Genomic DNA, 70,828 nt, shown 5'->3' on the forward strand with positions numbered 1-70,828 from the left:
ACTGGTTGATAATCAGGTTCAGATGATTTTCAAGTCGAGAATAAAGTTGAACGAGTATTTATTTTGATATAACTTAAAAGTATAAAAACAAAACTTTTAAAATGCATAAATTAAATTGTAATTTATAATAAATGATTTAAATTACATTACGAGATGATTTTAAATTACTTTTAATAAAAAAATTATTCAAAATTTAATTTAAAGATAAAGATGAAAAAAGTGTTAAAAGAAATTAAAAGATAAAAGATGAAATATAAAAATAAAAATAAGAAGATGATAGTTTAGAAGAGGGTTGAAAGATAAAACATTTTTGTCACGTGTGAAATGTACATTAAGAAAAAAAAAATGAAAACAGAATTCTGTTGGTTGGTTCTTTGTTTGTCCCCCTTTGACGGGTGACAAAAGTCCCAAACACAAACGCGACAGCACAGTGAGAATAGCAAAACGGAGAGTGCAAGTAAACTTCTCTCTCTTCATGTACATACAAAGTACGAAACGCACTTTTAAAATCTTCGTCCCTTTCTCCACTGCACTGCATTCAACTTACTTGACCCATAACAGTATTCACTATCAATAAATAAATAATAAACAAAAACATATCAATTCAGTCACACTCATCCTCATCCTTCTCTTTCCAATTTCCGCTTCGATAAGGAATCTAGGGTTTTCATACACACTCATTCTTCACCTCCTAAAGGGAAACTCCCAAACCAGCAACCTAAGGTTCCTTTTCTTCATCCTCCAACTACTTATTCCCTTTTCTTTTCGTCTTTTCTCTTTTGCATTCGTTTTTCACCCTTTTACTCATATCTTCTCAATTTCACTCTTGTTTTTTTTCTTATTCTTCATGTTATTATGAATTGGTAATTTATACGAGGTGATTCTACTTGATTCTTGTTGTGCTTGCTAGTGAGACTTGTTTTGTGATCGTGGCTACATAGGTCTCTCCTTGTTTGGATACTGACAAAGTTGAACAAGAAGACGTTCCGCTTGAAATAAAATTTTGAACAGTAAGCGTGCTATGACTTTAAGGAACATTACAATAGCATAATTTAACTCTCTCTGTATTTTGTATCGTGACTTGACTCTGAATTTGCATGGGAGTTTTTTTCGTTACACCTGTGCACTTTCACTTGAAGTAGTCTATCGTGAGTTTTTTTTTGTCAGCTGTTCACTGTGATATTTCGTTCGTGTTCTTGTTTCTTGTTCTCTGCTTGCGTGCATTTCTGGTGTAATGAATTTATTTTTTCGTTGGAAGTTTACGCTGACGCAACACTTTGTGGGTGCACTTTAGGAGGAAACATGACATTTCTGGTTTCCATTACAAAAGATGGGATAAAGTAATCTTCCAGTAGTATGGCAACTGAGAGTCCAATCAGGATCTCTGAAGCTGGGGGCAAATGGCCTACTCTTAAGGAAGCTGCAACGTTTGGTTCACCATCTCATCATATGGCAACAGAGGATCTGGGTATCTTTTTGAATGGCCATAGGTTCCACGGCAGTGGAAGAGATGTGGTACCCAATCGTAGTGGCAGTGCGCCTCCAAGCATGGAAGGCTCATTTCTTGCCATAGAAAACTTATTATCCCAAAACACCACTAGAAATGCAAGGTTGGGATCTCTCAACAGAGCTGTGCAAAAATGTGAGTCTGATGACCAGTTACCAGCTGATTTTGCTTATTTGACTGTTCCATTGTCAACTTAAACACTGGATTTTCTCACCAACTTATAGTATGGGAAATAGAACCATATTTCTAATTCTAGGCTTTTAACAGCAATTGGTAATCGTGTTCTGCAGATGATAGCGGTAAAGGGTCCTTTCATTTGTCACGAAAAACACTTGCAACACACAAGGAGGAAGCTGAGGATGATTCAACCCAACAGATTTATGATAATGAGTTAGATAAGGCTAGTGGAAAATGGCATAGACAAGATGTGGCTTCAACATCATCTAAGCACAAAAAATTAGTACTGGTGATTATTGTGATATCAACTTCTTTCTTTTACTATTTTTTGTAAGTTTTTGAGTCCAACATTTGTCTGTAGCCAATCACTTGACCTTTTTCCTTTTTTGCCTCCATAATGTTTTGTATGAATGCATGACTTTTTTGTTCTCTATTAAAATTCAAACTTTCAGGAAGATCTTCCGCATGCCATGTCACCTGTATATAATAAGTCTCTCGGAGTGGTGGATGAACTAATTGATGTAGATACTGGTTCAAATTCTTCTTATGACCCTTCTGTCTCTACAATGGATGCCATAAAACCTACCATAGGTGGAGATGATATAAGGGTATCATCATATGTTGATTACTCTGCCCCTGTCACAAGCTCATCATCTCTCAATTCCAGTGGAAGCATGGGTTTTAATGATTTAGATGTTACAGTTGTAGAATCTCAATTGAGGGCTCTTACTGTATCTAATCTACCAAATTCAGAAAGTCAGAGTTATGAAGATAAATGGAAGAACAGCGTACAGAATAGTTTGATGCAGCAACGTCACCAACAAAACTATCCATGTGAAATTCCTAACAATTCTCAAAGTGAAAAATGTGCATATATTGGTATGGAGCAGCCTCTTCACAGTTCAAGCAAGTTCTCATCTGAGCCTGTATTATCTGTACTGCAATCATCTGGGTATACACCTCCACTATATGCTACAGCAGCAGCTTATATGACCTCAACAAATCCTTTTTACACTAATTTTCAGGCTTCAGGTATATATTCTCCACCGTATCTAGGTGCATATCCCTTTAGTCCCACAGCTGTTCCTCCGTATATTGCTGCATACCCTCCTCATGGTTCTGTACCACTTGTTGATGGGGCTACTGGTACTAGTTTTACTCCCGAAGCAGCAGGGGTTTCTTCTATTGTAGGAAACATTTCACATGGTGCTGAAATGATACATGCAAACAAGGTTTTTGGACAATTTGGATTTCCTCTGCAGCCTTCTTTTGGTGAGCCTTTTTACATGCAATATCATCAACAACCTTTTGTGGAGGGATACAGTATACCTGGTCATCTGCTGACACCTAGAGCCAGTGTTGGTGGCCAAATTGGTCCTTATGATTCCCAAAAAAGGCCCAATAGTGATAGTGGTGCTTACTTGGATGAAAAAAAATTACATAATCCGAGAAGTGGTGCTAATTTGAATTCTAATAGAGGTGGGATAATGCATCCTGGTTACTTTGGACACCCTTCAAACATGGCTTACGCAACCCAGTATCCAAGTTCTCCACTTTCTAGACCAGTCTTGTCTGGATACCCAGAAAGTAGTTCTGGCCTTCCAGGTGGAAGGAATGAAAGGAGACCCTCTCCAGCTTCTGGCAAAAACGGAGGTTTATTATCTGGATGGCAAAGTCAAAGAGCCTTAGACAGTGCTCCCAACCCAAAAATTGCAATTTTTCTTGAAGAGTTAAAATCTGGCAAAGGTCGCAGATTTGAGCTATCTGACATCATTGGACACATAGTTGAATTTAGGCAAGTAATATTTTCAGTGATCGTTTTACCTATTATTCCTTGCCTTTGGAAACTAAGTTCATTGTGGTTTTTAACTCCAGCACTGATCAACATGGGAGTCGTTTTATACAGCAGAAGTTGGAAAACTGTGGTGTTGAAGAGAAGGAGTTAGTGTTCAAAGAGGTTCTTCCACATACTTCTAAATTAATGACTGATGTTTTTGGCAATTACGTAATTCAAAAGGTGTGTTTTAAAGTTATGTACATTGTTATTAACTACTTTATGGTTGTCAGCAATCTGTTATGCTCTAATTTGTCTGTTTTCCTCTCCTGTGCATAGTTTTTTGAGTATGGAAGCCCTGAGCAGAGGAAAGAACTTGCAAATTGTCTTCTTGGTCAGATACTGCCTTTAAGTCTTCAGATGTATGGCTGTCGTGTAATTCAAAAGGTGTGTAATTTGTAATGATTCTCATATAACAGTAAGACATTGGTCTATATTTATATCAGTTGTTTGTCTTGAAATCTATTGCAATATGGTTACAAGATATGCTCATGGATTTTATTCAGTGTGTGAGGCTTAGGATCTCTTATTGAGATTTATTAATGATCTAAATAATTGAAGATCCTACTAAAGAGTTTGCAAGAAGTCTGGCTTTTTGCAAATTACAATCTGAAAATGGGGCTGCTTATCTCAGAATTTAATCTTTCCTTCTTGTAACCAAGGTGTAGCTCCTGGCGTAACTGACAAAATCAGTTTGTTTGCAATAGACAAAGATTAAAACATACGGTCTGCTATTTGTTTTCCATGTCAAATACGATTTACATAATTTCCTATTGTTAGAAACTCTGGTTTTTGAAGGGCAACTTTTTCACATATCTGCAGGGGGGATTGGTGAATCAGTGTCAACATGAGTTTATCATGTGTAAACAATGGATTGTAAAAAGAAGGAAGTAAGAGGTTTTAGAAGAAAAATACCATGATTTGAGCATGTTCTTTGTGCTCCCTTTCTACATAGATACTCTCACTTGGAGAAGAGGAAAACTGAATATTTATTTAATGTTTTTTTTTTCAATACAAGCTCTCCCCTTCCCCTAAATGGATTGTAAAAGGAAGGAAGTAAGAAGTTTTAGAAGAAAAATGCCATGATAAGATCATGTTTTCTTTTTTCAAGGGATTTTAGTTCGGTATGGTACAAGGTTTAGTAGGGGATCATAACCTAATTCTGTTAATAATAAATACTTAAGATTAAAAACAGAGAAAATATATGTTTAGAGGGCTTGAAGGACCCTTCTCATGTTCTTCTATTTATATTGATAGAGTTGATACAATAGGCAGATGGAAGATCAAACGACTGCCCTAGATTGCTAGGTACAGAACTAGGTACAATAAGTAGAGATAACTCAACACACTACTCCCTACTTTAGTCCTACTAACTACACTAGCATAAGTAGACTTAATAATTATTCCAACACAAATAAACTAGATAAACTTCCTGCATTAGTAATAAAAGGGTATAGGGAGAGTTAGTTGGGAATTAGTTTAGAGTTTTGAGAAGAAATTGTTAGGGAGAGAACCAGGTCACTCAAGTTTAAATACCTGGGAGTTAGAGAGGAGAGTTTCCACTGTATCATTTTAATTCTCTAGTTTTCTGTCACTAATACTGAGTGGAGTTGTTTAGCCTGTAAAATTCATTTGTTCTTATTTCTTTCTAATATAATTTCCAACAATCTTTAGACTGTCTTAACCTTTTTATCTACTATTGCACGAGTCTTAGATTGCTTGTACTTGGTGTTCAGTTAATGCTCCTAAATTCTGAAGTTTTATTTGTGTTACGGAAGAAGTTGAAAATAGATAAAAGTTATAGATTCAGATTAATACCTGAGTTGGGAACTTATGCTAATAGGGATGTGGGCCAATTGGTTGACCGTGTTAATGGGCCTAGGATTTTACTGATTTACAGTAGAAGCAAGCATGGATCACAAGGAGAATAAAGTGGGGAGAAGAGTTAGTTAAGGGAATGGAGGGGAGGGGTTTGTTACAGAGAAAGAGACTGGAGGATAGGGGGGAAGGAGAAGTCAAGATGTGGAATCTGGCCATTGTGACTTAGGCTCTTAGTTCTTGGAGTAATGAGATTTGTTTCTTTTCATTCATTTTCCCTATATTTGGAAATACAAGTTTTTCCAAATTATTCCGTGTGTCAGACTGAATTATCATTTCATATTTATCTCAATTTTGGTGCCTGTGCAGGCTCTTGAGGTTATCAATCTTGAACAGAAAGTTCAGCTTGTTCATGAGCTAGATGGAAATGTCATGAGATGTGTCCGTGACCAAAATGGGAATCATGTAATACAGAAGTGCATTGAATCTATTCCAACTAAAAACATTGACTTTATAATATCTGCATTTCGTGGTCAAGTTGCTATTCTATCTATGCATCCTTATGGTTGCCGAGTCATACAGGTAAGGTTATTTATTGCAGTTACCTTTCCCGTAAAGGACTTGATGCTTCTTCGATAGTGCATTTAGTCCCATGATAATATTTCTTGTAGAGAGTTTTAGAGCATTGTTCGGACGAGGTTCAATGTCAGTTCATTGTGGATGAAATCTTGGAGTCAGTTTTTACTCTTGCTCAGGACCAGTATGGTAATTATGTTGCTCAGGTTAGTTACTATCTGTCTCATGCATTTAATTGTAATATTGATTTTTAGCAGTGGGTAGTGCGTTGTGTTGCATGGTAGAAACTGAATAAAATTGGAGGTATAGACATGGCCTTTCTATCATTTATACAATTATAAATAGCAACATGTTTTTTCTGTCTGAATTTTTTTTCTGTTGATTTCATATATTTCTATAATTTCTTGTTCATCTTATTTGTATTTCACCTCATTTAAGCAGTATCCTATTTCAAAGAAATTCCATATAATTTATAAAGCTTTTGTGCTTTGAGGATTGTTTTGGGCAAGGGAAGTTAGCTGGTCTTGCTTTGACATGTTCTCTATTGACTATCAAGAAAGCCATAAAGCACCTGTTAGTTGAGCTGATGGATATGAATTTGGCTAATTCTATTTAGATATATCTGTTAAATATGAATTGGGTTCTAAATCACAAACTCAAACGGTATTCTACAGGGTGGCCTTTGTATTGTTTTTCCAAAATATTGTCTTTCAAAATATTATTACAAAGTGGTCTTAAACTTGCACAAGTGGTAGTGACTTGTGTCTTTTAACCAAGTGGTTTGGTACACTGGGGATGTCACTTTAGGTATTAAATTAAACGATTCTGCAATTTTTTATGTATAAAAAAAATATACTTATGCATGCTCACCGTAATGTACACGAGAGCTCTAGATAAACATGTATGGAGCCCACTCTCGCTCACTTTTCCTCCAGGATGGTTCATATTTTTTTCACTTGATGGGCATGTGCAACTATTGTAGTATCAGTTTCGTAAATTTACAGGCAAATAATTTTATATTGTTCCAACTGCAGAGGACAGTACATTTATTAAGAAAAGAATTGATTCATTTTTATGTGTGCTGGACGTTGTGAATTGGCAGTGGTTCTCTATTATGAACTCACTACATTGTATGTGAGATAGGGAAGTACTGATGCTTGAGTTAGTAAAATTGTACAAAGGCTTTTTTGAGGTTTCATGAGGGAACGACCCTATTCGTTCTTCAAATTAAATTTTGTACATATTTTCTCTGTGCACTTTGTTAGGATATTTATCCTATTTTATCATCATTATAGTGTGTCAAGGATTACCCTATTTATCATGATTATATTGTGTCTAGGATTACCCTATTTATCATGATTATATTGTGTCTAGGGTTACCCTATTTATCATGTACTTGTGTATCAATTTTTTCTTATAAATAGAAGATTGTGAGAGGGATTAATTAAGTCCTCTAGAATTATTTTACAGTTTAATTCTCAAGTTGGTATCAGAGCAGGTTGTCTGAATCTTTTCTACCGTTGCCGCCAGTGGCTGTGGCCACTGCCACCAGTGGCCTTAAAAATTTAATCTTTTCTTAAATACCTCAATGAGCAGTCCTGTTCTGGTTTTTATCTAGTCTCCAAACCCTAGTTGTTGTCCGCAATTGTCCAACATTATTTGCCGCTGTCTGGCACGGTTTGCCGCTGTCTGGTGTCGTTTGTCGCTGTTGGGTGCCATTTACTGTTGGCACTATTTTTCCACTGTGAGGAGCTGTTCACATAAGTTTGTCACCATCAACCTCTGTTTCCTGCCGTCCGCTAATGCCCGCCACCGACCACCACCACAGTTCAGTCTAGCGACCAATGGATCTGGATTGCCTTCTTGAGCCATGGTCAACCCTGCCTCTGTCAAGGGCTAGTTCTCATCCAAGCACCGCCACGTGCGCCACATCTGTTCAACCTCTGTCGCCGCTGCCGTCTTGTTTTCTCTGACGAAGTTAGGGGTTTTGTGTGCATCGAGGAGGGTGACCCATCCCTAGTCGTTGCCTCATTCTCATCCACACACGCTGTCACGCACGACTTCTCTCCAATAAGTATCCGGCGCTTGTTTGTCACATGCCACCTTCCCGCTATCGGAATCACATCGCGTCACTGCCGTTCGTCTCGCTCGTCCAAATAAAAAAAAAGAAAAACTTTCTGTTTCAACATTTTACTCTATTTACAAGTCTTCAAGGAGAGTCAGTGCTATTAGTTGGTTAAAGGAATATCAACACCAAAGTCATAGGTTGAAGGTTCCTCATGGCATGAGGGGAGTCTATTTCTATCAAGATTCAGAATCTTAGCCAAACAATTTCACTAGTCCCTTGTCAGATTTGTTTTTGGATCCTTTGATGAATAAATGAGCCCATTATGATCTTCCATCTTCACGATTTGTCATTGGCGCGTCGTCCTTTACGTCGTTTGTCGTGAGGGGGAGTATGTTTCCAGCCACTGCATGTCCCATTCAGCCACTGTAGGCCCCATCACCTCGTCAGTCAGTGATGGCAGTCCCTGTAGTTTTGTCGCTTCCAGCCATTATAGGCCCCATCAGTCAGTGATGGTATTTTAGTCCCTACAGTTTGTCGTTGTCTACTATTGTTGGTTGTCATCCACTTTTAATGGAAATCTCATTTATCAAAGTCATGCTTGTTGAAGTTTTGTAGTGTTAGTTGAAGGTCTGTGGTTGTCCACTGATGGCCAATATTATTCTCCATAAGCTGTTGTGAGTTGTTTGTCAATCTGTGTTTTTGCACTTTTGCTATCCGTTGACCATTATCATCGGTTTGCAGCACACTCTTGAAGACGAGTCCTATATTTCAAGAAGAGTTTCTTTGGCTATGCTGGATTGTGAGTTCAATTTGGTTTATAGACATTCTTTCTCGATGGTATGAAGCATATGTGTATCTTGTTCGAAGCCAAAGTTACCACGTCTATTATCTCGACATTTTAAACAAGTTGATTTTGTTAGATTGTGTTAGGATATTTATCCTATTTTATCATCATTATAGTGTGTTAAGGGTTATCCTATTCTGGTATGGTATCCTATTCTTTGAACAGACTCCTTACTTCTCTCCATCTGTTCAGGATGTTTCTATCCTCCAGCAGGTCCTTCCTATTCCAATGGCTGAGTCAAATAGCTCCACTGTCTCTGTCATTCCAAGTCTTGATCACAATTCTTCTACACCTGTTTCTCCACATACTGAGATCATCCCACACAGGGCCCCAATGGATAGTCCACCTCCCCAAGACAATGGTGAATCTCCTACTTCAGATTCTTCTCCCTTGTCACCTCCTCCCACGTCTCCTGGTGCAAATGATTCAGCATGGCCTATTGCCCTCAGAAAAGGTCCTCGTTCCACTCGAAACCCTCATCCCATTTATAATTTTCTAAGCTATTATCGATTGTCGTCCTCCTATTTTTCTCTTTTATCCTCAGTGTCCTCTGTTGTTATACCCAAGAATGTGAAAGAAGCACTTGATCATCCTGGATGGCGACAAGCTATGATTGCAGAAATGCAGGCTCTTGACCACAATAATACTTGGGAGCTGGTGCCCCTTCCCCCGGGAAAAAAGGCGGTTGGTTGTCGATGGGTGTATGCAATTAAAGTTCGCCCTGATGGTGAAATTGATCAGCTCAAAGCTCGGCTTGTTGCAAAAGGTTACACTTAGGTTTATGGTCTTGATTATTGTGACACTTTCTCTTCTGTAGCCAAGATGACTACTATTCGTCTCTTCTTTGCCATGGCCATGGCAGCCATTCGTCACTGGCCACTTCATCAATTGGATATCAAGAATGTCTTCCTACATGGTGATCTTGAGGAAGAAGTTTATATGGAGCAACCTCCTGGGTTTGTTGCTCAGGGGAGTCTGGTATGGTATGCAAATTGCATCGATCTCTATATGGCCTCAAGCAATCCCCACGTGCTTGGTTTGGAAAGTTTAGCTCCATTGTTCAAAAATTTGGGCTAAAACGCAGTGAAGCAGACCATTCAGTTTTTTATTGTCATTCTTCTCTTGGGAAATGTGTTTACTTAATAGTATATGTTGATGATATTGTCATTACAGGAAATGATGCAAGAGTACTTGTGTAGACATTTTCAAACCAAGGATCTTGGAAGTCTCAAATACTTCTTAGGCATTGAAGTAGCGCAATCAAAAGATGGAGTTGTAATCTCTCAAAGGAAGTATGCTCTTGATATATTACAAGAAACAGGCATGATTGATTGTAGACCGGTAGACAGTCCCATGGACCCAAACCAGAAATTAAGGACAGAAGAAGGTGAATTATTCTCCGATCCAAAGAGGTATAGGAGGCTGGTTGGAAAACTGATTTATCTCACTATTACAAGGCCAGATCTATCCTTTGCAGTTGGAGTGGTTAGTCAGTTCATGCAGGCTCCATGTGTTGACCATTGGAATGCTCTCATTTGCATTCTAAGGTATGTATAGAAGGCTCCCGGGCAAGGATTGTTATATGAAGACAAAGGAAGCATTCAGGTCTCTGGGTATTGTGATGCAGATTGAGCAGGTTCACCTATTGATAGACGGTCTACTACAGGATATTGTGTTTTTCTGGGAGGAAACATTATTTCATGAAAAAGTAAGAAACAGAATGTAGTAGCTCGATCAATCGCGGAAGCCGAGTATAGGGCAATGACATCACTAACATGTGAACTTATATGGGTGAAACAATTCCTTCAAGAGGTTAAATTTTGTGACATCCATACTATGAAGATGTATTGCGACAATCAAGTTGTTCTTCACATTGCATCAAATCCAGTGTTTCACGAGAGGACTAAACATATAAAAATTGATTGTCATTTTGTTCATAAAAAGTTGTTGACCAAAGAAATATGTACTGAGTTTATTGGGTCAAACGATCAACTCGCAGATGTATTGACCAAGTCATTAAGGGGTCCTCGGATTGAGTTTATTTGTTCCAAGCTTGGTACATACAATTTGTATGCTCCAGCTTGAGGGGGAGTGTTAGGATATTTATCCTATTTTATCATCATTATAGTGTGTCAAGGGTTACCCTATTTATCATGATTATATTGTGTCTAGGATTATCCTATTTATCATGATTATATTGTGTCTAAGGTTACCTTATTTATCATGTACTTGTGTATCAATTTATTCTTATAAATAGAAGATTGTGAGAGGGATCAATTAAGCCCTCTAGAATTATTTTACAGTTTAATTCTCAAGTCACTTAAATTCTTGTGTTTTAGGAATGTTCTCGGTACTCTTATGCTTTCTTTGGCCTTTCATACTTGTTTTTTATAGTTGTGTTGATTTATAATGCCTTTTCAAATAGCTTTATCTATAAGCTTTGAATGATATGGATAAATTCTGGGGTTTACATACCTATTTGCATTTTGCACATGGGGTATCTTTATGATGCTATGCTTTTACCTTTACAGCATGTGTTGGAGAAAGGAAGGCCTCAGGAAAGGAGTCAAATTATTAGCAAGCTTTCGGGACATATTGTTCAATTAAGCCAGCATAAATTTGCATCAAATGTTGTTGAGAAATGCTTGGAGTATGGTGATTCCACTGAACGACAGCTGCTAATAACAGAGATTGTTGGACATGACAAACCACATGATAATTTGTTGGTGAGCATTAACTTTTCAAGCATGCATATTATTGCACATCTGAGTATTAAATTTGTGGACATGATACCTTTTTCACCTAGCTTGTTAAAATGGCGTACACTTGTGCATATAACATTCTAAAATGACAACAGTCACCTGCAGAATCAATGAAATGAGTGTTAATTGCTTGAAATGAGTGTTAATGGGTTGAAGTTAGTTTGAAATTTGGTGCTGGGGGCTTGTTAACTGATGCTCATGGCAAGTTATAACACTTACCAGGAACTGAAGTAAACAAATGCAAAGAAACAGGGAAGGAAAAGAGACATTATTCTATGGTTTAACTGAACCTTACATCTGAGGTTTCAGTAATTTTTCTTTAGAGAATCATGTTATCAATTTATTATTCCTTGTGATTGCTACTGTTTTGCAGAAACAAAAATAACATTTAACATTGTGTTGTTTGATATATAACATGCACCTCGAAGTTCACGCCAAACTTTTTGCTCACATGCTATTATAAAGTTGAAATATTAAAATGCAGTGACCAGGAACTAGGATTCCTTTACTTTTTGTAGGCTACTAGACTGTCTGACTGTTTATTATAATGTTTAGCTCATATATAATCAATGCGATCCTGATACCTACCCCAAACAAATCTGCTTAAACTGTCTGTCTTCTGGTTAGTAAGAGTTATGGTAAAAGGAGGGACTAATATTCCCATCACTAGTTTTTTAATGTTTTACCTATAACTGATACAATAACCATACCAGAGGTTTTAGGGCTGTTGTATTTCGTTGTTTTATTTGACTAATCTAGAATCTTTCAAGTTGCATTTTTTTAGTTGATTTGAGGCACTAAAACTACTCTAAGATCCCTTTTCTATTCTAATGATGAGCTGGAATTATTGATTTTTCCATATATGATTATTATTATTATTATGCTGGCATTTAGTATTCTTGAGATCTTCTAAATTATTACAACGGTAGAGTGTTCTTGAGCACTACATGCGATGTAAATTATGCTATAATTTTTTGGGGTTTGTACGCTTGCTTACTATCCCATGCTTGATTTAATTGTAGACAATGATGAAAGATCAATTTGCAAATTATGTGATCCAGAGGATTCTTGAGATCTGTTCTGAAAGTCAAAGAGCGGTGTTACTTTCTCGCATAAGGCTTCATGCTCATGCTTTGAAGAAATACACTTATGGAAAACACATTGTGGCTCGGTTTGAACAGCTACTTGGGGAAGGTGTGTACACCTAGTACTTTGGTTTAGCTTGATTGACAATACACGGGTTGTGGTTTGTTTACACAAATTATGATCACATTCTTTTAGTATTATAACCAAATCCTGGTTTGTTTACACGAGACATGATTGCATTCTTCAAGGAATATGTAATGAGGTAGGTAGTACCGGAGAAAATGTGCTTGAGCTTTGCTAGGTGGTGCTGACTCATTTTTCGAATGTTGAAGGACTAAATAGTGTAATAAAGGAATAGTGTTTAATCTTTCTGGTTAGGGGTAATATAATCCAGTAGAAGAGTTGATGAACTTTTGGATTGAACGCATGCATCTCTTCAAAGCGTTTAGGATTATCCTCATGGATGTTATTGTCTTCAACATTTGCATTTCTTCTTAACATGTAAATGTTATCTTCAACTGATGATGATGACAGTATTTAACAAAACGTATTGCTACTTGAGCATGCCAAAATTCTAAATAATATTCTATAAGAACCACAGGCACTTCTTGGTAGAAGTTCCGATATGTATCCTTGTCAGACACTACATGAATTCTTCAGTTGCATTTTTATGATTCTTTTACTTTAAGAACTTTTATACCAATGTTGATTAGAATACATCATTATTGGAATACGAACATTGAATAACGTTGGAGCTATATATTGGCTAACTTCTCCGATGTGATAAGTTGACGTGTGTTATCCCTTGAACTTGCATGTACTTAGAAAGTTAATAAATTAAATGCTTTATTTTTAGTTCCATTCTATAAAATTATGATATTATATTTTAAATATTAGTTAATAATTATTATTTATTTATTCCGATTTAACAAGAGTTGAGTAAGTAAATCTTGAATGAGTACTTTAACTAGTTTGATAACGAATTTAGTTTTAAAAACATAAGGAGGGAAGAAGAGTGGGATTCACCTTAACCAAAGGAGAGAAAATGTTTTTTTTGTTAGAATAATTAGATCTATGTATCATCATTAAGCCTAAGTAGGGTGTAGTGTGCTAGATATTTATTAGTTGTACCTATAGTGGTACCTAGTTATGTACCTAGGTGTATAGTATAGTCTCTTAATCTTTCATGTACTTTTGTATCAATTCTTTATTATAAATAGAAGATTGTGAGAGGGATCTCAATATAGCTCTCTAAAAATATATTTTTCTGTTTTAATCTCAAGTTGTATTAAAGCGGGTCGATTCCGCTTTGGTTTCTATCTCGTCTTATCCATTGGCATTAGTTATTGTTGTCCGCATCTGTCCGGTGTCGTTTGCCGCTGTATGTGGTTGTCCAGTCCTTATCTGCAACTTTCCACTGTCGTTTGAAGCTATCCAACACTGTCATCCATTGTTCTTTTCCGTTTCACTGCTGTCCGTCGCTATTCGCCATTGTTCATCGTTGCAGCTTTGTTCGGTGACCACCAGATCTAGACTGTCTCTCCGACCAACCTCGCCGGTGTCGAGGTCAAATTCTTTGCCATGGGCTGCCACGAGCACCGTCTTTGTCCGCTGCACCTAGGTGCATACAGTTAATGCGCCGCCTTCTTCTTGTCAGAATGTCACCGCACCACCTCCATACTTGTTTTAGACCCTCCTCTCTCTTATTTGACCCTCAAAACTTCATTTCAATCAGCTCAGAAGCCACCCTTGTAGAAAGTCACATAGGGTGAATTATTCTCCTCTCTCTTTGTCCCTTAATAGAAATTAACGATAGAAGAAGGTGAATTATTCTCTGATCCAGAGAGGTATAGGAGGCTGGTTGGAAAACTGATTTATCTCATTATTACAAGGCTGAATCTATCTTTTTGCAGTTGGAGTGGTTAGTTAGTTCATGCGATACGTTCGCCTATTGATAGAAAGTATACTACTGGATATTGTGTTTTCCTGGAAGTAAACATTATTTCATGGAAAAGTAAAAAACAAAATGTAGTAGCTTGATCAACTGCTGAAGTTGAATATAGCACTAACATGTAAACTTATGAGTGAAACCGTTCTTTATTATAAATAGAAGATTGTGAGAGAGATCTCAATATAGCCCTCTAGAAATATATTTTTCTGTTTTAATCTCAAGTTTTTTATTGCCTAATTTTGTTCTCTCTTCTTTCCTCTGTAGCAATCAATGTGTAAGAGTACATCTTTTATGCTTTCTTATCCCTATACTTTACGTGCAGAGAACCAAAGTCCTGGGCCTTGATGACAAGCAAGGGTCTTGTACAATGCGTATGTGGCCTGCAAACATAACAACTAACATGTATTTCTCTATCACAGGAGATAGATGAGATATTGATCTTTGGGCTTCCTATTGAATAAATGAATGCTACTGTGTCTTCATATATGCTGCCCCTGGATAGTTCCGATATTCATGACTTCAAATGTTTGTGTATGCATATATGTTGTGCACTTAATGTAATTACGTTATTTAAGGGATTGGTTTGTATTATTGCTTGAGTATAATCAGTTGGAAGGAGAAATCTTTCGTGATGTAAATTTACTGGATCTTCTCTGCTTTACAGTGATTGTCTATAGGAAAGAACTGGGCTCGACCAAGTGTTTGTCTCTCCTTAATATTCCCTCTTCCTTAGGGTTTGAGTATTGATTTAATTGAGCACGGTTAAGCTAATTGGTGGCTGTTTTAATACTCCATTTGTCCGAAGGAGGATGCTTGTTGATATTAGGGTGTTGTCGTTAACAGGTGAAGTTGCCTACTTGTGCTAGATTTAAAGAAATGGCGTTATACCCAAAATTATTATTGGTGCTTGAACGCACTTCAGATAAAATCAAAAGTATGCATTAAGTTTATGCTGGAATGATTTCATTTTCATCTTAAGATTTTGATTATCTTCTATGATCATTTTGCTCAGGTGAATATTGTTCAGGATTTAACCTTTGAATTTATTAGAGCTCGACATGAGCTGCGAGCTTGACGTGTACTAAGTTTTCAGTTTTACGCTTAAAACTCAATTGATAATTTGATCAAATAACTTAAGTTCATATGATCTATTGATGCAATAAAAATAACTGAAGTTCATGCGTACATACACAATTTACCCGTGTGTATGTAAGGGTGAACCAAAGACGTGAAAAACTTTTCAAATTAAGCACTTGAACATAAATTTCAAATTTTACTCGTTTTACTTTGATATTTCGGTCGATTTTAACTTTCAAATGCTGCTTGCTATGATAAATTAAAAATAGCTACAGAAGTATGAACATGAAAATAGCTACAGAAGTATGAAATGCGATAAATATGAACCCATAAATATTAGTCAGATTCTGTAAGTCAAAACTATAATATAATTGAAACGATAGTTGTACTCTGGAATTGTGAGCATCAACAATTAAATGCATACGGTTGCCAAATAATACAAACAACTAATGAGACAATGATATTTACCTGTTTTTATAATTAAAAACAAATACAAAATCATAATCCTAAATTGCACAAGAACCACAAAAAAAAAAAACAAAATTGATATTCGGACATTCTTCATAAATATCCTTTAAGGCTCTCCATCGAAAAAAGACTTGGTACAGAGGCAAATGCCAGACAAGATCAAAATCTGTCCTTCCTTTTCCGACCTGTGTACTTGCTATCCTGAGGGACGGCATTTCCTCTTCTTCTCATCTGCTCCTTCTTCCTTAGTATCCATTCCTTTCCCTTCCCACTCTTATTGTTCTTTTTCTGTTTCTTCCGCGGTCTATGCCTATCTGAGATGCATACCTGATGTTGTTTTGTTTTTTTATTAATAAGTAATAAATCCACTCATAAGGATAATACTCAAGCAATAATAAATATGGTAATACTCACTGTCTGATTTTCTTCATCCTCACTGTCCTCGTCAGAGCAACTCTCCCCATCTTCATTTTTACCTTTGGCCACGGATGAATTTACTGAACGTTGACCACACGTGAGAACAAGGAACTCTTTTCTCCTCTTAGAACTACCATAAGTCAGATGTTCTCCAATTAGTGAAACACCATGCTCAAGAAGGCTAGGTAATGATTCTTTAAAAAAGAAACATAGCTTCTAGAAAACAAATCAAACAAGACAGTACACCTCGTAATCAAGCATGACCGTTTTTCTCTAGGAGTGTATATAATTGGTAATAAATCTATAACTATATAAAGCAAGGAGAGATTCAACTATGCACTAATGTGTGTTCAGATATATTACACATTTCTGTTCATCCTTCCCCCAACTTTGTCTATAGCATATGATAGAGGCCAGTGATGGAGCCACATTATGGCTAGGGGAAACGATTTCTTTTAATAAGCCAAGATAAATGTGATTGTCTATCGAAATTTCTTTTTGATATTGGAAACGTTGACAAACTTAACTTTTCTTTGATATTGTTATGTATTCATTATTTTGGAGACTTGCATTGATCTTATAATTTGGCCACTTCAATAAATATTCCATGGCTCCAACCCCAATCAGGGATCGAATATATTTTAATGTATACAGCTTAAGATGGTTCATTTTAAGATATGCAATAAATTTCAGCTGATTCTCACAAGGTAATGCTAAACCCCTAAACCCTAAAACAAGGAGAGACAATAGAACAAGGGAAAGGAATATAAGTTGAGCTTCTTCTACTTTTTCACAGTATAAGGTCAAATATATTTCAACAGATTCGAGTGTAACATGACTACAATTACCAGAAACAATAATTATAGCACTTACCAAACCCAAGAAAACAAGTTAAAATTTGTGCTGACTTGTAAAACACTATAATATATAGAATAATTTTCCAACACATTCTTTTATGAAACAAATTCACACAGCCGTATGTTTCTTCGTACCTGTGTGGAAAATCCACCACTATGCCACCAGCAAATCCAGCATGCATTGCAGCATTTAAAATCAATTCACGCTGGTCTATATTTTCAGGATATACTTGAAACACTGCTCTGGCTCCATTGGATAAGCATTTATATAAAGATGTAAAAAATGCCCTGCACAAAAAAAAATGAGATTATATATTATTAGAACAGGGAAAAGGAGATAGGTTCCAGAATAATTGAATCTCTCTGTAGTGAGATTCAAAGAAAATGGAACTCCAATTCACTGTATGCTTAGCTTGAGAAGCCAAAATACAAAAGATTAGAATAATGAAAAGCAGCACAATGAACAAGTAAAGGTACATACTTCAATCTTAATCGAGGGTTGTGAGAGGACTTATCAGCATTGCATAACCACTGCATTATCATATCAAAGTTTGCATTGTCATACAAATATCCACAGGATTAAGAATGAAATAAAATGCTCCGCCCAATTAAACTTTTTAGAGAAGTAGTACCTATTCAAATAAAAGTAGGCCTTACCCCAAAAAAATAAAAATGAAAATGCATGATCCAGGCATTCAAAATATATAACTGTAGATTTCATATATCATAAGTTATAACAGAGTATGATCTCCTTCACCCAGTAAAAGCTCGGCCCAAACTAGAAAGGTCTTGAATTTCCACATAATTTTAGTTTGAATTATTCATTTTTTTAGAGCACACCTGAACAGCAGATATACTGATGGCCCCGTCAACGACTCCAGGACGAACCCCTAAACCCTGAAACCAAATACACGGACGAAAAAAAAACATGTAAAGTGAGAAGCAGGCATGCATCATATTGCAGCAAACAAGCATCATGAAGGAATACATACACGGAAAAAATGTAAGAAAAAAAAAAGAAACAATTATCATACCTGACCCATGTCACCAAGTAAAAGGTCACCCTCAACCTCCCGCTCCACCGCAACATCTACCGGTTTAATATAATTAATAAAATTATCAAAAAAATAACAAAAATGCAAAACATATAGGATCAAAAAAATAATATTTAAAGAAAAAAATAAAGGAAGAACAAACATAACATACTAAGCATCGATGCTGAAATGTCAAGCCCTATCCAATGGTGTCCATTCTCCGTGAGTGTCTCGCCGCTAAGTCCCGAACCGCAACCTACATTCACAAATCATAAAACTTTGACAAAAACCCCAGAGAATAATCAAATTGAATTAAATTAAATAAGATTAAATTACCTATATCAAGGAGTAATTTTGGAATGCCATCATCAGGTAAAGCAAGTAATTCAAGGGCTCTCTCTGACAACGTTGCCTTTTTGGCACAGATAAATTAACAAATAAATTTCATAAAAAGAGAAAATCAACTACAATTGAGGATGAGAAGAAGGAGAAGAAGGAGAAGAAAGGAAAAAACCTGAATTTGAACAATTCGGGAAGAAGAGGTATACTTTCGAGCTTCGGAATCGTCGTAGAATAACTCCGGCGGCGCAATCACCTCTGGTCTGGACGCCATTCTTTCACAACTCCAAAAACCCTAAAACCCACACACCACCACTACTCCATTATTATGTATTCACTTTCACACATATATTGCACTTTATTATTTATTAAATAATAAATAGAGAAATAGGAAAATCACCATATTTTTTTATTAATTAAAATTTCGAAAAAGTTTAGATTTTATTCTTTTATTATAGTCATGATTTTATAATTTTAAACTATATTTTAATTAAAAATAAGAGATAAATAGAGTGAACATGTTAAAGATGGTGCTTAACACACAATTCACCAATTTTTTCATTTTCTGAACTTTATTATTAAGTAGTTTTGAAATAAATAAAAAATACATTACACTTTTACTTTTCTATTTTATTTTTAATAATATAATTTTTATTTTATTTATTAAAGACAAATATAATTGTTAAGGTTAAATTAGATGGTAGTGAAATTTTGCATCTCTAAAAAAATGTATTTTTTCCAATAATTTCACTAATTATTTATTATTATTAAAAAAAAATAGCATCTTATTTTATTTTTTATAAACTAAATTAATTGAATTTGAAAAATTACATATATATATATATATATATATATATACACATATATGTATATATATATATATAATATATATATATATATAAAGAAGATATATTTAGTGTCTTTCTTTTATTTTTTCAATTTTATCTTCTTAATTTTTACTTTTAAATAATTATTCATAATAAGAATACTATTTTCAGTTTTATCATTTTAGTACAATTTTTTATTCAAATAATTACTTTCTATAAAATAATTATTTATATTTTTTCCATTTTAGTAACTACTGTTTTAAATTTAAACAATTGCTCGTAATAAAAATTTTATTATTTACACACTTTTATTTACAATATTTCTTTATTTCAATAACTAAAATTTATTTTATTTATAATTATGCATACTTTTTTTTTCAAATTTATCTTTTTAACTATTACTTTTAAAATTGAAATAATTATCTATAACAGTACGTAAATTAGGGTGAAATATAATTTAATAAATATTCATTTATTTCATATAATTAACTTAATAATATTATAATATCATCACCTACTATTATAATATTATAAATATTTAAAAAATTATGTACACACAATATAGTTATAGTTATAATTTATTTGCAAAAGATTCAAATATTATACAATTATTCAAATATGTGCAATTATTCAAACAATTTTAATAGTGGTATTTGCTCACTAATTATATATGGTCTTGACTCTTTACTAGGTTCATCAAATCCTTCACATGATTTTATTCTCACTTACATGGATTAGCACTATAAATATTCACAAAGTCAAAAAGTCTTATAATAAAAAGTTTACGCTCAAAATATCCACAAAAAGTGAGCGAAGACTAGCCTTTTGAACTTTCTTTTAAAAAAAATATTAATTTTGAATACAAAACAAAATGTTATTAATTCTTGTCATAAATTTAAATATTTTTAATTTATCAAAGAATTATATACAAATATTTTAACCAAACTAAATAGATTTTATAAGAGATTTCAATAGAGTGGTTGCTTGCTTATAAAAAAAATTCATACAACAATATATAAAATGTTAAAATTCTTAATTGACTAAACATGTTTAATTTTTTTTATTTGACTAAACATGTTTAATTTTTCTTGTTTGACTAAATATATTTTAAAAGTATATAAAATAATTATTTAATTTTTTTGTGCGGAAAAATCAAGATCTAAATAAAAACTAAATAAAACTTGAAAGTTTAAAATAATGAATTTATGAATAATAAGTTTATGGAAATTTTTATTATATGTTATTGTTTTTTTATTATTGTATACTTAAATTTATACTTAAATTCTATCAATTATTTATTTTTCTTTAATAATATATATATATATATATATATATAACAAATATATATTTAGTAATTATAAAAAACTTTAGTGTCAATTTTATTATAATTAATATAATATATATGCATATATAAATGATATTGTTTCTAAGAGTTAATTAAAGTCTTGTAATTAGATTAAATCATCTTAACCATGACACTCACGCCACTTAAGAAAAGACTTTGAAAGTTGGAGCTTTTTTTGGCCCCCACTTGAAGAGACATTCTAAAAAGGGAATTTTCAAAGGTGACCTAGAGTTGAATCATAGATCAAGTTGACAACTCTACTTTTTATATTGCTTATTATTAACTCAAGTTATTAAAACATAGCTTTTTGTTACGATAATATTTTTAAGGCTTAATAACTCGGATTATCCCCATTTTGGTAGAAAATTTCAATTTGGTCCAGCTTTTAAGTTTACGTCAATTTTGTTCTCAAATTCTTTAATGTGCATTAATCAAATCCCCATTTGACATTGTTAAAATAGTTAATGTTGCCTAATTAAACATGGTCTAGTGACAATTTATGTAGACGTGACACATGAATATTTTGTGATGTTGAAATTTGGGAGAAAAATAAGAAAATTAAAAACCAAATTGGAATAAAGACTTTCTCTATCTGTGAGAAGACGACGAAAAGACGATTTGGAGATTCCTTGCTATTTGTAAGTGAAAGTAAAAAATCAAACTTCAATATACAACAAAGTGGGCTAGATTTTCAATTGAAGGTGCATATGTCTTGACTATGTACCATTGTATGTGTTAATTTTGGGTTTTTGTCACTATTGTGTTGTTGCGATCATGGTTATGTTTAAAGTTAGTGTTTTTTATGTTTTTTGTCTTTCAATGTTATGCTTCTTGTAGTTCTTTATGTGACATGATTGAGTGAGTAGTTGTTTATGGAATTAGTTAACAGTGGTTGTCTACCATTATGTCTAAATGTGTTGAGGTTGTGGTTCCTTATTTTAAATTTGTTTTTCAGTATGTTGGTGGTATGTAATGTAATATCTCTTTTATTCTTTGGGCATTTTCATATTTTCAGGATTATTTATATAGATATATTAGTTGAAATGTATGAGTTGGTTTTTGAAGTTGTGTTTTACAATGGTGAAAAGTTTGTGAATAATGGGTCACTGAAATATGTTGGAGAAACTAATATTTTGTCAGGTGATCCAGGCAGATTGGGCTACTTTGAGAATTTGTCAATTTTGAAGGAGATTAGTTATTTCAATGCGAAGGAGATGGATTATGTAAATGTAAAGGAGATGTGGTATTTAGTAAGTGGAGGTTTTATGTTGGAAGGAAGATTGAAATTTCTCTTTGATGACAAATGTGCATGTCGTATGGTGAACATTGTCACACTCAACTGTTATGTTGTACACATAGTGTCCAAACCTCAAATAATAAATAACTTGGAATATTTTCCTCATGAGGGTGATGGTAATAAGGGTAGTTGTATGGATGAGGTTAGAGGTGAAGATGAATGTGAGCATGAAGTTGATGTGGAGGGGGAGGGGGAGGGGGAGGATGAAGTTCATGTGAATGCGGAAGGTGAGGATGAAGTTCATGTGAAGGGGGAGGATGAAATTGAATTTGATGTGGAGGGGAGGAGGAGGGTAATGGTAAGGGTTAGGATGACTTTGATCTGAGTAGTTGAAACAAGTTCAAAGGGCAGGTTTTGAGAGTGGATGTTAGTATTTATGGAGATGAAGCGGAAGGAAAATTTTAGGAAGGTAATGTCAAAGTTGAAGTAGGAATTGGTGAAGAATATGTCTTTGGACCAAGTGGATCTTTTAGCCGAAAGTCAAAGGAAGTAGTTAAAGATGTACCTGATAGAGGTTTGTCTAACACTGAATGAAAATTTGAAAGTTTAGATAATGATGACTCAACAAGTGAAGATAAAGACAAACATAAACACTTTGAAATATTTTCAATGACCAAAAGTATGGAAGACTATAAATAAATCAAATACAAAATTTTATTATTCATTTTTACATTTATAAAAATATTTATATTTAACTAATTAAAAGGTTGTATTTTTTTAGTTTGAATTAAAATAGACTCGTTTGAATGAAAATATGTCCGCTTAAACGAAAATGTACTTGTTTAGCAAAAATTGGATAATTTCATAAATTAAGTTGTAGTGTTACTTTCACTTAAGTGTAAAAGTTCTTTGCTTGAGAAAAATATGACAAAGAGTAAGATTATTTTCAACTCTATTTTCGTTTGAGTGAAAAAAAATTGGTTAAAGAACAAAGTCAATAATAACAAACACAACAACAAAAATGAACCATCAAATACCATGATATTGTAATAATAATATTAATAATAATAAAAATAATGATATAACAAAAACAAGATAACAATAATGACAATAATAACAATACCAATTATAAAAATGACAATCATAATAATTATTACAAAAAAGGAAAATAATAATAATAATAATAATAATAATAAATTATAATAGTAATATTAGTAATAAAGAAAGACAAGAGGATTGTCTTAACTAATATAACAACTTTATACTGTCATGTGTCCTTTAGGGTTAAAAATGAAAAATAATATTTTGACATACACACTTGTTTATTTATTTGACACTATCTTTTTTTATTTATTTATTTTTTCTTAAAAATACAAAAAATATTTATATAATTATTTTACTCTTATAATAAATATCAAATAAATATAAATATAAATATATGTCAACTTATCATTAATCACTAAAAATAGGTCAATGTCATATTTTATTGTTATAGGCCACGGCTAGGAGAATTTTTTATTGATTTGTTTTGTGATTGGTTTTCAACGTTTGATTCTATGCCATTTTCAGGTGCTTGTATCGCTAGTGGTTGATAACATGTTACGACTAGAGGGCTTCAATACTCATCCAACAAAGTGTCCTGCCGATGACACATTTCGTATCGTGCCCCTTAAAATCGTGAATAGCCAATCAGATATGAAAAATATTCTTTCACACGGTTAAATTTTTTATATTTATTTAACATTATTCCTTTTTACTTTTATTTTCTGCTTTCTTAAAAAAAATACAAAAGATTACATTTTTGTGATCAATTTATCTTTATACTATGTGTCAAATAAATATAAAGTGTGTCATCATATCATTACTAATTATCATGTATTTCTATTTTTTATGCTATATATATATTTGTGTTATTTATTTATTTATTAAGTATTGCTTACCGTTAAAAAGAAATGTTGACTAATTTTCTTATATTATAACTTTTTGGAAATCTTTAAAAGTTGAGCTGTGTTTAACAATTAAAAAGATGCTTATAAAGTAATGAAAAGAGGCAATGTGAGTGATTAAATCCATCTAGATGGAGATATTTAGAGCAACAAGTTGCCTTGTGGACGTGGGCCCACCTTTTCTATTTGGACCCTAAAAGTGGCTTACAGAGTAATTAACACCTGCAAATAGTAATTATAAATTGTCTTTACAAATTGATGAAGTTACCTTCTCAGGTTTTTTCTATACTGTAATCAAATGCCTATAAATGGGCACGGTGTATGTGACTATCAAGCATCAAATTTCAGCCAACCCCATCCTCTCTTTTCTGCTGCTTCTGAGTGTGTGATTTTGAGATAGAGAAAAAGAAAATACTAGGGCTATGATCGCATTGATATATTAGCATGCACTGTCAGAAACACTTCAAATGAACCTCTTCCATCGTTGATTCACCCTCGAAAACCTTTTATCTTGTCTGAGAGAAGCCAAACATGTCCGTAACCGTGAAAGCATGCTGCACTGTGAGGCCAATAGAGGCAACATGGTGCGGACGCGTAGCTTTATCTGAATGGGATCAAACAGGCAAAGTAACCCACGTGCCCTTTATCTACTTCTACCGTCTTCCACAAAACTGCCTCTCTCAATACAACACCATTGCTTCCACCTTGAAGGACTCATTAAGCCGAGTCCTGGTGCCGTTTTATCCACTTGCCGGTCGTTTGCATTGGACAAACAATGGACGTTTAGAAATTGATTGCAATGCCACCGGCGTTCGATTCATTGAAGCCGAATCATCATCAACCTTACAACATTTAGCTGATTTTTCATCTTGTTCGGAACACCACTACCTTGTCCCTGCTGTGGACTACTACTCCCTACCAATTCACGAGTTGCCGTTGGTTCTGGTTCAGCTGACGAAGTTCAAGTGCGGTGGCATTTGTATTGGCGTAACACTTTCGCACGCAGTTGTGGATGGACCAAGTGCACTGCACTTCGTATGTGAGTGGGCAAGGCTTTCACGGGGCGAGCCTCTGCGTACGGTGCCATTCCTTGACCGGAAAATTTTGCGTGCTGGGGAGCCTCCTTTGGTGCCACTAACAAAATGTCACGTTCACACGGAGTTCAATGATCCGCCCTTCTTGCTGGGCCGAACTGATAACAGGGAGGAAAGGGAGAAGGAAACCACGATGGATTTCGTTAAAATAAGCAAAACTCAAATTGAAAGATTGCAAAAGAGAGCAAATGAGAGTTCGCCAAGGCCTAGAAATGATCGTGGTTATTCCCGTTATGAGAGCGTGACTGGTCACATATGGAGATGTGCAAGCAAGGCAAGGGAGCACAAAGAGAACCAACCTACCGTTCTTACTGTTATAGTTGACTCAAGGGGTCGCATGAAACCTCCTTTGCCAGAAGGGTACTTCGGGAATGCCAATTTGGATAGTGTTGCATGTAGCCTTGCGGGTGATTTGGTGTCGGAGCCTTTGGGGTATACGGCGAGTAGAATAAGGGAGGCGATTGAGAGGGTGAGCGATGAGTACGTGAGGTCGGGGATTGAGTTCTTGAAGAATCAGGAGAATATAAGAAGGTTTCATCAAGATCTTCACGAAGAACGGAGAGAGAAGGAGCCTTTCTTTGGGAACCCGAATTTGTCTGTGGTGAGTTGGTTGAGGTTACCTTTCTACGGCATTGATTTTGGGTGGGGGAAGGAGGTTCTAATGAGTCCAGCAACACATGACTTCGATGGAGATTTCGTGCTTCTTCCTGATCCTGATGAGGATGGCTCTATACTCGTTTGTATAGGTCTGCAAGTGCTGCATCTTGATGCATTTAAGAAGCATTTTTACGAGGACCTTGCATAAGACTCGTGGGAACGCCTCAGCCTATCTCAGCTGAAATAGAACAGCTTCGGAACTTAGCATAACCTAAATAAGGCACGACCTTGTCACTTTTTCCTTCTATCTCCTTTTTCATTTTTCCAAGATAAAGTATATTCATCTCGTTTTGCATTAAGTTAATTTTTATATTTTCCGATTATGTATTAAGTTAATTTTTATATAAATTTTTATCACAAATTATATTTTACGTATAGCATATTATCAATATTAATATTTAATGATTAAATATGTTTTTAATATCTAAATTTAGACTAAAAAGTGTAATTCATTATAAATTTTATACATATTAAAAATAAATGTATATAATCCTTTTAAGAAAACATTTTTCTTTTGAATTTTTTAAAACTGTATTCCGTGCTAACATTTCAGTTGAAACTTATCAAATCCCAAAACACATTGTCAAAAAAAATTAATTATTTTTAAATTTAATGTATCAAAGTTTCGAATATTAATAAGTTTTAATTTTACGTTTATAAACTAAAAATACATTTAATCCGTATATATTTTACTATTAAATTATTATTAAAATGATGCAAATATATCAAATTAGTCAATTAATTAAAATACTACCAAATGACTATGTGGTAAAAGAAATTATTGAGATATTGTATTGACAACACTAATATTTAGGAAGTACTTTTGACAATTTTCTAAAATTAAAGTACCAGCAAAAATATTAGTTTTAATCATTAAATGTTTTAAACGACTAAAGCACTAACCTAAGTATGTTTCTGGAGGCCTAAATTGTGGTAAAAGCACGTGATATATTAAGAAGTTTAAAATGTATATATAGTTGAATCACCAATTTAATTCTTAAAATTGCAATAGCTGTTAAATTGGTACATGAAATTAGTAAAATAACCACTACAATGACTTTTGGTGGCAGTCGATTAATTAAGTGATTTTAATACAATCCTCAGAGTGATTCAAAGTAAAAACAAAAACTCTAGAAGGTCCTCAAAGGAAATTTGACCAACTAAATATGGGAGTTGATAATAAATCTACATAGCTATTTTACCGTTCGATAATATAAATTAGTCATTAAAATTTGTAATCAAATAATGCATTTTCTGGCTAGCTATAGAAAAAAATGGCCAGCAAATAATTGTCGGTAATTTTTTTTCTGTTGTTTTGAACTAAAAACATTATAATTATTAATGATCGGTTATTTAGTCTTAAAATTGAAATAATAGGTCACGTTGATCTTTAAATTAAGAAAATATCAAATAATTTCTGAAACTTTAAATTATCGATACGTCTATTTGGTTAAATCGTTATTAATAGTTAAGGGTCGAATTTATATGTTAAGTGTTTGGTTGGCATATTTGGTGTATCGGGATGAGTATGACGATCATAATGATAAGGCTGGTTAATCTGGCCGAACAACCATAGAATTATTTTCGCTCTGACCGGACGGTTAAGAGTGAACAATCGTAAAAATTATGTAGTTATTTATGTAAAGATTAAGGTAAGCAGCGATTAAAGTCATTGGAACGAAACTATTATATTGAATTTACTGTGTATTTATTACTATTATATTGAATTGTCGAAACTGACTTGAACACTGGAGAACCTTTAACAGGTACACCTCGGGATGGAAGAGCGAAACCGAACAATGAAAGATAGCAAATTGTGAAAGTGTTTGGTGACTCGACCTGACAACAAATTGTGAAGATGTTTAGTGACTCAATCTCGCAACCGAAACAATTGGATTGGTTATTAGCTTCTTATAGCTAAAAGTAATTGGAATATTGTAAAATCATTATTTTTTTTCTTTTCATTAGTTTATTTTTTTTATCTACCAATGAGAAAATGTTACTACTGTAATCCTTTAAAATCATGAAAAATGCGTAATTAATTTGAGACTAAACCCTTTTGATTAAGTAAGCGTGTTTAGGAATCTAGTCTATTCAATATTGTTAAACGATACCAACTAATAATAATGAACTACTCTGATTGATTACTTAACTTTTTAGAGTTTTTTTTTTATTATTTAAGTTGGAAATACTATGACCAATCATCATCATTTCAAAAACTAATTTAGTTAATAGTTTACAACTCTAGTAACTATTTGAGCACGCTAATTTAATTCATAACTGTACCTTTAAAATTAAGTTTGGGAGAATTTAATGAGTAGCTACAGGTAAATAAAAAAAAAACTTATGAGCTACTATGTAGACTATTAAATTTTCTTACATAATCATGATTTTAAATTTCTGCATAAATTAGTTTTAATTTATAAAAAAGTAAATTTTAATTTTTTTACCGTAAATATTGCTGAAAAAAAAATTATCTCACACTATCAATACTTCATACTGATATTATAAATTAAAGTTCCCAATTTGGAGAGTAAAATAGTTAAACTTCATATTCATATTGAAAACATAGAAATGTAAGGCCTGAGTTTCCAATTTCATTAATTATCTTTTCTGGTACGATTTTTCCAAATTACTTATCGCAATGTGATTACACAAATTACAATGTTATTCTCTTATTTTTAGTGAAGAATTTTCTATCCATAAGTATTAATTGTAAATACGTTAGGTTTCTGCATCGAGATTCTTAATATATCATATAGTTTAAAAAAGAAAACTTAACTATGACATAATTATAAATCTAAGATCACTTATTTTTTTAATAAATGAGTTATATAAAAATAAATATTAGAATTTTGCAATGCGTGCTAAAATAGTATTATATATTACACACTGTAGCATAGTTTGCATGAATGAATAACACAGCAGTAATATGATTTGCATTGGAATAGGGTGATGATAACTCAAGTTTTCCAGTTTTGTCTCTTTTCCGCGCGCAAGCCTCACAATGCGGAGGTCAAGGTTGCTGCATCACCAGCCATTCACCAGTCTTTCTCGCACCATCCCTTTTCTTTCTTTTCTTTACCCTATTATCTCCTCTCCTTAAAATTAAAATTAAATAAAAAATAAATAACAAAATTAAACTTCACTATCCTCATTTTTTTAGAAAAATAGATCTAGAACCGACTCAGAGAAACAGAAAATGGAAAAGAAACAAACTAGTTTACATGCATGCTCGCTATTTACCCACTGAAACCAGAGAAGAAGAAGAAGAAAAGAGAGAATGAACTTTCTCGCCTAGGTGATTGCTTGGTAACAACAAGGTACTTGTGTTCAATTTTCACCTTCGCCTCGCCCCCGCATTTGGAATTCCATTTAGTGCTCTCGTTAATATATTTTGAAACCGTGTTTCATTTACGACTGCGCAATTTACAATTTGCATTCCGTTCAAATTCTCAATTCTCGCCTCGCAGTTAATCTAATTACATGTTGATGACGTTTGAAGGCATTGACATTTTTCTTGAACAATAATTGAAGGCCAGAAAATGGTTACTTGAAAGAGGTCAAGGACAAGGGACTTTTTGTGTCAATGAAATTGAATTGAACTGATAATTTTTTCTGGTCTCTTTGGTTCCCTTCACATCGGGTTTTGATTGTTTTTTTTTTCTCCCACTTAGTTTCATGAATTTTTGAAATTCCAGGAATAAGGCCTGGAAACCGGAACGCGATTCATTGTTTGTTTCACTGCTTTCAGTGTATATTGGTTTTTTTTTCCTGGATTTTGCTTTTTCATTGTTATTCAAATAGAGAATTTCGAGGTTTGAAAATTGTAAGGATATCTGTTTTAGAGAATATGCAGTTTTGATTCCTATAAATTGTAATGGCAGAATTAGACTTAAGTTTTCTAAAATTAAATCATTTGGGCCTGCTGTCAATATATCATTTAATAGTGAACAAAAAATGCTTAATTTTAAAAAGTTGGAGGATGAAATCTGGGATAAAAAATTTGTAAGTACTAACATTGCACATTGGGGAAGCTTTATGGATAAAACAGGTGAATTTAAGTAAGGATATTTGATATATTTGTTGATTTTAGCTTGTTGTGACTTCTTTGCTTGCATTCATACGAAACTCGTGATGAATTTATGTATTTTCAGATATCTCCCTCTTTTAGTTGATATTATTAATAGCTGAAAAATTTCTTGAAACCACTGTTCCTTTGAGTGACATTCTCTTTCAAGGTTTGGTGTTTTAGGCAAATTCTGTACATTGTCTTTACTGCATGTGCCCTGAAGATTTGTGCGTGTGTTCTCTTTTGAATAAACGTGATACTAAATATTTTAAGTCAGTCAGCGTTAACGAGGAATTATTTTGTGATCACTGAAAATGCAATTTCTAAAGTTAAAGGCCCTTGAAAAAAATGAGGTAAGATAATCGACAAGGAAAATAGGATCGGAACACTTTGGCATTTGACGAGGTTATACCTACGAGATATTAGGATATGGCTGTTTTTACCAGCAACAAGCATATGGGATTTGATTATTTATTTGTATACTCATTTTTTCATTTTAAACAGCTATTAGTGAGTAAGTAATTGCTGACACGCTTAAGAAGTGTTCCCACACATGTCAAAATTTGTGGAACATGAATATATTTAAGTTAATTTTTTGAGTTTTGTGAATGAATGGTTAATCTTGCGCTGAGCACATTAAATGTAACCACTTGTATCTAAATCAATCCGTCTTCATATAGTTATTCTGAGCCAGATTTTCCTAGTTGAAAAAGTCAGTGGAAGCCTTTTCATGTGCTTTTCTTACACCCACCATGGATGAATTATATATTTTCCTTTCTACAGGGCTTTCTTTCAGGGTAATTGTTTTCTATATTCAAGCTAGGTTGTGGAAGACCAAATAGTAGAAGAACAGTATGTCTGTTTCTATGAGAGATTTGGATCCAGCTTTCAAGGGAGTTGGCCAAAAGGAGTATCCTGCACTAGCTAACAATAATATATCATTCTGTTTAACAATTATCATATTTTCATCCTGGCAATGCATTCTCCTTAACCATATACAGTGGACTTGAAATATGGCGTATCGAGAATTTTAATCCAGTTCCTATCCCTCAGTCATCTCATGGAAAGTTTTTCACTGGGGATTCCTATATGATCTTGAAGGTAAGTAACATTGTCCAAATGATTACTCATTCATAGAATGCCAGCCTCTAAACCTTGTTTCAAGAAGCTAGTATTTCTTTTTATTTCTGTATTATATGGACTTACCTATCGTTCCCATAATGAGATGTCTTAGAATTTTGGATAGGTTTTAATACCACATTAGAATTTGCGCTTGAAGCATAACTAGATTTTAAAAAAATAAGCTTATAATATTAGGACTGTCAGTCTTATAAGGACTACATTGATTAAATATCTAGTCGATGTTAGATATCAATAATTCACAATACTATACAAGGTTGATTTTGGTGTTTTTATTTTTATTTTCTTTATAAAACATGCATCATGTGAACTCTATGTTTTGACAGATATATAAGGTTGTCTTGGTAATAAAATTGAATAGGTAGCATTAATTACTAACATTTACCGATATAAAAATGTAAACTCCATGCTTTAAATACCTGCAGATGTAAACATGGTGTCAGGATTCATGTGAATAATCAGGTCCTGTGCATGAGGCTCCCACTATCATGGGGTCTAGGCAGGGTTATGTATCTTATAAAATATTATATATTTATTACAACTGTGTGTGTAGCTCTCTTGCTTATGGTAAATCTAAATAATTTAAATTTTGTTATTATTTTACCATTTCACATTGTAACACCTTAGTTTATAGTTCTGCATGGCTAGAAGAATTAGACAAAGTTTATCATGAGCTTAGTCAGACTCAAGATGATTGTTGCCTTGTATAAGACAAAGTGATCGATAACACCATCCATCTAATGCTAAATAAAAATCCTAACTGATGCTGCCTTGTTGATAAAGTTCTGGTTATGAAGTTTTTTCTAATTATGAACACACAAATGTTAGTTTACATGAACCATTCGCTGCACTAAAATGTGAGCATGTTTATGTTTGATGTCTTTTTCTTCTCTTTGTTGGGATAGTTAGCAATTCCAATTTTAGCTAGAGAGATACATGCATAGGATGGGAAAACAGGAAGCTTAGAGATTTACATGCTCACATATGTATAAGAATGGGGTTTTCTCTAAAAAGAGATTGTTGAATTTACCATATAAGATTCGTTTTCCTCCCGCCAAAATATAAATTTAAGATCTTTGTTCGAGTCTCAATATCTTCCTTGGTATAACTTTCGTGTTGGATTTATGTTATTCTTCATTATTTTACTTTTTGCAGATAAATATTAGTCCGGTAGATTTTATTTTTCTTCCTGCATTAGGTATGCATTAATGTCTTTCCATGAGTATCTTATATTTCTTTTTTCTTATCCTCTCCATGTAGACAACTGCTTCAAAAAGTGGTGCTCTGCGTTATGATATCCATTATTGGCTTGGTAAAGAGACCAGTCAGGTAAGTGTTGCTGTTTATATATTGCTACCCCTTCCAGTAGTTTTTGGTTTAATATTTGATATCGTCTCCCTCGGTTCATTTTCTCACTGATGATCACAACTTTAAAATAGGATGAGGCTGGTGCTGCAGCCATCAAGACAGTCGAGTTGGATGCAGCTCTGGGAGGACGGGCTGTTCAGTATCGTGAAGTACAAGGCCACGAAACTGAAAAGTTCCTCTCTTATTTCAAACCATGCATCATACCTCAAGAAGGTGGAGCTGCCTCTGGTTTTAAACATGTGGAGGCCGAAAAACATAAGACACGGTTGTTTGTATGCAAAGGGAAACATGTGGTACATGTCAAAGAGGCAAGTTTGACCTTATTCCTCTGCCAACGGCTCGTTGATGTTTGAGTCTTGTATATTATTATTGTGCATACTGTATGCCACACCACATATGTAAACATTATTTTCTACTTGTTGATTAGCTATTTGTGTTGGTTATAGGTTCCATTTGCTCGATCTTCGCTAAACCACGATGATGTTTTTATTCTGGATACTGAGTCCAAAATTTTCCAATTTAATGGTTCCAACTCATGTATTCAAGAAAGGGCCAAAGCATTGGAGGTTGTACAGTTTATTAAGGATACCTACCATGATGGGAAATGTGAGATAGCTTCCGTTGGTAAGTGTAAGTATATTTTACAGATTCAAACCTGATTGCTTGGTATCACTAATTGGATATAAATGCTCGAGTTTCTTGCAGAGGATGGAAAGTTGATGTCTGATTCTGAAAGTGGAGAATTCTGGGCTTGCTTCGGGGGCTTTGCTCCTCTTCCACGGAGAACAGTCAGTGATGATGATAAGTTTGCTGATTCTCATCCTCCAGAACTACTTTGGTAATATGTTTTTCCAGTTTTCCCACTGGTTTTTTCATTTATAGTTGCAGTCAGTATATTCCTTTCACTTTTTTTACCAAACGATACCTGGATGCGGTTTGCTTATGTTAAATTTTATTTTTTAATTGTTTACCCATTGTTTTTATTCCCCTTTTTTAAAACTATGGTGTTTATCAATGTAAGACTGTTATAAATTTAATATTCCTTCAACCAAAGTTGTATGTAATTCTGAATAGATGAAATTCATTTATTATACTGAAATGTAAAACTCTATGTTGCTCTAGTTATTGTGAAATTATAACTTTTCCAGTGTTGGCAAGGGGAAGACAGAACCTGTTGAAACTGATTCCTTGAGAAAGGAATTGCTGGAGACAAACAAATGCTATATTTTAGATTGTGGGTTGGAGGTGTATGTATGGATGGGAAGAAACACATCTCTTGATGAAAGAAAAAGTGCAAGTGGAGCTGCAGATGTACATCTCTTGTTTCTTTCTTTGTATTGTTGAGTATATTTTGTGATTTTGAATGACTTCTGAATCTTTGTGGACGAAAAAACAGAAGTTAGTCAGTGGCACTGGTCGACCAAAGTCCCATATAGTTCGTGTAATTGAAGGATTTGAAACAGTAATGTTCAAGTCCAAGTTTGATTCTTGGCCTCGGGCATCTCAAGTGATGTCTGAAGATGGTCGTGGCAAGGTAGCAGGTAGTTTTAATTAAATTTTATGCTTGTCATTGGACCGAATATTTTTCACACCTTTAAAATGATTTTGTCAGTTCCATTGCCCGGGCCTTCATTATGTTCTTGTAATTCTCTACCTTTTTTTGTCACTTTCTAGCACTTCTAAAACGTCAAGGATTGGATGTCAAGGGTCTCTTAAAATCTGAACCTGTAAAAGAAGAACCTCAACCCTATATAGATTGCACAGGACATTTGCAGGTACTCTCTACTGGTTTGTATACAATAAACAATTATCGAAAATTTAAATTTCTTGATGTAAATTTTGTTGGTATTCTTTTTAAATTCTCTGTGGTCTTGCATCCTTTATCTAATTGATTTCTTATATTGAAAGAATCTTTTTGAATCACAATCACTGTATCCATAATACTCCACCGGTCTCCAGATACAATTTTTCTCAAATAAAATGACAACAATCAATCTCAATATGTTTGATACCTTCATGAAAGACTAGATTTGAGCTAATATGGAAAACAACTTCATTGTCACATATAAGTGCCATTTGAGTGACCTCTCTAAATTACAATTCTTTAAGTAATTGTTTAAGCCATTTAAGCTCACAAGTAGATAGTCTTGTTACAACATTTTGTTTCTTGCTCTTCCAAGAGATCAAATTATCATCAACGGAGACACAATAGTCAGAAGTGGATCTCTTATTAGAAGGAGAGCCTACCCAATTGACATACAACATAGGTGTGATTTGTGTCCCTATATCAAACCTTTTCTAAGAGAACCTTTAATGTACTTCAATATACGAATCACAACATTCCAATGATTTTCACACAGATAATTAGGAAATTAACTCACCACATTGACTCCAAAATAAATGTCAAGGTGAGTAACTATAAGATGGCTCACTTTTCCAGCTAATCTTCTATACTTCTCAAGATTTGAGAGGGGCTCCCTTTGATTAGGGAGGAGTTTGGCACTAGGATGCATGGTTGTGTCAACAAACTTTGAATTCATTAGCCTAGTTTCCTTCAAATATCCAATCCATACTTCCTTTGAGAAATAACTATTCCATTATTGGATTGTGCTACCTCAATCCTCTAGAAATATGAGTTTGCCAAGGTTTTTGGTATGAAAGTGACTATGAGATGCCGTGGTGATAAACCTAGCATTCGAGTGATGATAAAATACTGAATGATTTGTCTCATTGTAAGCTATGCCACATTGTTGAGCAACAATGCTAATTTGTTGAACGAAGCCTTAAGAGATTGCTTGAGGATTTGCGGAAACGACGTTCCAATTTAAAAGACTTTCCTTGAGCAATAAAACTTGGAGGTTGCCCAATACATAACTAATCTATAGCAATTCAAATTTGTCAATTAATGAAATAAAACAAGTAATTCAGCTATTCAAATCTATTCAAGTATATATTGTAGATAAATTATAGAAGAATCAGTAAGGATGAAATAAATTAGGGATTTTGCTAATCTTGTTGATGTTTTGGGTTTTGATCCTTGTCATGAAAGTCAAAGTTCTTATATTTTCCTCTCATTTGAGTTTTTGTCCTATATTTTCTACTCATTAGGCTAGGGATCCCTATTTCCCATGAAGATTTGGTTCCTCCTATAGTTTCTTTTTACTAAGGCATATTGATCCTTGATGGACCAAATCTCAAATAGATAGAAACATCAGGGACCAAAATCTTATTTAGACCATTTTCTTAAAAATTTAATTAGATCAACTGTAAAATGATTTCTTTTTCTCTTTTTTGCATTGGAAAAAGCACTTCACCATAATACATTTTTGTGTTAACGAGTACAAGAAATTTCCCACATTCCACTGTTAAGATTTAGGGTTTAATGGAAAAGAATACAGACCAGTAAAGTCCCATTGAGTGAAATATGAGCTATTATCTACTAAGACCAATGTAAAAACTTACAACTATATCAGAAACAATGAATGTATAGAAAAATATGGAAAATATTATGTTAAAATTTGGGTACCTATACTCAACATCATATTTCGTTTTAGTGCCTATATGAAAAATTCTACATTTTGAGTCCTACATGAAAAATGTTTTTATGAATAGTTTCCTGCTATTTTCTGAAGCCATAATGGTGTGGGATGTTTGCTGACTTGTCAAACTTTTGTCTTATATGGTATTAGGAATCGATACAACAAAACGTTTGCCAACTTAATAAACATTTAGTCTTGTGATGAATTTTGCAAATGGTAAGGACCGATTTGTAAACATTTTTCCATGTAGGGACCAAAATGTACAGTTTCTCAATTAAGAACATAAAAACAATTTCATGAGGAACAAATTTTTAAATATAACCAAAGATAAGAGGAAAGCAAAGAGAAACAGCTGTGGAATAAACTTCCATCTATTCCTTCTCAAAATTGTCCGAGCTCCCAATTCCTTCTCTCTTGTAATTAATCATAATCACCTTATCTGCAGCCTCCTTATGGATCACATTCACGCTTTTTCTTAGCGTAACGACCTCTCCCACTTTCTGTTCTCCATTGTCCATGTGTCTCTCTTTTTCAATTTTTGGAATATAGGTTCCATACTTAGGACCATGGCCTAACTACAGCAGTACTAATCCTTTTACAGAGTTTATGAAATTTACGTTCAAATTATGGTTGATACTTGGGCAACAAGGTGAAAGTATTTTCCGAAGTTTATGAATGATTGTAGTTGATATGCTGTCCAATATTTTCTTTTGTTTCTTAAACATGTGATAGATGGTATCCTGTGAGAGTTTCAAACGATTTGTTTGTACTTCTCCCTATTTGGTTGGACTAATTGCAATTTCAGTGTCCTAGATTTGTCTTGCTTATTTGTTTGTGTTGTTAAGAATATCTTTATCATAATCACACAGGTTTGGCGTGTTAATAGCAAGGAAAAGATTCTTCTTCCAGCCACTGATCAGTCAAAATTGTATAGTGGAGATTGCTACATCTTTCAATATTCATATCCTGGAGAAGATAAGGAAGAACATCTTATAGGAACATGGGTTGGAAAGACCAGTATTGAGGTGAAAAATTTAAAGAGCTTTATTCTATTTCTTTTTTCACATGTGTGTTTATCATGTTATCTGTCATGTAAGCAAATCAGAAAATCTGACTGCAAAATATTCTAATGGAATTGAAACTGTATTAGTGAATCACTACTTATACATTTCATTACACTGTACACAACATTGGTAACTTTTGGGACCAGAAAGGCCTTGCATAAATGTGTTTGCCTCCATTCCTTACAGAAGCTTTCTTTTGTTGAAATTAGGAAGAGAGGGCTTCAGCTCTTTCACTGGCAAACAAAATGGTTGAGTCAATGAAGTTTCTTCCTTGCCAGGTAATTTTTCTACGAATGTGTTATGTTCAATTTGCTGATAGATGTTTGTGTTTGTTGCTTGTATCCCTATTGACAGTATCCGTGTGTAATTAATTGAAGGTTCGTATCTATGAAGGCAGTGAACCAATTCAATTCCATGCCATCCTCCAAAGCTGTATTGTCTTCAAGGTTTGTGGGATTCTGGTATTGGGTTAACTAAGAAAAAAAAATCTTCTTTTTTATGAATATATTTGTTTTGTTTAATACTGGTCATCTACCTACCAGGGTGGACTTAGTGATGGATACAAGAATTACATTGCAGAGAAGGAAATTCCAGATGAGACATACAGTGAGGATGGTCTTGCATTATTCCGCATCCAGGGTTTTGGGCCAGACAATATGCAAGCTATACAAGTTGAACCAGTATGTCATTTTGTCTGTTCATAGCAATTCTACATTTACGGGCATTTCAATTTTTCTTTAAAATTATACTGATTTTATTTAAAGTTAAAATTACTGATTTGAACCCTATAAACCAATTTTATCTTTTGGTCCCTATACTTAAAACTCATACCTTTTCTTATGTATGCTACTATTTAATCTCTTTTAATTCCTATAACTTTAAGTGTTGGAGGAAGACTAAAAATAGTATGTATATAGACTTAAAAGATTAAAATAATATTTATTGTGACTATAATAAATAATTTTTTATTATAGGGACCGAAAGATAAATTTTGTACAACTACACAAACTAAATTAGTTGTAAAATTACCATCTCTTTAAAATAATTCTTTTCGTATTCCTTTTTGTCAACCAGGTTGCTTCCTCCTTGAATTCCACTTACTGCTACATACTTCATAGTGATTCAACTGTTTTTACGTGGTCTGGAGGTTTAGCAACTTCAGATGATCAAGAGCTTGTTGACAGAATGCTGGATTTGATTAAGGTCCGTTATGTTCTGAAATGTTTAATACTTAAAATTTGATTCGTTCAAATCAAAGACCAAAAGGTTCTTTTGGTAAACATATTCATGTTGGACTAGCAGTTAAAAATGGAGTAATGCTACCATAACACACTTTTCCATTCATTTAAAGTTTTGTACTTTTTCAAAAAAGAAAGAAAATAAAAAGTAAGTAAAGATAGTATCAAATGAATATAAAAAGTTTAGGTGTGTCAAAGAATTATTTTTCTTAAAAATGGGATGTATTTTCATGTTGAAACGGTTAACTGTGAAGTTTATTTATAAACTTGGCGTTACCTATAATACCTCTTAGTTCAGGTCCTGGGTTCTGATCCAGGCAGGCGTTATCGTCCAATTCATCCTGCGAACTATGTCTATATAAAAAATATATATCACTGTTTATTAATTAAAGCATATGCTTGGCAATTGAGTGTAGCCGGATTTACCATGCAAATCACATAAGGAAGGCGTAGAATCGGAATTGTTTTGGGATTTGTTGGGAGGAAAATCAGAACATCCCAGTCAAAAGATCGAGAGGGATGAAGAAAGCGACCCTCACCTATTTTCTTGCGACTTCTCAAAAGGTAAGAACTAATTTTTTTGTTGACCGAAGAGATTTATCTAATCTTCATCCCCAGTTACTTCTCTTCGTAAAGGCAAATGACTGACTTGTTTGTGATGGCTTCTTTCCCTATGCAGGAACTTTAAAGGTGTGTACACCCCGCTGATATGATTTTGGAATATTCCGAGTTATGGTGTGAAGGCATGTTAAAGAAGTTTTTGCCTATGTCAATATTTTATTTACAACATTTTAACTTTTAAGTTGCTTCTATTATTTAAAAAGTCAATGACAGGGTCCATTTTCAACAGTGATTCAACAGGATTGAAAAACAAGCTAGGAAAACCAGCAAGAATGATGGCCAGTGAAAGGTTACAAAACTGGGATAATATACAGTTTTGGAAGACACTTTTTAACAACCACATTTCTGTTACTCAAATCTTAGGCTAGAAAGATTATTTCTTTGGTTTTCATTAATCTGAGCGCTGAATTAGATGTCACGTGGTTAAAACTTGAATGATAAACAGCAGACAGCAAACTGGTCAAACTTATATAGCGGGTAGTTGACATTATAATTGGCAAAATAGAACGAAATAATCTGATCCATATAAAAGCATCATATAGGACCTAGGACATAATCTTTCTACAAAGTGGTTTTGGCCATCATATAACTGTGGATGTGGAATGCTTACAGAAAGACTGGTCAGTGTGCTATTGATCACTTTTCTAGTAAGTGAAGGTGCATTTAAGATAGATCTAGATGGTGAATTAAACTAGGGTGTGATTTCATCCCCAATAAAATCTCATTGCTATGTCGTATGCTTTGCTTGTGAAGATGCAAATATTTGGATTTGTTCTGCGGTGCATTAATCTAAAGCACTTTTGCAGGTGAAAGAGATATACAACTTTTCCCAGGATGATTTGATGACAGAAGATATTTGCATCTTGGATTGTCACTCTGAAATCTTCGTCTGGGTTGGCCAGCAGGTTGACCCAAAGAGTAAAATACAGGCTCTAACAATTGGTGAGGTATAACTGGTTTTGCTTTTCCTGGAAGCTAAAAACATTCTAGATTAATTTAGTGACTAGTTGTCTAATATTTGAGTTACGTTATAAATCAAAATTCTCTCCACTAAGTTAATGTTCTTCTAGGTTTTTCATTTTTAATATGGATTTAAGTTTAACTATGACAACTCCTATCATTATTAGAATACCATAAAGCAGTTTCAAAGTATTTTACGTTCTAGTATTTCTGAAACCAGGTGTACAATTTTTAACTTATTCTTTGGAATTATACAGAAATTTCTTGAGCGTGACTTTCTTCTAGAAAATTTATCTCGTGAAGCTCCAATATATATTGTCATGGAAGGCAGTGAGCCTCCTTTCTTCACTCGCTTCTTTAAATGGGAGTCTGCGAAATCTGCTGTAAGTTTCTCGATGTATACGTATAGCCTGAAATAGTCCTATACTTTTGGCTACTATAATAATTCCTTGTTTATGGTAGATGCTGGGAAACTCGTTTCAAAGGAAGCTTGCAATCCTCAAAAATGGGGGAGCGGCACTCGTACTTGTAAGTAATTTTTTATTTGCTTCCTTTATTACAGAATAACCTTTTTTCTGAAGAAAGAGGGAACATTAGATGTCACGAGTGAGATAATTTTATCCAACGAGAGAATACTGTCTGTTTATCCCATTGTTCCTTGGTAGCAGGGCTCCCCCCCTCCCTCATTTGATATACAAAGGCGGTGTCTGAGTTTGAACCAAAACTTTTTGCAAATCCATCTAAATCTCACACCACTAATAGACTTAGTGGGAAAGAACTAGTGCTTCAGCTGAACAATTTTTATCAAAATTTCAATTTTATATTAAAAATTTATCTCATTGATATAATTTTTCTTGTCAAGTTATATTTTCTAACCATTTATCACAAAACTTTCTTAGTCCGTGCTTGTTTTAGCTTAATATTTGAAAAATAATATATTTTTCTCAAAAGCTCTCTAAAATGAAGGGTAAAAAATTATTACTTTTTCACAATAAGTGGAAATAAGGACACACTTAACTGTATATTATTCTAATGTTTCTATTTTTGGATTAGGCTTCTTTTTGAATCACAGAAATTTAAAACTTTGGATGAGCATGAATTAAAAAAATTATTAATCTGGCAAAGTTTTTAAAGGTTTGGTAATATTAGTGATCTTGATTTATTTCCATGAATAAAGGTATTTAAAAGAAAATAAATAAATTACTACTTGATACAACGGGTCAATCCAAATAGTTTTAACTTGGTCTACCAAAAGACGATGAGGGTGAACTAACTACTAGTCATAGTTGAACAGGTTGGCAAGCTAGTTTGATATTTTTTTTATTAAGACATAGTTCATTATATAAATGTTTTGTAAGTAGTTAATTGATTAACTAACATTTATAATTAGATAAATTAAAAAAATTATGTTTATATATTAAATTATTTTATTATTGTTAATAATTTAAATTTAAATTATAAAGGTTAATAACGAGTTACAATATTATTACATATTTTTATTCTTCAAATAATACAATGCAAAATAATTAATCTTTTAAATTATTAACTTTATTTTAATTGTTAATAATGAAAAGAGTTGTCAGACCAAAATGTGTTAGGATGTGTTTACTTGATTAATTTGGGGAAGAATGAGTTGATGGATTTGAAGTGATTTGAGAGTAAATTGATTGTTTTGTTTAAAGAGATTTGGAGGTGAGAGTGAATTTTGAAAATAAAATTTATGAAAATTAGTGTAGAATTTGACTTATGTAACAAATAAAAAAATTGTTTAATTAATAAAAATTAAAAATTATCAAAATATCTTTGATAGTAAAAGTAATATAAAATTGTAATTGTTAATATTTTATATAATTATAAAAATTATTATAAGAAGAGAAAAAAAATAAAAATTAATTTTTAACATGAAAAAAATTATATTATTATTGTTTATTTTTTTATTTTATTGTTATTATTATTAAGGGTTATTTTTGTAATTTTATTTTTCATCCTTCAAATCCTCTCATCTAAAGAGAGATTGGTTTTAATCCTCGTCTCTCAAATCCTCATCCACAAATCTACACAAATCACATGAAATGAACATTCTCAATCTCTCTATATCTTCCTCACAAATAGTAAATTCTCCCAAGTGAACACATATCTTCCTCACAAATAGTAAATTCTCCCAAGTGAAAGCGAACTCAAAGTAATAACTCCACATACCAAATTAGTGGTGGGCTGGTGAACTACTTTACCACGTAATGTTTAATGTTTGAAGATAAATTGCATAGACTAGTTATTTTAATTATGGATTGAAATGTTAGATTTACTAGCTTATACATATTATCCATTACTTTACTGTTGAGAAAAAAGAGGAAAGATTGGTGAATGACATTTAGATTAGAATAGACATAAGGTTTGTCTTAAGGTCCCATAATTTCTGAATCCAGTTCTACTCCCAAGGAGAGGGCTAAAGTTTAGACTTGGAGAAGACAAATGTTTGAAGGACCTCCTGTCGTAAAATTAAAATAATGATAAACAAAAGAGTGGTATAAGCTTTTGAAATGAGTCTACCAAGAACCAATGCTGGAAACTAATGGTACTACTTTTGGTTCTCTACAAAAAATAAATAACTACTTTACACCATAAATGAATTAATTTTCATTAATAATGTCAAACTTAAATTTTATTTTAAAAGTACTAATTATACGAAGTAGTTGTTATTTAATGATATTCTCTGTAATTCAATAAAGTAATTTTTTCATCAATGAATGTGACTTATGCTGCTAATAAACTTTACAATAAATTAAGGATATAAAAAATAAATAACTAATATATCTGTAAATGAGGTTAGATTTCTTATAATTGAAGAAGGAACATAATTTGTTGCTATTTTCTACCACTGTGGCCTAACCTCATTTTATGGCTTCAAACCTTCAATAAACTTGTAAACACGAGATCTTTTGTAGCTACATTCAATAAAATTAAGTTATGAAGTGAACTACTGGACCTGGTTGACTGAACTATATATTGAATTTTTACTGCTGAATTCAACATTTTAAGGATGTGGAATTGGTGCTGATCCTTCACAGGGGTAGGGGTCTTAGTTGGCAATAGATTGTTATAGATATAAAAAAGTATATCGGTATGGTTATTGAATATCTAATACATTATCAGAAACATAAGCGAAGAGCATCAGTATCTTATGGGGGAAGGTCCGGTGGTGTGCCAGATAAATCTCAGCGTTCCCGTAGCATGTCTGTCAGTCCTGATCGTGTTCGTGTGAGGGGCAGATCTCCGGCCTTTAATGCTCTAGCAGCTAATTTTGAGAACACAAATACAAGGAACCTTTCAACTCCACCTCCAATGGTTAGAAAATTGTACCCAAAATCTGGGGCACAGGATACAGCGAAACCGGCATCTAAATTTTCAGCCATATCTCATCTTACTTCTAGTTTTGAACTACCATCAGCTCGAGAAAATTTGATTCCTCGGTCCCAAAAAGGTATGCAGTAGATGAGTGCATTGATATTTAACGTTTGTGTTAAAATATTTCTGATACAAAATGCCATTTCTCTTTTTGGTTTGTTATGATTTGAAGTGGGTTCAGTTACCACCATATCAAACCCAGAGACAATTGACAATGAGGTTTCTATGAGCAAGAGAATAGAATCTCTTACCATAAAGGAGGATGTGCAAGAGGGTGAAGCTGAAGATGATGAAAGTTTCCCAGTTCACCCATATGATCGCATTAACACAGATTCTACAGATCCTATAACAGATATTGACGTTACTAAACGAGAGGTAAATTAAAACAACTAGATTTAGTGTTGCATCTTGCGTTTTTTCTCATCTCTTTTCCCCCCTTCATACTTTCGAAATTTCACATATAACCAAGCTTTCTTTCATTTTAGTCCTGACTTGTTCGAGCTTCATGAACAGGCTTATTTGTCACCTGCCGAGTTCCAAGAGAAATTAGGGATGGATAAGAATGAATTTTACAAGTTACCAAAATGGAAACAGAACAAACTCAAGATGGCAGTTCGCTTATTCTGATTCTTAAAGTGCACTTCACCTTGTGTCTGCTCCGTGCATTTGACTTTCTTTTCATATCTCAGGGAGTTTGGTATCTGTTTTTTGCAGTAAGAAATTGAAAATATGGAAGAGGACAGCATGAGTTTTCTTTTATCTAGCGAAAGGAAGAAATTAAATAAAGATATTTAGGTTCTTTCTTTATTCTGGGGGAATAGATTACTTAGGTTGTTTCAATAATTACGAAGTTTGTACAGTACAGTGTAAAAGCCACCCAACAAGTTATTTATTCTGGAAATAAAGTGTGATTCCCCCTCCCTTATTACTCAATTTTTGTGATTTTTTTTTCATATAACACAAATTTATAGCACAAATTGTATTTTAATTTACGAGAAGATAACATACTGTGTTTTATATTTATACATATAGCACAATTTTTTCTTAGGTCAAAATTCGGTTTTCGAAAAATCGAATTTTGATTTATATTTTATTTTTTTTATAAACTTAGGTTAGAATTTTTTTTTTTACTTTTACTTTTTAATTATTTATAGAAAAAATATATTAGAATTTGGTTTATTTTTACTTATATTTTAAATTCTTTATCAGGCCTTCAACTAAGAAACAATAGTCATTCATCTCAAACAAATTATCTAAATGAACATTTTTTTTTTAAGAAATCAATGGTCTAACTTTATTATTGGTGCAAGGAACACACCTAATAATATTAATAATATTGAACTAACTCATCCATATCAAAAAATGAAATTTTTTAAAAAAACACAACAAAAACCATAATGGAAATTACTATTGTTCTAGTTGGAAAGTATAGTTAATTTTTTTTATAAATAATTCTCATAATCGATTACAAAATTTTTATAATCAATTACTAATATTAATTAAAAAATAGTTTGATAAATGTTAAATAAGAAAAACTCTTATATACCAAAGAGTAATACTCTAATAACACTGGTAAAATTGGTCATCAATAACAACAAGAAAAAACCTATTTGATATTGTTGATATCTAGGAATGAAAATTATAGATAACAATGACTAAAAAAAATAACAATAATTTACAATGACAAAAAACTAACCTTGAAAGTATTGGTTAGAAGTAGTTACAATAAATTTTAAATTAAAATAAAAATATGTCATCATCAATGGAAAAATGATATTAAGTTAACAATGCTTTACCTTTAACCAAATTAATATAATTTCACTTTCAGCTAAATCAACTATGTTTCAACCAAAATTGAAGTGAGGAGAGGCAAGTCAATTTAACATGATACGAAAGAGAAAATTACAAGAAATGAACAACGAAAAAAATATAAAAGTTTATAGTTATTATTTCTTGGGTAAAATTTCAAATAATCAAATTGTTTGTATTAATTTTTAGAATTTTATTTTTAAAATGTTAATTTCTTTTAAAATTTTATGATATAAACCATATAACGAGTTGTGTATAAAGATATTTTGAATTTTCTATGAAGATACTTACTACAAAAACGTATTTTATGATAAAATATTTTAAATATTTCAAAATTTTAATTACTTTTAATGATTTCTGATTAGTATCTCATTCCAAAAATAACATCGTCCATACGAATAGTATGTTGTAGAAAAGTGTTAGTATGCCACACTCACCTCACCAAACACCTGTTACGTCATTGGGATTTGGGAGATCTTCAATTATATTTCCCTACGTCTATTGATCTTTCTTACAATAGTATTTACGCATTGTTAATAAGGAAAATTTCCGAAAAGCTGTTATTCAGAGAAAGAATATTATATGAATTTATCATCAGTGGCAGAACTACACGTTGAACACGTTTGCAGTTCACTTCGCGTCAAAAGAATCCCGAAATTAATAAGAGTAAATTGTTAGAAAAAAGGTAAACAGAAAGTCATTTAGGAAAGAGAGAGAGAGAAAGACAAATAGAAGAAGTTGAAGTTGCAGAGACGCGTTTGTCTGAGAAAGAATTGGAAGGTTGCTAATTATGAGATATATATAAAAATTGTGGCGGTAGTGAAACAGAGAAGAAAGAGATAACAATATCGAGTTACAATGAGTACCGAAAAGATTCCTTCGCAAGCTTCTGTTTCTTCGTCTTCTTCGTCCACTACTTCCAGTAACTATGAGGTGAGCAAGGGATTCAATGGCCTCGACAAGGTTATTCTTCGCGATGCTCGTGGAAGCTCTGCCGAGGTTGTTTTCCTCGTACTTCTTCCATGCATCTCTATATCTTCCTCTGTTTCAGTAATGTCTGCAATTGTTTGTCTTCCTATGTGATTCGAAGCAGATACTGCTTGATCCGCTTCTTGATTTCACGATTTAGCTTGTATTCGTATCCACCTTTATATTCTGAAGCTTTTTAGTTTTGTTAGAGTCGTTTTGGATTTGCCAAGTCGGTTTTTGTCGCCATTGTCGGTTGGGGAGTGCTGATCTCTATAGCTTTTACTGGATCGCCAGCTTCTGCTTCTTCGTCTTCTTCTTCCACTACTTCCAGTAGCTACGAGGTGAGGAAGGGATTCAATGGCCTCGACAAGGTTATTCTTCGCCATGCTCGTGGAAGCTCTGCCGAGGTTGCTTTCCTCCTACTTCTTCCATGCATCTCTATATCTTCCTATGTTTCATTAATGTCTTTAATTGTTTGTCTTCCTATGTTATTCGAAGCAGATACTGCTTGATCCGCTTCTCGATTTCACGATTTAGCTTGGATTCGTATTCACCTTTAGATTCTGAAGCTTTTAAGTTTTGTTAGTGTCATTTTGGTTTTGCCACGTTGAGTTTTGTCCCCATTGTCGGTTGTAGAGTGCTGATCTCGTTAGCTTTTACTGGATCGAGATTTGTTGTCAACTGAAGAATTTTGATCTGAAAACACTATTCCTAAGCAGTTTGATTTACCTTGTAGGCTAATTTCCGGTGAAATATAGTCTTCGAGTGCGTTTGGTGTTTGACTTTACCGCTTTTGCATCGGTTTTGAAGTAGCAAATCGCTTGTGCAGTTTGTGGTGGAGTTGGATCTGATTAGGTTTCATTTCTGTCTTTGTGATTTTCAGGTGTACTTGTACGGTGGTCAAGTGACTTCTTGGAAGAATGACCAAGCCGAGGAATTGCTTTTTCTCAGCAGCAAGGTACAATGTGAAACATAATCGAATTAAGTTCTCAGTGTTTCTCAGTTGGCTGACGAGCGGGGAAATCTGATTAACATGAGACCTCAATTCAGTTGTCAATATCAGTTCCCTCTGAAAACATTCATAGGTCAAATGCTAGATTTAACTGAACAATTCCATGGAAAGAAAATGGTTTAACTGAAGTATATTTTTCAATCTTAATGAGTCAGCTGTTTTGAGATTTTTTTTTAAAACTGACATTTTGATTTTGGAATCACTTATTAATTTAATACTTATTCATTCTTGGTTTATATGTTGGAGTGAATCTACTACCTAAAGGATTTGGGTTCCTAGGTTGGCTTGAAATTCATATTTCCTGCTTTGTATTTTGCTTACGATTTCAAATATTAAATGTTTGAGTACCTCTTATTAGTCACTCGATAACAGTTAGTCTTTGCAGCTCAAAAGGGAGGTTTTTTCTCTGGGATAACTGGAGTTAGTGAAAATTATTTTAATACGCTCTAATCAATGTAATTATACTTTCGAAAATTTTAAACTCCAATTATGAGGTTCATAAGCGCTGATTCGTCTTGGTTTGGTTTATTAACATGGTGCGCTTTTGCAGGCTATATTTAAGCCTCCAAAGGCAATTCGTGGAGGGATTCCACTATGTTTTCCTCAAGTATGTACTTCTAATGTTAATATTTCTGTTTTCCATAGTTGCTTTCATTGTGATAATATTGCTCTGGAAGGAAAATAGGTAGAAATTGGAGAAGGAAGAGGAGAGCAAAGCATGTGGTTGTGGGAAAGATTTCATATCTCAGTGTGATCAGAAACCTTATCTTAAATTAGAATGTTGTGAAGATAAACCTTATCTTATATTTCTGTTAGAGCAATAAAAGCCTAGTATCATAACTCATGAAATTTCATTTCCAATTGAAGGATAAAATTATGCAAGGCCGTACAAAACTGAATTCTAGATTATGAGAAACTCTGATATTAGCCATATCCCAACGTGACCATGATGTTGGACACCTAAAGTGTTACAAGTTCGTATATTGGGGTAAAGATGTCAGATCAAAGATAGCAAAACTTGGGGAGGGGGAACTTTAAATAATGGTTATTTGCCCCAGCTGTATGATGTGGTTTTGAATTTGATGAGTTTTAGGACATATTCAAGCAGGTATTCCAACCAAACAATTTGCTTGTGATAGGATAATTTTTTAAAGCTGATTGCCAAGAAAATTGATCACGGCAAAGTGGAATTAAGATAAACCAAAAACACTGTAGAGTTTGAGATGGCAAAGGGAAGAAACCTAATCAGCGTTACATTTGATTGCATTGTACTACTAAGAAAAGATTAATTTTCAGCCATAACCCACAAAATCCTTATGTCTTTTTTTATATATGGATACTAGTACACTGCAATTAAGGCCCAAGCTAAATAACTGGTCTCTAAATAGACAACAAGACAAAACAACGTACACCAATACCCCATGCAGCAAAATAGTTTTGGTCTTGGACTGTTGGCATCAGTTGCATAATTAAAAGTGATCCCAAAAGGAAGAGATTCTTTGTTTGAGCCTTGTATATTTACTGCCCTCAATCACACATAATATGCAGTCAGAGATACTAATGAGAATAAGAAAGTTATAAGTTGTTTTTAATGTCATTGCAATTTCTGAATTCCTCCTTCCTAAATGTTACTCTAATTAAATTCCAGGTTAGTTATACAAGTATACTGACTCTCTCTTTGTAGTTTTCAAACCTTGGTCCTCTTGATTCACATGGATTTGCTCGAAACCGGTTCTGGACCATTGATGATAATCCTCCACCATTTCCAACAAATACTTCGAGCAAAGCCTTTGTTGATTTGATTCTTAAACCCTCCGGGGACGACATCAAGATTTGGCCTCACAGGTATGGGTAGTAACACTTAAAGCTTTTAGCCTCTATTTAGGTAACATTCTCTTGGCAAATACTTTTTACTGTGTTTTTTTTACTACTTGTTATTTCATTGTTTGAATTGTTCATATTATATTTCTTTCTAATATCATATACCATTCCTTTTGGATTAGTTTCGAGTTTCGTCTTAGAGTAGCTCTTGGACATGGAGGAGAGCTAATGTTGACATCTCGAATCAGGAACACTAACAATGATGGGAAGCCATTTTCATTCACATTTGCTTATCATACATATTTCTCTGTGTCAGACATAAGGCAAGTGCTTGAAAATTGAAACATGTTTTTATCTCACACTTCAATGTGAAATTTTGTATTATTGTGCATATCTTTAGTTATAAGTTGTCTCTGTTGGAGTACAAACAAAGTCTCACATCGGATAAAAGAAGAGTTGGACATGGGTTTATATACACATAGATACCTCTATTGGTAAGAGGCCTTTTGGACAACTGTGGGTTTTTGTATTTTGTATCTAAAGGTGCAAAGTGAGGACTCAAATTTTCCTACTCTTCCAAGAGAAATATAGTTAACTGCAAGCGTATTTTCTAGAGTTAAAATGGCATGCAGATTCTGTCACGTTATCCAGATACCTTTTTAGATGCATGTCAATAGATAAAATCTTCCTTTGATGTGGTGAAATATTCAGGTTTTGGTTAAATTAATATTTTTTTTTGTTTTCTTCATTTTATGTAACCTATTGAACTCTTGTTTTTATATTTTGGCTTATTGTCAGTTCTTATTTATTATTTTATTTTTTTGTTAGGGAAATAGTTTTAGGCTGCAGTGTTAATTCCATTTAATTAGTTTGTTGGCTTGTATTCAGTGAGGTACGGGTGGAGGGGTTAGAGACGTTGGATTATCTTGACAACTTGCAGAAAAGGAAACGCTTTACTGAACAAGGGGATGCTTTAACATTTGAATCAGAAGTAAGATCATTAACCTTTCAACTTTGCTTTAGAACACACATGTAGTAACTATGCAGTAAGCAATGAAATATGTCAGTTTCTGTGAAATGGAGCCTGTTATATATCAGACCAATTTAATAGATCTTGAATTTTTTTTTCTTGTGACTCATTTCAAGTAAGGCGTAACGTAATAAGAACCAATGCCAAAAGAACATTTTCCATTTGATTGTTGCTTTTTCTGTGTGTGCGAATGAAGAGAGGCAGTTGCCAGTATCTAACATTTTTGGAAGTTGTATACTATTCTTTATTGACAAACTATTGAACAGTAAGCAATGAAATATGTCAGTTTCTGTGAAATGGAGCCTGTTATATATCAGACCAATTTAATAGATCTTGAATTTTTTTTTCTTGTGACTCATTTCAAGTAAGGCGTAACGTAATAAGAACCAATGCCAAAAGAACATTTTCCATTTGATTGTTGCTTTTTCTGTGTGTGCGAATGAAGAGAGGCAGTTGCCAGTATCTAACATTTTTGGAAGTTGTATACTATTCTTTATTGACAAACTATTGAACAGTTGCTTCCCACTTTTTCTCTTTTTTTACCTTTCCTGTAGCACGGGTGGGTGGCAACTGCTAATATGTGTATACATTTTCGTATATTGGTGTAGATTTGACTACTGCACTTAGCCTTACATGAAGCATATCTGCACCAAAAAGTATAATAAAAAGGAAACATCCACGTAGTTTGTAATCGTTGTTCCCAATTTGTAGTGATACGTAACAACTGCCTGATGTTTGTTACCTGTCCTTATGTACTGGCTTTCACATGCTTTGATGAGTTGAAACTGACACTTCACCCTTTCGTTGTATTATAGGTTGACAGGATATATCTCAGCACTCCTACAAAGATTGCAATTCTTGATCATGAGAAGAAGAGGACATTTGTATTACGTAAAGATGGGCTTGCTGATTCTGGTGATCATTAACAAACTCACCATCTTGTTTACTTGATGTTACATTGATAAAGTTTACTGGTGGCAGTGGGACTATTTTATTCAAAGCTACGTAACTTAAGAATAAAAAATTGCTCTTTGTAGTTTAAGAATGCAATGAAATAGGGTTAAAAACCAATTTTCTCAGTAGAATATAACTTAAAGTTCTCACCTGTCTTAATTTTGATGTCTTAATTCTTCCTTTTAAATAAACCTTTTTCTTACCAGGTAGTAACATTCCATCCCCTATATAAGAATCCTTCCGTTGTTGGTATATTAACGTTTGTGATGCTTTTGAATTGAACAAGAATAATTTTCACTGTCCTTTGGTATAAAAATGTTGCTTTCTTCTCATTTATCTATGCAGTGGTGTGGAATCCTTGGGATAAGAAAGCAAAGTCTATGCCTGATTTCGGTGATGATGAGTATAAGCATATGCTTTGTGTAGAGGCTGCTGCTATTGAAAAGCCTATTACTTTGAAACCTGGCGAGGAATGGAAGGGAAGACTCGAACTTTCAACTGTTCCTTCTAGTTATCGTAGTGGACAGCTTGATCCCCGAAAAGTTATTCATGGAAGCTGAAAAGTCATTATTGCGTTTTATGTCCTGACAGGTAATAAATTGCACGTTGACAGTTTTTACTTTCCATCGTCTATATTATCCTACAAAATGAATCTCATATTCACCTGTTACATTGTTCTCTTCTACCTTGGAATTCTGAATATATTAGAAAATAGAAAGGGCGGCACAGCACTGTGCTGTGTACATTGCTTCTACCAGGGTTTGAGGAGAAACAATTCTACATTTTTTTCATGTGAAATGATTCTTTCTATCCCGTTTTTTTTTTGTATCATGAAACTACGGAGGTTTAAGAAATAGAATTTTTATAGCTCATGTTTTCTTATTTATGTTTGGAATTTATTAGTTATTTGTACATGATGGGGTCCTAATTTTTCACCTTAATGAATCAAATTTGGCTTTTTTATATATACCAAATTTGTTTCCTATGGTTGATAATTGACCTGATTGATCAGATATAGTGAAACAGTGCAGAATTTGATAATATACGTCTAACCACAATCTCCAAAAAAAGACAGAATATCCTCTGTATATGTAATTATTTTATCCAGGATGAAGAACAATCACTCATTCACCCCATATCTAAACAACAATGAGAAATACAATTAAAAGGAATGACAATATAATTCCAGCTGAGAAGTGCAACAGTCACACCTGAATATGAATAAGAAGGAAATTCTAGAGAAGATCAGAAGAACAGAGAGAATTTCATCAGCAAGAAAGTTCATACCAACATGCATGCCCCCGTCATTCCACAATTGTTTTTGTCAGTGTGCTTAGGTTTCATACATATAACATTTTTGATCCAGTACAAGGTTTCACTGACTATTTAGAAAACACATCTGCAGGTGACTTGTTGCCATAGCGATGAACGACGAAAGGAAAGTTTCTCCGAGCAATTTTCCCCCTTCTTGTTGGAAGAATGAACTCATGTATGGAGTTTTGCTAAATAATATGTTTTAACGGAAGACTAGTTCTGTCATAATTGACGTGCAAGTGGAAGAGTCCATAGTTGTTTATCCAAAACCAAAATTACAACCCCAATTTTAATAGATTTTCATGTTGGGTTGAATGGCCCAGACCAGTGAAATTACTTTTAACAGGGTCATTTTACAACGCTACAAGTTGAACTGTATGTCATACGTTGCCGCAATCTACATATTCAACTAATAAAGTAAGATGTTCATTAAATTTAGAATTGTTATTTTAATTATGTAATATATCATATCAACTTGTTTTTGTGGTCGTGCAACTTGTAGCAATGTAAACATATCCTATCATGTATATTATATAGGTTTGAGAAATGTGGTTTCCGTTAGTTATGTGAAATATATATAGCTTATTTCGTCAAACGTTATTTTTTGGTGCTTGTTTTTATGTTTTTCTTATTTATGTTATAGATGTATTTTGCGACCTCTGACCATTCATTTTTGTTGGTAAAATAGACTTGATTGCTGTCAAACGATCAGAGCACGAATTCTGCTTTTTGGGCATCAAATTATTTTAAAGCTAATTTTTGAGGTAGATGGCAGTACTGATTAAACCAACCAAAAGTGATAACAAATTCCACCAATTAAGAAGTGAAGGTGGTTAGGTAGGAGGAACGGTGTGGGGGCAGAAAATCACTCAAACATGAGTTTATGTTAGTTTGAGATAGATAGATCATTGTATGTTTCCATGTTGATTGAAATACAATGATTATGATGGGAGAGAACTTTGCAGGACAAGTCAAATTTGGCTGTGAAGATTTGCATCAAGACAGTGCAGCAGAATTAGGCGGAGCAACAGTAAGATAAAGAATTAGAGACTAGCGTGTTAATACGATAAAAGGATGGGATATATATATATATATATATATATATATATATATATATATATATATATATATATATATATATATATATATATATATATATATATATATATATATCCTTAGTCACCTTCTAACCATTATTAATGCTAATTTTTTAAGGAGTAATTGATATTTAAAAAGTATTAATTTTAATTTTTTCTCACCTCTATTTTTTTGCTTTTTTTTAATTTTATCTTTCACTTCTATTTTTCTTAGTTTAAAATTATTTTTTAACAACTTTTTAAATTATATTTGTATAACTGTTATTTAATAAAAAAAATAGAATTATATGTTTTTGGTTTTTAAACTATTATGCAATTTTTGTTTATTTCTTGCAAAACTTTGATAAATTTTTCTTTCTCTTTTAGAAAGTTTTGGATTTAGTGATAAACGTCCGTAGTTTTTCTTTTATGTGACTAACACTTTTTACGTAACCAACCGTATAACATCTGTTTTAACGAAATCGTGATCTAGTATTCGAAAATTAACGAAAAAAAAAGCTTTAATTTTTGGACTTGAAATTAGGGTGAATTAGGGTTTTTTGTTGAAATCAAAATTGAGACCAGCTGAGTTGTGAGATTCTTCTATCAATCAACGAAAATGAAGAGTGCATTTTGAAGGTGAAGTTAGTTTCTAAACTGGTTTTATTTTCTCTATGATGTTGAGGATGTGCGTTCAGGGTCGTGGTTATTTGAGTTTGAGTCTTCAAAATGGGGTTTGATGTAGCTTTGTGGGAAAGTTCGAAAAGAATAAGGAACTGAAATATGTTGAGGGGAAATACATATAATTTATTGTATTTAATCCAAGTTTAATTTATATTTGATATGATTTAATTTTCTCAAAATAATTTGTTTGTACACTAGCTTATTTTATTGTTTCTTGTAATTTTCTTTTGTTTATTTTATGATAGTCACATTATTAATGTGAATAGATGAGAGGTAGATATTAATACATATATCGTCTCATGTTATGGAATAATATTTTTTAATGTCTAAGTTATTTCATATAAGAGTTTTCAAAAACTTCAAGTTATTCTTAGTTTTTCTATATATATTTTAGGATAATATATTTTGTTTTATTTTATTTTATCAATTATAAGTTGCAAAAATGAATCATGAAAAACTTTATATAAGAAAAAATTAATTAAAATCAGTGTAACTTTTGACAATGAGAATTATGCTGTAATTTTGTTTTGAACGTTAACCTGTGATGAAATTATTTTCAATAAAAATGTAATCAATCAGAAAAAGTAATCTATATTTTATTGCTTAAAACCATAGAAAAAAAATTACCCTTTTCACATAAATTTTTCTTAAAAATAATTCTCTTTGCTACTCTCTCTTACAATAACAGATGAAACTCAATATTGATTTAATAACACGCTTACTTTCTTCGATACATAATAGTAATAATAATAATAATAATCTAGCTGGTACCAGTACTTACTAATACCAAGTAAATAATGTTCAAGATGGCATATTATAAAAACGATAAATTAAATTCTACTTGACGAAACAAATCAAATCTCTTAAAGTCGTCTCTTAAGTCGAGCTGCATTTTGGACCTTGGAAAACTTTGACTTAGAAAACAAAAATGGTTTTATTTGCTATTCTTTTACTTGTTGGTGTTTTTAAAAGAGAGATTCAGGCGTTGATATAGGAAACTATTCTCAAGAAACATGTATGTGATACTAGCGTGGAAGAAAGAAATATGAAAAAAAAGTACGTGCTGAATATTGAATAAGCCCCATAACGTTGAAAAATGAAAAATAACAGCAAAACTACAAAAATAATATAGCAAATTGAAGCTATAATTAGCATCTTGCAATTTTTAGACATGGAAAGCATGTTAAATACAATTTGATTTTCGTATGTATTTCTGTCTCTTTGGATGGTGTGCAGCGAGTGATGTCACTGTATTTTACTGTTCTTTTCTGGTGATGCTGCCAATAATACATTAATAGAAAGACAGAAAAAAATGATATTTTGACCACTATAATGTTGTAAAAAGAACAAAATTATACAAAAATATCATATATACTGGCAAACAAGTTCACTTTTTTTTTGCAGAAATTAATGTAAGTAGAATTATTTAGCTTTTAGTAAATGTGATTGGTTTTGCAGGGATTGACAGATGTAACTGTAGGGATTGGCTGTTTTAAAAGAAACAATAAATAAAAAGTTGTTTGGTTTGAACTTTGAAAGAAGGGATCTTTTCCTAAGGAAAAAATATTTAACAACTAAGAAGAGTTGTTAGGCAAGATGAGTCTATACGCATATGGTCACATGCAATTGAGTTGGCTATGTCGTAATGCCAAACAACAAGCTAGACATTCTCTTAAAGTAAACGAACATTTACCATCTAAATCTGATTCATTTCAGAGACAAGAGATAAGATAACAAAAAAGTGCTGCATTACTTTAAGTATTTTTTACCATCATTTTTCCATTAAAATTAGATTTTCATTTCAGTAGTTTGTGTAATAAAACTTCAAAAATTGTTTGAGGAATAAATAGTATCAAGATGAATGTCTCTTTGACATAAATCTATAGAAAACAAAAGTTTTTTCCATATCAGTTCATAAACTAAAACTCTTTCTTCCATAGTAACATGCTTATCCATGGTCGTGCACACCTACTATTCTTATTGTGATTATAAAATTGATACTAATATAATAATATATAACAGCCTCATCCATCCGCAGATTACTAAACACAAGATGCTTCACGCAACTTATAATTAGCCTCCATTTTTAAAGCATTCTCAGAGTCAATATCACAGTTTCTCATATCAAATTGCCAGACTGTTGTGAAACAGATGTCTGTTGTTTCTCTCATCAATCATTCCCCAATTATATATTTTATCTTCTTGTTTAACTATTTATTTATGAACTACATATTTTTTTGTTGCTCATGCTCAAGTGGGGGCCATGTTGAGTATATATAAGTGGATACACAACATAGATGTTGGAACCAAATCGAAGAAGCAAAATACAAGAGTCAGTAACATGGAAACTCCTAACTTTGTCTTCTTCTCCTTGCTGCTTCTCTTGACTAGTACAACTATAAGCTCAGCTGAACTCACTCCTGGCTTCTACAACAATGTATGCCCCAATGTGGAGCAGTTGGTACGCTCTGCTGTTGCACTCAAGTTCCAGCAGACTTTTGTCACTGCTCCTGCCACTCTTCGACTCTACTTCCATGATTGCTTTGTGAGGGTGTGTGCACCTTCTTCATCACTTCATCGTTTTCTTAACTTAGCTTGCTTTGATTTCGCAAATACCTCTAATTACTAACCATATCAGTTCACTAAAACGAAAATTATGTGTGCATAGTTTTGCATTCGGGAACCTGCAAAAAACTATATATATGCTTTATACAATTAGTATATGCCATCAGTTTAAGAACATTTTTCTGGTGAAATCAAAACTATATATAAACAAATTTGTTGTTGTGCACACAGGGTTGTGATGCTTCAATTCTGCTCGCAAATAGTAACTCAGAAAAGGATCATCCTGATGACATATCTCTTGCTGGGGATGGCTTTGACACAGTGATTAAAGCCAAGGAAGCTGTTGATAGTGACCCCAAGTGCCGGAACAAAGTCTCTTGTGCTGATATACTCGCTCTGGCTACTAGGGATGTTGTAAATTTGGTATGATTGCAATTTCTTTATAGTTGCATTATTGGCAAACAATTCTATCACTTTATCTCTAAACCGTTTGATCCAATACCGGCCATGCATGCAGATTAAGAGTTTTACACTGTGTGACATTGCATTTTCAAACAGTAACAAGTGCATAATATTGTAGGCTGGGGGACCATTTTACGATGTTGAATTGGGAAGGCGTGATGGTAGAATATCTACTATTGCAAGTGTTCAACGCCATCTTCCTCACCCTGATTTCAATTTGGATCAGCTCAATTCCATGTTCAACTTCAATGGCCTATCTCAGACAGATATGATTGCATTATCAGGTATTTTCTTCACTGACAAAAAAAGGTGCTTTTTTTTTTATGCAGTCATACTTTTTAAAGTAAGAGACTAAAGAATCTTATATATGTTAGGTGCACACACAATTGGGTTCTCTCACTGCAACCGCTTCTCGAAACGAATCTACAACTTCAGCCCCAAAAACAGAATCGATCCAACGCTGGATTTACAATATGCTTTTCAGCTTAGACAGATGTGCCCTTTAAAGGTTGATCCTAGAATTGCCATAAACATGGACCCTGTGACGCCTCAGAAGTTTGACAACCAATACTTCAAGAATCTGCAGAATGGACAGGGTCTCTTCACCTCTGATCAGGTGCTGTTTACAGATGAAAGGTCAAAGGCTACAGTCAACTCGTTTGCATCAGATGAAAGAACTTTTCAGAAAGCTTTTATTGATGCAATTACCAAGTTGGGAAGGGTTGGTGTTAAAACGGGAAAGCAAGGTGAAATTAGGTTTGATTGCACCAGGTCAAACTAGAAAAAGTACAACTATGCTATTATCATCAGCAGCAGCTGCAGCAGCATTGTTCCCTTTTAGAGTTTGCATGAGTATCTTTAGTCTACAACGGCTTGAGTTTGAGTTTGTTCAATTATGTATATTTGATAACTCATTATTGTGCTAATAATTAATGGAGTTCTCAAAGCCCCATTCATTGTATCGACTTACATGATCATTGTATAATTAATGCATAATGTTTTTAGAGAATAAAAATATTGAGTAAATTCTTTTTTATTTTCTTTTTCTTTTCAATAAAATAGAAGCACCCCTTTAGGTTTGATTGATTTGTTGAAGATAGAAAAAATGTTATTCTAGAATAAAATATTTTAGTGATTATATATTATAGATTTTAAAAAAGTTTCATGTATGTTTATTTACGATCAGAAAATTCATTTTATAAGAAAATAATTGTTTTTATGAAAAAAAAAGGTTTAAATAACATCTTGTTAACATTCCTGATGTTTCGTTGTAACACAAAATAATTATTATTCGAAACAAAGTGATTCATTAGATATAGTAAAAAAAACTTAAACAAACCGACTTCTTGTTTTTTTTTTTTTCTTTCATCCAATTATAACCCTTCGGATAATAGTGTTTTGGGTTAAATAGGTTAGTTTTATATTGTTCATTTCTCCAGGACAATTTTTAAGAGTTTACACTTCTAAAAAATAAACTTTATCCAAATTATGTCAAACGGGTATTCTGTTATTTAAATTATTATCTTTTAAGAGTTTTTTATTTTTTGAAGGAATTATTGTTTAACGGGTTAGTAAAGTCAAATGAATTATTAAATTGGGATGATGGTGGTGGGGTAAGATAATGTTTTAATTTTTTTAATGCTATAGTCAAAAAGAATATTGATAGTATATTTTTTTAATGAGATTATCAATTAAGAGACATATATTAATCGCAAGAAACATATAAAAGTCAAAATCATGGAAGTTTGAAGTTAAGTTCGCTCAAAATAAGTAGACTTTTAAAGATAATTTCGTCTTGTACACATGTTTTGATATTATTTGAATTAAAAATTATAAAGTGTTTCGGGTTAGGGTTGAGATCCCTTATTCAAATGATTTAAAATTGATCTGAAGACTAAATGAGTTTCTTAATGGTGTTTTGTTATTCAAGTTGTGTTATTTGCTCTCTCTCCTCCTTCTCTAATCTGTGTGGAAGGATATCTATAAAAAACATCCTGACGCGCTTAAGTCAATGATTTTGCGTGATAATAGTAATAATATTCAATAGAGAATAAGTACTCAGAATTAGTTCAACCTCCTTACCTTTGCGGCTTAGCCTTCTATTTATAAGTTATTTCATGGATTCTAAACTGGCATAAATCCAACGAACCTACCTTTAAATTCGGTCTATTATTCATAAATTGTTTTCTTATCCTGCAATCAGTTATCCATATCTTTACTTAATTTATTAGTTGTTTATTTGCCAAAACTATTGGCCTAATTACAATAACTTAAGCGATGACCCAACATTAATAACTTAAACGTCGGTCCAACATTTGATCTGTTTTGACCATTGACAAAAGTAACATACTAAACAGTTGCGAATGTTTGACCATTGGGTTTATCCCATATACCATACATAAAGTAAATAAAATAAAATTTAACATGATAATTATTCTACTATTAATAATTAGGAATAGAAAAAAAAATATTTATATATTATCATGTTTCTATGTATGCCTTTTACGTTCTTTAAGAAATATTTTGTATATTATGAGCATATAATTTATTAAACCAATATTAGAATAATACCCATATCATTAAATTTGATTATAAAAATAAGTCTTAAGTTTGTTGCCTTTACAAATTTTGTCCTAATGTGGGTTCATAAATGAACCAATATATTTGGACAATTCATCATATTCAATAAAAACTAAAAATAACAAAATGGGTTAGTTCGACTAGTTTAAATTCAGTTTAGACTTTAACTCATAAAAAATATGTTCAATTAATCCGTCATATTTAACATAGACGGATATATCGTAAAATATTAATTGATTATGTTATCTCATCCTACTAAATTGATGGTTAAGTAGTTATTTTAGTTTTAAAATAAATAAGTATATATTTAATAATAAAATATGGTGAATTTCTTTTATGTAGATATAATGAAATAAATAAATTGACCATTATAAAAAAATTAAGTAAAATTAAGGAGAGATTAGTGATAAAATTCATTTATTGTAAAATAATATAATAAAAATTAGATGTTTTAGTTGGAAAATAAGATTAGATTACACTGTTAATAAAAATAATTTAGAAAATAAATTCATTTTATAGTTGAAAAATGATCAGAACAATGAAATGATTAAATTCATTTTTTTTTTAATTTAGACTTAATTCTTAAGACCTATCATTGGTTTTAAAATTGGCTTTCCCTTATAATCAAATTGGTTTCAACTATATTTTTTAAGTAAAACAAGGAATATGATCTTATCCACAAAAATTAGTTAAGATCAATATTTTTAAACAGTTATACAAAAACTTTTTAAAATGAAAATATTCGTAAAATTAAAAAAAAATTAAAGTATGAGAAAGTTCTAACTCAATGTATAATCTCAGCTGTAATCCTTAAGATCAACTATTGATTTAAAGAAGTATTTTTTTTCTTCATAAAACAAATTCATTCTAATGACTAAAACGATCTAATAAGTGGTGGAAACGCAATCCTTATTTCGTACATTTTTCATTATTTTTTGTAAGTATTTACATAAAAATGTAATTACGATATAAATTTCTAATATTTATAACACTATATTAACTGCTATATTTAAGTGAGATTTTTTTATTGTATTTTTATTTACTTTCAATATATTTGAATGAGTTAAAAGTTTATCAACCTCATCTTATTAAGTCTTATACTGTGTTTATTTTGAGTGATCCGTTTGTGAGGAAGGAAAATGAAAAATTCAAGATGTTTACTTCATTTAATTTGTGTGGATTTGTGAGTGAGGATTTGAAAAATAAAGGTTAAAAACAATCCTTCCTAAAGATTTGAAGGATAAGAAATAAAATTACTAAATAACCTTAATAATAATAATAATATAATATTTTTCAAATTAAAAATTAATTTTTTTATAATAATTTTTACAATTATATATAATATTCATAATTATAATTTTATATTATTTTTACTACTAAAAATATTTATTAATATTTAATTTTTACTAATTAATTAATTTTTTTATTTGTTACATGATCAAATTTTACGTTAATTTTTATAAATTTTATTTCAAAATATATTCTAATTACTTCCAAATCTCCTTAAAAAATAATATTTAATTCATTTTTAAATCCTCTTAAATTTATTTAAATTTATTGGGTTACTCTTCCCAAAATCAATCTTCTTTACTTCCCCTACAATAAATGGATAAATAAAAATAGTAATTTGAGTTAGAAAGATAAAATGAAAGTATATAATTTGTTTTTTTTTAAATACCAAAGTGCACAAAATTATAGTGGACGCTTAAAGTGTCACCCCTCAGTCTGAGCCCCATATCGGTACGGAAAACGTTTTCAATTCATTATATGGAGCATGTTGTGTGAAGGGCCCATAGACGTTGAAGACTACAACCTAACCACTACACATCACAATATTTTCACCCCACATAACTTAGTTTTTGAGCATCAGACTGAACTTCAAAAAATCTTTTTAATTTTAATGAATGAATTGAAATATCAAAAGTATCATCAAGAACACAGCCGCTGCACAAATTACTCCAGTCCTCGAATAAATTACGCTTATTTGCTCACATATTTAACTGGAATTCACGCTTGAATTTTCAAAACTGAAAATCTGTGGTTCTTTTCCCTCATGATTTCCCAACTTTGTCTATTCTCTTCTAATGCGAAACTTATTATCATCATGCGAACTTGCTCTAGCTAGTATTTCAACCAAAAACTTTCACCACCTAGCTGTGTTGCTTTTTTATTTATGACAATAATTTCTGCGAATTTTTGGGCATTACATATTCAAACAAAAAAGGTTGCATGTTTACAAAGAAAAAGGGTGTGCACTTTTAATTTCTTCTCTAAAAAAGTATACTGTTGTAATTCCATAAGGACTCTGATACCTAGATCAAACCACTACTAAGACAGTTTCTAACTGATACTGACATTAGAATCACACTATCTTTCGTAAGATACAACTTCTGAGCAGACAAAATCATGAATCCAACTGCATATGGAGACTGCTCTGTTTGAAAGAGACAGAATCATGGCCATTAATTATGTGACTGCCATGTGATGCTCATAATTATTGTATCCTTTTCTGAGTTTATCAGTCTATTGATTGAGAATGCATATTATGCTATACTTAAATACTCAGTGCATCCAGTGGTATGAACTTCAGCATTTACAATAGCATAATTGGGTTAGAATGTTGAGAACGAAAATAGTTTTAGAAGCATTGGAATAAAGTAGAAAGTAATCTAGGAATCTGAATGCATGAACCACATAAATTCGGTGGTCCATGTATGGTTGAAAGGATCCAAACAAGTTATAGTGCTATTTAAGCTTTAGACCTTGAGAAAGCCAATGTGGCCCCTTCCCTTCCTGAGTAAATGTCACAGTGGTGCTACTGATTGGGGTGGTGGGGTCACTGTATTCTCCTGTTCTATCTGATTTGAAAGAGGCATATGAATTCAGCTTCCTAGTTTTCCCACTGGTTGAGTTTGAGCATGCTAGTTGAGGTAATTGAGAACTCTTGTTAACTTGACTACCTCCTATGCTTAGTGTCAAATCCACTTCCATGTCTTCATCATAGCCGCTAGTACTTATTTTACAACTCTGAAATGCTGTTGCGTAGGAGCTAGGCCCTGCCTCACCTTCATCAAAGCCATGCCCTTGAGAAAAAATGTCCTCCTCTGCAGGCCTTTCAAGGTCAAAACCCTTTTGCATCTGTATGGTGTCTGACCAGCTTCTAATATTTTCTCTTGACCAAACATCCTCTCTCAAATTTCCAACACGGAAATCAGGCTTCTGTGAAATCTGTGTCGTTTGATGTTGCGGTTTAATGAGATGTGGATGGCTTACATCTATCTCATTCCTTTGCTTCCATAATTTCTGCTGTCTAGTTTCGATTTCGAGCTCATCCATCAACATCTTTTGCACACTGTATACCCGGTGTAGCTCTCTTACCTGCAAATACCAAATTCTCATAATTGCCAACAAGTCAGAGATTCAACTCTTGCTGATCATCATGCCCTTTCAACAGCATTTGTACTAATATTTCACTTTCACATACAGTGGCTTCTTGGAATTTGTAATAAATAATAAATGAAGTTTCAGAGTAATAACAATTGATGATAGATAAGATTCCATGGAAGAAGGATCTCATCATACACTAATTTTGACACCAGTATGCTCAGTTTCATAGCAGTATCATTCTATTGTCATTTTACAGTCAAAATGCAGTGCTGCGGCCTCCAAAGATAAAGAAAAAGAAAGGCCAGTGAAATGGAAAGGCTCTCTCCTTCGATCTCTAATGCTCTTGAATTCAAGCCTAATACACTTGGTTGACCACATGATTATGGTTTTCAAGAAAGGCAGCTTTGTCGCAACATGAATTTCGTATTTGTTAAGATGAAAAGTTCAATCATATAACATCATCAGAATACCTGGTGTTTGAAGATGTCCTCATGCATCTGCATTGTCTTTTTGATGGACTCTACACTGTTTCTGTCAAGCATCCTATCCATGGGACCTTGCAGTTTTCTGATTCCAGTCCTTTGATTCTTGTTCTGATAATTCTCCCAGACATCCACTCCACCCACAGCTAAGTTGGTGCTGTCTACTATGGTTGCTAGAAGATTTATGGAATATTCAATTTTGGTTCCCATGCCTGAAAAAAGAAAGAAAGTTTAATTTTTTTCCAATTTTCTTCTATCACACCTTATGCCTCAAAGTCAACAATTAGAAATTTTCCTTTTAATGAGAAAATCATTGAGAGAAGTAATAATGAATAAAACATGTCTTGTTCCTTTCTCTGCTTTTTAGGCTAAGCAATGCGCTTACGATCTCTCAAGCTAAAATGTGAAGGTGGGGACAAAATTCAATTATGCCGAGGCTGGAGAATTTAATTTAATATCTAAACGGCAAAGGTTGGTTGAAACTGCAAACCCACATTTGTAGGCAACCATACCTGACACATGGCAAGAAATTGAAATGAAAATTCAACAGGATTGCCCAGTCATGATAAGCTGACATTATCCTGAAAGATTCTGTCACTGCCCTTTTTGGTGCACATATGCAGGCAATATATAGGGAAGATTCTGGTTTATGTTGTGAGATAATTTGTCAAAATAGGGACTCTCACTTTAGTAAGCAAAAGTGGGGAGAGAGAGAGAGAGAGAGAGAGAGAGAGAGAGAGAGAGAGAGAGAGAGAGAGAGAGAGAGAGAGAGAGAGAGAGAGAGGGGACCAAGAGAATTTTGCATTGAAATGTTCAAACGTGCAATCAAACATTGCTGGGACACTGATGCAGCGTGTAACATGAACAAGGCAACAGTGAAACCAACTAATATGTGGGTCTGTGATTGTATGATGAAAGCATCACTAGCCATGAGGTCTATAACAGTGGTTTTCCTTCCCTACTCCTAGATATCCTGGCCTCAGAAAAGTGTCCAATTACTCTTGTTTCTTTTAAAGCTAGCCTCTTTTGAGCTATTCTGAAGACAGCAACCAAACTTTATATACAGTGAAGCTAAAGTAAATAGGAACTAGAAAGAATTCACTAAAACTCAAAGAGGAGTTTACATGCCACTGACATGTGCAAAGCAGTCAACTTATTTTCCTTTTTATGTTATTCTGGAAAGTTTTGATGTACCACCAACGTTGGATAATTGAAATCACTTCCATGGCAATTAAAATTTTTAAACTAACAAAAGAAATGGACTTGAACGTGATGAAATAAATACTCATTGAATCTCAGAAGTCAGAACTGCAACACTAGACCTTCTCCCACCATCTTTGGAGACAACACACAAAGAAAATATATGAATAAGTAAACTCATTAGAATTTTGTACCTAATTCATGTTAGTGGAAACATATCTGTGTGCTGCTGTCTAGTACCTGTACCTGTAATAAGAAGTACCAAAATAGCAGCTTTCTGTGATGAAGGTCATTGAACATGTTGTTCTCTCATGGAAGCCTTTATACCCATGAATGAGCCTTAGAAGTAAGACCAATTCTAACATTAGAAAGGGCCAATTGTGTCACGAGTCTCCTTGAATCATTCCCAAGGCAAAGGACGGATCAATCCAAAGAGTGCAGCACCTGGGGAATCAGAAGAAAGCTCATTGACAGCATCAAATCTCTTGGCATATGAGAACCATTCAACCCTTTACAAAGAAACAACAAAGCAATAACAGCTCAAACTTAAAACTGTAATCATGAGTTTAATAATTCAGGATTGACAGGCTGTGAGGCAAGGAGGCAAGAGAAAAGCTGGAGTAGCAATGTGTCTGTTTCTGTATGAGTGACTATGTGATATTTAGAGAGAGAGAGAGATGTATGTTCATATTATAATATAGAAACGATTTTGTATTTGTATAATATTAACAATTACTGTAGTTGATTGTATTTTGTACATATCGTCGTTGCTTTACTGTAATGTGGGAAAGGATATATAGAAGAGAATGGGACCACAAAGATGTATAATAATAAAAACAAATGACACTCAACATGAGCCAATGTAGGCCAGGGAACAAGATATTCCAGACAAGGTCTTGCAGGACTTAATCAAGATATGCATGACCAATGAAAGTTAGTGCTTATTTACTATACCACCAAGAACTTCTTTCTCTTTAACCTTTTTTGGTTTCTGAAATTCAACTATACTGGGATTTCATTATTCTTTCCGTACATGCTGAACAGCCATATCTTGTGTTTCGGATTTCATTAGAAACCAATTTCGCCTATTTCCTGGTATTATCATACACATTTTTCTTCTCTCTGCCTGCCAAAATTTTCTCTGCAAATTTTTTCTTACTCTCAAAGATAAGTTTCAGTCTTCAACATGGTCTCTGGGTGGCGGAAAATTCCACTGATTTTGGATTTTCATGATCAGAAAGCTAAATTCCAGTGATTTTGTTATATTTCCTCTGGAAGAACAAAGCAAGAAATAATACCTTGATTGAAAATTAAAGTCATCGATAACTTTATGTGTCTGGTCATAACGATATTGTATACTAATACCTTGAAAAAAAGATGCATTAATTTAATAGTGTAAACAGAAAGTGGTCTAATAATGCATTCAATGGATGTCCCCTCTTCTGTAGTTGTCCTACAAGTTAAAGATTAGTTATTATTTTCTTGTTAAAACACGTGGATCTTTTGTCAAAAAAGAGCTATACTATAATATATTATCACATCAAACAACCCAGTATCATTATTATTATATCAAGTCATATAAACCTTTATAATGTCAGAGTTAACAATATCTAATGATTCTATGCATTTCGCGTCACTTTTTAATTCTCAGTGTTCTTGTTATTAAAAAACCATTAATCTATGATCAATCTGATCTGATCTTCAAAGTGAACAAAGAAAATTTGTTAACAAGTTGTGAATAAAAATTAAAACAAAACAGTGCAGTTAGGACTTAAGACTCTGATATATGAGAATTCTGGTATATCAATTTCCCCCTAAAAAGGTGAAGGGCAAGAAATACAGCACACCTAAACTTTACAACCTTCAAAATTCTGATCCTGAAAAATCGAACCACACACGTGTCTGTTTGTCGAAATCATAAGTCTGATTATTAAGCAATGCATAGATTTTGGTACTTAAAATCTCCTTTCATCGTATATGTGGGCATGCCTGTCTTTGTCTCTTATTTGTTAAGTTTCTGTCTGATTGCTCTAGTATCATCAAATACTGTAGCCATAAATGCAAAAAATAGGTTTGCCAAATAGATGAAGAACACGCGTGACAATTAATAATATACGACCCATAATCCCCTATCTTGTCTGGGAGAAAATTGAATGGGAAAACATTGATCAAAATTTCGGGAAATGGTCGCCATCGTAGTTTTGTTGCCTCAATTTTATAAATATTTTCTCTTTAATCTATTTCACATAATAAAAAAATAAAATATTTATTATTTATAAAAAAAAATGTTTACTGTATTTAACTTATGAAATTTATTCAAATAGGAAAGTGATTCCTCTGAAAAAATGAGCTCACAGAATCTTGTTTATTCTACAAAACGCCCCAACTGAAAAAAATGTGAGATTGCTTTCTATGTGGTTGAAGAGTGAAGTTACATTGTTACCTATGTGATTATATTGTCCTTTTTCTATTAAAATTATCTGTTATCATTATTCTCTTTACACCACCAGAAAGATCTGATAGCAGACACAAACTGGTGGTAGGCATCGAAAGTTGTCAGAATCAAAGATGAGTTTTATATGCAGCTTGACTTAAATGAGTTTCTTCTCAAAAATATATTTTGTCAACGTCAACAAGAAAAAAACTCTATTTTTTAAATAAATATACAAAATATATTGTCTTTTTACTGTTTACTCGTAATGTAAAATATTCTTACGTTTATTATTAAACTAAAAAGAAAATATATTTTAAAATTAAAAAAATAATTTTAATTTGCAATAATTACTATTCCGTATTATTTTAAGGCCTGTTTGGTTTTCTATAACTATCGCAAATCAGGAATCGTCTCCTTGAACTCTGTTATTGGTGGATTAGTTAGGTTTACGTTTCCTTTGTTGTTTTCCAAACATTATTCCTTTTATGATGTTTTGGTCGAATAACATCTGACCTACCCATAAATAACTGGAACAACCTTTTTTTTGGAGTTGATTTTACCAAGTTAGAAGTAAACCCTGATTTTGGTGTTACTAGAGAAGATAAAGTGATGCATAACATAAGAAAATGATGGAAAGAGAATGAATGCATGATTAAGGAACAGTGTGTCCTATAGCTTCCTTGAACTTGGATGAAATGCACGCGTTGTAGCCCCACCAAGGCACAAGGCTAAGAGAAGAGACCCACCACCACACTTATCCACATGTCCTTTAATTTCACTTCCATTCCCACAACTCTAACTTTACTGTGCCAACGCGTTGACCAATCTTGGCCTTTTTAACCTTTTACAATAATTGGATGTAAATGTTAGTTATGTATCCTTTTATTTATTAGACTTATCTCATCAATCATTATCATAAAAACCCATAATAGATTCCTTTCTGGAGATAAATCCAAACAACTACACAGTCGCTTCACGCATAAGCCTTTCTCATCACCAAATTGCTGTTTTGTTCTTTTATTTTCTTTTCTTGGCTTCTATCTGAATTAGTTCACCATTCTTAATACCTTTAAGTCTTGTCAATTTTCTATATTAATAAGTCTTAACTATTTTTCCATTATCGTACCCAGAGGCGGGTCTTTGTCTGCCCTCTATCTGTCCCCATCCCTGTTATGGACTGATTAATTTAATTTAATTAATTATGTTCTCAAGCATAAGAAAGAGCAGGGTTAAAAAAGTTACACTAATTATTAACTAAATAAAAATATAATTGGTGAGTTGAAATTAGTTACCTGGGTTTGAACGAATGGGTAGCACATTAAGTGCAGTCATGATCGATAGATTCATAAGAATGTCACATTGACAGATGGGTTGTGATAAGGTATGGCCAGAAAATGTTGTGCGAGATATGGGGTCCAAGATGTACGGTGGTGACGCGTGTAAGAAACCCAACCATGTAAATGGTTGTGATTTCTTAGTACTCTTATCATGTTGTTTCTGGGTTGAAGGAGATTGAGAGGATCTAATGGTCTCTTTTGGAGTCATTTGTTGTTTAGCCATTTTCCAAGGGAGATGCCTTTACTTTGCTGATTTAGGAAGCAATTGACTCTACATTCACAGCTTTCCATTCAAGCATGTTAGGTTAAACCCTTTTTTCCTTTTCACTGATTCATTCGGGACAAAGGATTGCTTCATCTTGATCAATCCGATAACCATCATGACTGCTTTATGATCCAATATAATAGTTCTTAAACAACGACATCTCATACTTTGCAATTAACTAATCAATTCAATTATATTTTTTTTTTATTATTTGAAAACTCATTAGGTTTAGTCACTCATAAAATATCTCTTTATTTCGGCAAATGGGCAAAATGCTGGTTAAGTGAGATGGTGTTTTTTAAACTTTGAAAAAAAATTAAATGTTATAATTGTTTATATTTCATTATATTTTTACTTTTTTTATTTATGTGTTGTATGTGATGAATGATTGAAATTTTATTATTATTTAAATTGAATGGAAATAAGAATATATAATGTTAAGGTTATGGTATGGTATGTGGTGCTTTGTACACAGGATTTTTAAAATATATATATATATATATATATATATATATATATATATATATATATATATATATATATTATGATGAGGTTATATATCAAATTTGAAATTTTGGAAGAGATATCTTAGATAATGTATTGACATAAAGAAATATATTAGATTATAAGAGTCGAAAAAAGTTCTAACTTAATTTGCTATATGAAAAAGAAATGTGTTTAATAAATTATAGAGATTCATTGTTAAATGAACTAATGTGTTTATAATATATATCTTTTTGTTATTTGACAACTTAGAGGACTAAGGAAAATAACAAATACAAAATCTATAAATTTAATTTAATGAATATCTTATTTTGCGTATTTCTATGTTGTTTTTCAAATTATAACGATGGTGTATTATCCAATATATATATATATATATATATATATATATATATATATATATATATATATATATATATATATATATATATATATATATATATCAAGATGAAAAACTGAGGATATATTCTGTACATAATTATATGAACATAGACATTTTTTAAAGATTTTGATATAATATGAACATTAAATATATATTTATTTATTTATTTCATAATGTAATTATTAGTGGGATATTGCATGGCTTATTTTTTTTCAGAAAAAAAACATCTATTTACACTTATATTTTAAATAATGTATGTTAAAATGTCAAATACATTTTCATGTAAATAATTCTTAAATATCAATGAATAATATAAACGTTAAAAACCAAAGAACTAAACAGTGTAATTTAAACTTTTTGTTTCATTATTATAATTTAAACTATTTATCCAATATATAAATTAATATGCACTTTCAATTATTCTAAAAAAGTCTCATTTTGTAACTTTTTATTAATAACTTTACAACTTGTTAAATTAGAAGAATAAAATGAAGATTAATATACGAAATGAAACCTACTTGCCTGAAATCTCAATTTATAGAAATGATACTACTAAACAAATAATATTTTTATTTTTATTTATAATTAAACTTTTAGTAATTTTAATTGCACTCAAATATCTTAGAAAAGTTTTATTCCTGCCTGTGAAGGAGATGAGAAAGGTTATTCTCTCTTATTTATAAATTAGCATTCCTAGAAATATTTTATTCTTATAATACTATTTATATTACTTTCTCAGCTAATCATAAAATTTTAAGGATATTAAAACGTTTCTTGAATTAAACTTCTGAAAAATATCGAAATTTTTTAATATTAAAACTAGTAAAAATGGACTCTATGTTTTTTATAAAATACAAAAATTGATAATATAGTAGTTACATAATAAATAGTATGTGATGATGTGTTATGCTATTGAAGGATGTAAGTAATTTAGAAGGCACAAATAAAAGTGTAAGATAATAATAATAATAATAATAATAATAATAATAATAATAATAATAATAATAATAATAATAATAATTAAATGGGTAAAATAGAAAGCAAAAAAATGTATGTACCAAAATAATATATTCTAGATTATACATGTTAAAAATAATAATAAAATATATTACAAAAAACTACATTAAAAATTTAGGTATAAATGATAAATTTTTTATTTTATACCTTTTTTAACTACTTAGCTTTTTTTTTCCTTTTCCAACTCAGAAACCCTGTAAATAAACAAATAAATAA

At 32.5% G+C, this 70,828-nt stretch overlaps 7 protein-coding genes across 11 annotated transcripts; 5 read left to right on the top strand and 2 right to left on the bottom strand.

The window, feature by feature from the left end:
- Window positions 1–540: 540 nt before the first annotated feature.
- On the top strand, window positions 541–15,321 carry LOC108322176 (pumilio homolog 6, chloroplastic). Of its 3 annotated transcripts, none has more exons than XM_017554183.2 (12): window positions 542–723; window positions 911–1,010; window positions 1,295–1,642; window positions 1,798–1,973; window positions 2,137–3,479; window positions 3,560–3,701; window positions 3,798–3,905; window positions 5,706–5,918; window positions 6,008–6,118; window positions 11,356–11,550; window positions 12,609–12,780; window positions 14,946–15,321. In XM_017554183.2, exons 3-12 carry the CDS (start codon window positions 1,357–1,359, stop codon window positions 14,966–14,968), a joined length of 2,769 nt encoding a protein of 922 aa, XP_017409672.1. In that variant the 5' UTR covers window positions 542–723; window positions 911–1,010; window positions 1,295–1,356; the 3' UTR covers window positions 14,969–15,321. The 3 variants fall into 3 exon arrangements, with proteins under 3 accessions (XP_017409674.1, XP_017409672.1, XP_017409673.1); XM_017554184.2 differs by having other exon boundaries at window positions 942–1,010; XM_017554185.2 differs by lacking the exon at window positions 911–1,010 and having other exon boundaries at window positions 541–723.
- An 829-nt stretch (window positions 15,322–16,150) lies between these two features.
- Window positions 16,151–19,165, bottom strand: LOC108322131 (18S rRNA (guanine-N(7))-methyltransferase RID2). The gene is made up of 9 exons (XM_017554118.2): window positions 18,991–19,165; window positions 18,813–18,888; window positions 18,649–18,732; window positions 18,477–18,532; window positions 18,283–18,339; window positions 17,924–17,973; window positions 17,578–17,730; window positions 16,583–16,715; window positions 16,151–16,495 (listed from the first exon to the last, which is right to left on the bottom strand). Exons 1-9 carry the CDS (start codon window positions 19,087–19,089, stop codon window positions 16,328–16,330), a joined length of 876 nt encoding a protein of 291 aa, XP_017409607.1. The 5' UTR covers window positions 19,090–19,165; the 3' UTR covers window positions 16,151–16,327.
- Window positions 19,166–24,470: 5,305 nt separating this feature from the next.
- On the top strand, window positions 24,471–26,220 carry LOC108322157 (spermidine hydroxycinnamoyl transferase). Its single transcript, XM_017554151.2, has one exon. It carries the CDS (start codon window positions 24,702–24,704, stop codon window positions 26,067–26,069), a length of 1,368 nt encoding a protein of 455 aa, XP_017409640.1. The 5' UTR covers window positions 24,471–24,701; the 3' UTR covers window positions 26,070–26,220.
- A 2,643-nt stretch (window positions 26,221–28,863) lies between these two features.
- LOC108322190 (villin-4) lies at window positions 28,864–44,261 on the top strand. Its single transcript, XM_017554205.2, has 23 exons — window positions 28,864–29,244; window positions 30,777–30,903; window positions 30,995–31,094; window positions 32,394–32,462; window positions 32,573–32,809; window positions 32,948–33,125; window positions 33,207–33,339; window positions 33,650–33,812; window positions 33,898–34,042; window positions 34,176–34,276; window positions 36,910–37,065; window positions 37,314–37,382; window positions 37,482–37,550; window positions 37,647–37,784; window positions 38,179–38,307; window positions 38,759–38,906; window positions 39,022–39,032; window positions 39,770–39,910; window positions 40,181–40,306; window positions 40,386–40,451; window positions 43,077–43,404; window positions 43,501–43,703; window positions 43,842–44,261. Exons 2-23 carry the CDS (start codon window positions 30,848–30,850, stop codon window positions 43,953–43,955), a joined length of 2,880 nt encoding a protein of 959 aa, XP_017409694.1. The 5' UTR covers window positions 28,864–29,244; window positions 30,777–30,847; the 3' UTR covers window positions 43,956–44,261.
- A 1,555-nt stretch (window positions 44,262–45,816) lies between these two features.
- On the top strand, window positions 45,817–52,671 carry LOC108322167 (putative glucose-6-phosphate 1-epimerase). The gene is made up of 10 exons (XM_017554167.2): window positions 45,817–46,136; window positions 46,316–46,513; window positions 46,990–47,064; window positions 47,669–47,725; window positions 48,803–48,963; window positions 49,122–49,262; window positions 49,828–49,930; window positions 50,785–50,884; window positions 51,269–51,514; window positions 52,329–52,671. Exons 1-9 carry the CDS (start codon window positions 45,996–45,998, stop codon window positions 51,481–51,483), a joined length of 1,191 nt encoding a protein of 396 aa, XP_017409656.1. The 5' UTR covers window positions 45,817–45,995; the 3' UTR covers window positions 51,484–51,514; window positions 52,329–52,671.
- Window positions 52,672–56,292: 3,621 nt separating this feature from the next.
- On the top strand, window positions 56,293–58,060 carry LOC108322168 (peroxidase 16). The gene is made up of 4 exons (XM_017554172.2): window positions 56,293–56,548; window positions 56,794–56,985; window positions 57,143–57,308; window positions 57,399–58,060. Exons 1-4 carry the CDS (start codon window positions 56,339–56,341, stop codon window positions 57,803–57,805), a joined length of 975 nt encoding a protein of 324 aa, XP_017409661.1. The 5' UTR covers window positions 56,293–56,338; the 3' UTR covers window positions 57,806–58,060.
- A 4,124-nt stretch (window positions 58,061–62,184) lies between these two features.
- Window positions 62,185–65,409, bottom strand: LOC108322110 (uncharacterized). 3 transcript variants are annotated; one of them, XM_052868321.1, is made up of 3 exons: window positions 64,914–65,409; window positions 63,462–63,685; window positions 62,185–62,982 (listed from the first exon to the last, which is right to left on the bottom strand). In XM_052868321.1, the coding sequence occupies exons 2-3, from the start codon at window positions 63,681–63,683 to the stop codon at window positions 62,350–62,352; spliced, it is 855 nt and encodes a 284-aa protein (XP_052724281.1). In that variant the 5' UTR covers window positions 63,684–63,685; window positions 64,914–65,409; the 3' UTR covers window positions 62,185–62,349. The 3 variants fall into 3 exon arrangements, with proteins under 3 accessions (XP_052724281.1, XP_017409580.1, XP_017409579.1); XM_017554091.2 differs by having other exon boundaries at window positions 64,920–65,408; XM_017554090.2 differs by having other exon boundaries at window positions 64,868–65,408.
- Between the last annotated feature and the right edge of the window lie 5,419 nt (window positions 65,410–70,828).

The sequence above is a fragment of the Vigna angularis genome, chromosome 1 (genome assembly GCF_016808095.1).
Source record: "Vigna angularis cultivar LongXiaoDou No.4 chromosome 1, ASM1680809v1, whole genome shotgun sequence".
Taxonomy (NCBI): Eukaryota; Viridiplantae; Streptophyta; class Magnoliopsida; order Fabales; family Fabaceae; genus Vigna; species Vigna angularis.

Excerpts from the sequence above, each read along its gene's own strand:
- LOC108322157 (XM_017554151.2), top strand. The coding sequence starts at position 24,702 with ATGTCCGTAACCGTGAAAGCATGCTGCACTGTGAGGCCAATAGAGGCA.
- LOC108322131 (XM_017554118.2), bottom strand. The coding sequence starts at position 19,089 with ATGGCGTCCAGACCAGAGGTGATTGCGCCGCCGGAGTTATTCTACGAC. Across the intron at positions 18,340-18,476 it reads TACTTGGTGACATGGGTCAG|GGTTTAGGGGTTCGTCCTGG; the intron begins GTATGATAATTG and ends ATTTGGTTTCAG. Across the intron at positions 17,731-17,923 it reads AACCCTCGATTAAGATTGAA|GGCATTTTTTACATCTTTAT; the intron begins GTATGTACCTTT and ends TTTTTTGTGCAG.
- LOC108322167 (XM_017554167.2), top strand. The coding sequence starts at position 45,996 with ATGAGTACCGAAAAGATTCCTTCGCAAGCTTCTGTTTCTTCGTCTTCT. Across the intron at positions 47,726-48,802 it reads TTCCACTATGTTTTCCTCAA|TTTTCAAACCTTGGTCCTCT; the intron begins GTATGTACTTCT and ends CTCTCTTTGTAG. Across the intron at positions 50,885-51,268 it reads AGATGGGCTTGCTGATTCTG|TGGTGTGGAATCCTTGGGAT; the intron begins GTGATCATTAAC and ends TTATCTATGCAG.
- LOC108322190 (XM_017554205.2), top strand. The coding sequence starts at position 30,848 with ATGTCTGTTTCTATGAGAGATTTGGATCCAGCTTTCAAGGGAGTTGGC. Across the intron at positions 39,911-40,180 it reads AGGCTCTAACAATTGGTGAG|AAATTTCTTGAGCGTGACTT; the intron begins GTATAACTGGTT and ends GGAATTATACAG. Across the intron at positions 43,405-43,500 it reads GATTCCTCGGTCCCAAAAAG|TGGGTTCAGTTACCACCATA; the intron begins GTATGCAGTAGA and ends TATGATTTGAAG.
- LOC108322176 (XM_017554185.2), top strand. The coding sequence starts at position 1,357 with ATGGCAACTGAGAGTCCAATCAGGATCTCTGAAGCTGGGGGCAAATGG. Across the intron at positions 3,480-3,559 it reads GGACACATAGTTGAATTTAG|CACTGATCAACATGGGAGTC; the intron begins GCAAGTAATATT and ends TTTTAACTCCAG. Across the intron at positions 6,119-11,355 it reads ATGGTAATTATGTTGCTCAG|CATGTGTTGGAGAAAGGAAG; the intron begins GTTAGTTACTAT and ends TTACCTTTACAG.
- LOC108322110 (XM_052868321.1), bottom strand. The coding sequence starts at position 63,683 with ATGGGAACCAAAATTGAATATTCCATAAATCTTCTAGCAACCATAGTA. Across the intron at positions 62,983-63,461 it reads AGGACATCTTCAAACACCAG|GTAAGAGAGCTACACCGGGT; the intron begins GTATTCTGATGA and ends TGGTATTTGCAG.
- LOC108322168 (XM_017554172.2), top strand. The coding sequence starts at position 56,339 with ATGGAAACTCCTAACTTTGTCTTCTTCTCCTTGCTGCTTCTCTTGACT. Across the intron at positions 56,549-56,793 it reads TCCATGATTGCTTTGTGAGG|GGTTGTGATGCTTCAATTCT; the intron begins GTGTGTGCACCT and ends TTGTGCACACAG. Across the intron at positions 57,309-57,398 it reads AGATATGATTGCATTATCAG|GTGCACACACAATTGGGTTC; the intron begins GTATTTTCTTCA and ends TATATATGTTAG.